The sequence below is a fragment of the Triticum urartu genome, chromosome 2, assembly GCF_003073215.2.
Source record: "Triticum urartu cultivar G1812 chromosome 2, Tu2.1, whole genome shotgun sequence".
NCBI lineage: Eukaryota > Viridiplantae > Streptophyta > Magnoliopsida > Poales > Poaceae > Triticum > Triticum urartu.
This window is the reverse complement of record NC_053023.1, coordinates 216,574,926-216,647,014: the sequence shown is the minus strand read 5'-3', so window position 1 is coordinate 216,647,014 and position 72,089 is coordinate 216,574,926.

Here is a 72,089-nt window from a genome sequence, read left to right as displayed (position 1 = left end):
TAAGAGATTCGCGTATGTAACCTTTGTTGAGCAGGTCCTGTACTTGACGCATAATCTCCTTTGTCTCCTCTGGATTGGTACGTATGGTGCATGGTTGGGTAGCGATGCATCGGGAATTAAGTCAATTTGATGCTCAATCCCTCAAATAGGTGGTAATCCCGATGGAACGTCTTGTGGGAAGACGTCGGCGAACTCGTGGAAATGTTAGTGACAGCAGGGGGCAAAGAGGAATGCACGTCCTCGAATGAAAATAATGCCACTTCGCACACAAAAGCATAGCAAACAGATTTGCAGAAATCTAGCTCATCAATATCAGATTTTGTGGCAAGTAAACATGCACTTTTCAATTTAATTTGAGAAGCAACACTAGATGGTTTATTATTCGGTTTCATTTGTTGCTCAAATTCTTTTGCCACAATCTGATTTTCACTCTTATTTTTGTCCTGTTTTGCTTTATTAGCTCTATTAATATCATCTTTCAAAATAGATTCAGGAGTCATACGAAGCAAAGTAATATGGCTATCCTTATGAACAAGAGTATAATGATTATTTCTACCATGGTGTATAGATTTTTTATCAAATTGCCATGGTCTACCAAGTAATAAGAAACATACTTGCATGGGTACCACATCACAATCAACATAATCATCATATGTAGAGATACTAAAATGCACACGAACTGTACGTGTTACCTTAACCTTGCCGCTGTTGTTGAACCATTGGATGTAGTAAGGATGTGGATGCGGTCTTGTGGTGAGAGATAGCTTCTCCACCATCTCCATGCTAGCCAAGTTGTTGCAACTCCCTCCATCTATGATGACGCGAACAAAACGTTCCTTCACAACTCCCTTTGTATGGAACAAACTATGCCTCTGATTTTGCTCAGCTTGTGTAACCTGCACACTCAAAACACGTTGAGCAACTAAACATTCATACCTGTCAGCATCTTCAGCAGCCATGTATTGTGTCTCATGATCAGAATCCTCTCCACCGTCTTCTTTGTGTGTAATAAGAGCCAAAGTCTCCTCATCATAGTCACTAGCGGACTCATACCCACCATCCTCGGTAGCAATCATCACACGCTGAGATTTGCATTCTCTCGCAAAATGTCATCTTCCCTTACAGCGATGACAAATAATATCACTTGTGTGCCCTGTTGATGCCATGGAAGAAGAAGAGCTTTGCGCAGGCCCAACAGGTGTGCTCTTGGCAGATAGTGGTGGTTGTGCCTGCTTTCTTGTATCACGACTGGAGGTGGCACCTGATGGAGATGCTTGTGCAATGGAAGTAGAGGATGCACGTGGTGTCCATGATGAAGATCGACCTACAGAAAAGTTAGTTCGTGTCAATGCCTGTCGATCCTGCACTTCACGTTCAGCTCTACAAGCAAGATGGAATGAATGAGTGATATTAGTATACTCCTTATACTCTAGAATGGTTTGAATCTCCGTATTTAATCCACCCATAAAACGTGCAAGCATAGCTTCATTCTCCTCAACAATACCACATCTAATCATGCCAGTTTGTAATTCCTGATAATATTCTTCTACAGAATTTTTTTGCTTGTCTTAAGCGCTGCAATTTTTGAAGTAATTCACGTTGATAATATGGTGGAACCCAACGAGTACGCATAGCAGTTTTCAAAGCAGCCCAAGTAGTTGGAATAGGATATAATCTACAATGTTCAGACCACCAAACACATGTGAAGCTAGTGAAAGCACAAACAGCAGCAGGAACACGTCTCTCCTCAGGATATTATAAACATGTAAAACGTTGTTCAGTTTCTAACTCCCATGTAAGATACATATCAGGAACATATCTACCCTCAAGTGGTGGAATATTCAATTTCAGTTTAGGAAGATGGTCATGATCTCGTATCTCATATGGTGGTGCAGCCCTACCATTGTGATGATATACCTGAGGATGGCCTGGTGGTGGTGGTGCTGGTGGTTGCACGTAGTTCTGATTTTGATCAACCTCATCCTCATAATGGTCCTCAACCTCTGCAGTAGCAGCAAAAGCTACAGAAGCATCAACAGCGGCACCAGAATTTTGCCCAGGGTCAATGGGAACGTGCTGTGCTCGTCCCACTTGATTGGGAAGGTGACGTTGTTGTTGTTGTTGTTGTTGCTGTAGAGGTGCGTTAGGTGCAGCCGGTGGTGGTGGTGGAAGACGCGCGAGAAATTCATTAAACTTTTTATCGAGCTTTGTTTCGAACGTCTTCTCCATGCCATCTATCTTCTCCATGGCCTCTTCAAATCTGTTTAGCACATCTTGCACCTGTCCACTCATCATTTGCTGAAATTTATCATGCAACTCCTTATTCGTCATGTTCTCCCAGTCAGTCTCGTCGGCTTGTGATCCTGCCATGGTTAGTAGCAATAGAAACACACAAGAATATGATCCTATAGACTACTAACAAGAGGTGCTCGTGGGGTGTCACAAATCCATCAAGCAAATCTCAAATTCTTACCAGTTCTTACCCAGCAGCAGGCGGTCATCGGCAACCATCATAGTCCAAAATCGCAAAGCTTGGATAGAGCGATTACCAGGGAGAGTCAAACGCACGACGTAGATATATGTGGAGCTAGGAAGGCTTATAATATGGTAGCAAAAAGGGTCAACAATAATCAATTCAGAGTTGCAAACTTGAATAAACGCTCAACGACGGTACTGTGCTGGTCCTAGGCTAGACCGTGCTAGAGACGCGAGCCTAGAACACTAACAAAATCACGGCACTGCACATAAACAAGGGAGGAGCATGCTCTATTTTTCACTTTTTTCCTCTTTTTTTTTGCTCTGCAACAAAAAAAATTCAAAAAAGTCTACAAATGGTCTAAAAACTGCCTAGCAAGAATTTTCCAGACTTAGTTTATTTTTGAGTTTGGAACTATTTTTCTACTGCGGGTAGCACGGAATTTTGGGAGTCCTACTCTGTCACGACTCGAAGTATCGCGTGATCTGGAACTCGAAAACAAAGCAACAAATACTGGACTCGGACTGGTAGCGGAGATGAATCTGGTGGAACTCGGACTGGTGGCGGCGATGAATCTGGTGGAACTCCGACTGGTGGTTGTATATGGTGATGGTATATCTGGACTCGGATTGGTGGTTGTATAGGGCGATGGTATATGTGGACTCGGATTGGTGGTTGTATATGGCAGCGGCGATGTATATGGTGGGGTGGTGGTATATGGCAATGATGATGATGATGGTGCGGTGGCGGCGTGACAACCTGTGAACAGAACTCGAAACTCTAAGGGACTAGACGCTAAGACCAACAACTCGACACGACGATGCAACCGCAAATTCAACAAAGCAAAACTCTAAAAAGGATATGCAAAGGCTCAGATTGGTTCGGGTATGACGAACTAACCCTAATTTTTTGGCTTTTTTCATGGACTGTAGGTATGAAGAACAGACTCGATCTAAACTACGAAAAACTATAAAATCTCACCGAGCAACCTGGAAATCTGATACCACTTGATAGAGGCGAAGGTGTCCCGATGTTTCAATGAGATAGATCATGTTTTCCGTGGGAGTCGACTTTGACGATCCGACTACGAGCGTGCGAAGACGTCGCGCCTTAGCAATCGCTAAACCAACTTCCGAGGGTTATTCACCACGCCGGAGCATGATCAACCTGACCACGAGGGTCTATTTCCAGCGAGCAAACGAAGTACAAGCAAGAAACTAAGATTACAATCTGGATATTGCGAATTAAAGAAGAAAGCTTTATTAATGAAGGTGGAGTTATGTGATGTCTTGGTCTGGTCATTGGACACAAACGAAGTACGCGAAGTTGCAGCTATGGCGAACTTTTAATCTAAATAGAATCCAAAGTCTAAACGACGCCCTAAGGGCTGTATATATGGAGGAAGAGGGGAGGAATTTCGTGGCCCTTGGAGGAGGGGTCCGAAACCAACCCTAACTCTTGTTTCCCCACACATACGAACTCTAAAAACAGCCTATACTTAAGTATTTCGAATATACATGGGCCTAGCCCAATAATAAGGTGACACAACACCTAGAATAGCCTCTCGACGAAATTTATGAAGTGGCATCTTGTATATTTCGTCCAAGGCTTCATGCACTCCTTGTGGTGGCTTCAAAGTCCTGAAATCATCACTTGTAACTCCATTCTTGATCCCTTTGCGCATGCCATCATCTCCATGCTTGAACTTGCTCCAAGGTTCATCTTTCTTGTCCAAGCTAGGCCCTTCATTTGTAAGCAAAACAAATGTATCCAATTTAGGCAGCATCATATTCTCATGAACATTAGAATCGTTACCAAGAAACGAAAGTACCTGATAATTCAATTGGCATGCGCGAGCTCTAGTAATTGGTCCAGTATGTATAGCAGTAGGGGTTGTGGGTGTAACAATGGTATTGATGTCCTCATCATTATCATTAGATTATTGTACTTGCATGTTGTGTCATGTCTTTGAATGGATTATGTTGTAAGACCCCCTATGTTGTCCATGTGTTGTAATGATCCGAATTTTTTAGGTGAGGTAATCCTCAGTACTTGCATGATTGACATAAGGTGACTATTTTTTGTGAGAGCCTATTGTATTGGATGAAATAACTGTTTGACTCAAAGTGTATCCAACCTACTGAATTCGAAGATCACGACATTTCTAAATCATAATCATATATAAAGGTGGAATAAATCTTTGTTGTGGTTCTGAAAAAATAAATAAGAAAATGTAGAATTATCTGTGGATATTCTTAATCGAATACAAATTGGATTTGAATTTAGTTGTCAGGGCCCAAGGCAAACGTGAATGCTAATTCCCAAGTTTTGAACGAAGCGGCTAAACACCCACTATGATTTGTGGGCTGCTCGAAGCAAGTGTTTGCGAGATGGAAATTACTGTCTACCCCCTGACACTTGACATCCTTATCGACCGCATTTACATTACTGTCGATAGGGGTAGACTAGTAACTTCAATCAGATGTGACATGACCGCCTCTGGGCCCATTCAGACACGGTGGGTGCCAAACTTGGGCGGCAAAACACATTTGATTCAAGCTCTTCCGAAAGACACGTGTCTCTCCCTCCATTTCCCCATTCATACACGGTGGGCGGAAAAACAAACTCTCCTCATCTGAAATCGATGTAGGCAAATATTTTAAATAGGGGCAGATGTGTAACTTCCCTCAGACATGACACAACAGCCCTACCTATCAGCCCCGTTCATACACCGTGGGTGCCAACTGTGGGCAGCAAAACACCCTCTCCTCGCCGAAATCGCTACCGGCAAATATTTGGGAGATGCGAGATTACTGTACTATCCCCAACCGACGTGATGTCTGAAATTTTAAACGGGGGATAAGTTCGTAACTTTCCCACATTTTAGACAAGCGCGTCCCAAAGTTTAAGATCCCCCTCCCCCTCCATTTCCCTATTCATACACCGTCGGCGCCACGACAACCTCCCCACTATGGCCAGCCTCCTCCGTATGTCACCCCATCCTCCACCTTGCCGGAGCCGCTACCCCTACCCCATCGTCCACTTCAAAAGATGGGCATCTCTCATCCACGCCGCCAGACCAGGATCCTTTCATCGCGTCCTCTCGCTTCATCGGCACCGTCGTCCACCTTGACGTTGCCGCTCCTACGACCGCCTCGTCCACGGCAACATGATTTATCCCCCGACCTGGTTGTCTGCCGTCTATAGTCTTGTACCCTGCCGCGGACAGCCATCGCACCCGCAACACCCTCAACGTATCAACAGGGGCCTACATGGCATCGCAAGAGAGGTGGTACTCTTCCATATGTGTTTAAGTTATTGGTGTCACCCGGAAAATAGATCATAAATTGTTTACTATACTTTTCTTGTCCGTACCAAATCGTAGTGGCTAGTTGAAAGCAAACATTGGTTGTGAAGTAGCTTTGTCCGGTTTGCACCTTCAGATCCGCCATGGCACTGTCACTATACTCGTAAAGCTTATGGTTTCCCCACTTTATATTCACTACCATCATCGTAGGTGCTTCGTGCCGTGCTAGCACTGCTCCTCAAGACCTCAACCCATCAAGCGAAACAACATGCCATTCATAATTACAAAGCAGAAGTGTTGAAATACAAATCTGATATGATGCTCATATCACTAAAACAGAGAACGTTTAATTGGTCACCTAATGTTCCTATATTCATTTCGAAAAGCATGTGCGCCACCCACTGGTCCAGCTAGTTCCACTTTCTTGATTTTACTCTTGATGCTTGGGGTTTTCCCCTTTTATCTACTCTACTATGATTTGCATAGGTGCTTTCTGTCGTACTAGCATTACCCCACCCTTCAAGCTAAACAACACAACACTCAAAATTCCAAAGCTTAGTTGTTCAAATATGATTGTGATATGATACTGATATTAGTTAACAAACACATTTAATTGATTAGCTAAAGGTCCCACTTGAGTTCCCAAATGCATGTTGCGACATATAGAGAGACAGCAGAATTGCATTTCTTTGTCACTTGTTGACTGTACTTTCTTGTCCATACCAAATCTTAGTTGTTATTTCAAACCAAACATCGGTTGCTAACTACCCTTTGCGCGGTTTGTAGCTTCAGATCTGCCATCCCACTACCACGGTCAACACTATACTCATCATGCTTACGGTTTCCCCATTTTATGATGACCACGATCAGCCTACGTGGTTCGTGTCGTGATAGCACTGCTCCACCCATGGAGCTAAACTAGCTTAGTTGTACAAATTCAAATCTGATATTATGCTGATATTAGTAAAACTGAGATATGTTTAATTGGTCAGCTAAATGTTCCTACTTTAGTTACAAAATGCATGTGAGCCACATATGGAGATACCGGAAGGAATATTATTTCTCTGTGCGCTCTAGTTCATCATGGGTGGGCAACCGCATTGTATAGAAAGACTTGTAATATCTTCAATCTGCTTGCTCTTCTTTAAGATGATCCTCTTCTCTTCTTTAATAAGTATGTTCCTTGTTGGGAAGAGTAGCAGAGACATTTGCGGTCGACTGGTCAGGTCGAGTTGTTCTCCCTTAGTATATTTTGAATCTGTCAGGTCAGGTCGACCTGTTCTTGTTTACTATATGTTGAAGTTGTCATCTGCGAAGTATCATCACTTCTGGAGCTCTCATATTTTGAGTAGTAGGCCACATTATATTAATGCACACACCAAATTACAGCATGCATGGCATCTCTCAGGAGAATTGCAGAGATAGCACAAAGGGGTTTATAGGGAGGTCGTATTGGATTAGAATCACTTTTGCATTACAAAGATAATCTCACTTGTTTTATGTTTTCATGCATGTCAGGTATTGAACATTATCAAAATGAATATGAGAATGGGCGCACGATAGGAATATTGTGGAACAATCCACTGGCTAACAAACTTGGCATGGTGGAGGGTGGCCTATCTTATTCACCCATCAAGGTGCTTGCTCTAACTTGGCAAGGTTGTATTGGTCGCACACATTTTGCATCTGACCTCTTGCATTACTTCTACTTTGTTACACCATCTTCTTAGTTTAAGCATCATATATGAGTATATGCCATACCTATCCATTTTTTGTACCTATTCCATGTGTCATCATACTATGTTTTTTAGTCAAATGTTGTTCTTTCGTAATAGATGTCCAAAAGGAAGAGGGTGAGTGCAGATCCTCAAGGAGTACAAACTAGGTATTTGGAAAAGCTAGTGATACCTATTCAATCAAATAGATCAGCATTGTAACACCCACGATGCGGCTATATCTCCCACGTGTCGGAGCACGACTTAGAGGCATAACCGCATGGTAGGCATGTCGCAAGAGGGGTAATCTTTACACATCCCATGTACTGAATAAGAAAGGGATAATGAGTTGGCTTACAATCGCCACTTCACAGAAATACAAGTTAAACATACATCATCCAGAATACAATCAAGGTTCGACTATGGAACCATAATAAAGAAAGACCACCCCAAATGCTAGATCCCTAATAGTCCCAACTGGGCTCCACTACTGATCAACATGAAACAAAACAACACAACGAACAAGATCTTCATCGAGCTCCCACTGGAGCTGGGTTGCGTCATCTGCACTGGTATCCTCGGCACCCGCAACTGTTTGGAAGTATCCGTGAGTCACGAGGACTCAGCAATCTCACACCCGTGAGATCAAGACTATTTAAGCTTATGGGTAGGAAAAAGGGTAGTGAGGTAGAGCTGCAGCAAGCACTAGCATATATGGTGGCTAACTTACCCAAATGAGAGCGAGAAGAGGAGCAAAGCATGGTCGTGAACTAGAAGTGATCAAGAAGTGATCCTGAATCTACTTATGTTCAAGCATAACACAAGAACCGTGTTCACTTCCCGCACTCCGCCGAGAAGAGACCATCACGGCTACACATGCGGTTGATGTATTTTAATTAATTTAAGTGTCAAGTTCTCTACAACCAGACATTAACAAATTCCCATCTGCCCATAACCGCGGGCACGACTTTCGAAAGTTCAAAACCCTGCAAGGGTGTACCAACTTAGCCCATCACAAGCTCTCATGGTCAACGAAGGATATTCCTTCTCCCAGGAAGACCCGATCAGACTCGGAATCCCGGTTACAAGATATTTCGACAATGGTAAAACAAGACCAGCAAGACCACCCGCTGTGCCAACAAATCCTGATAGGAGCTACACATATCTCGTTCTCAGGGCACACCGGATAAGCTAAGCGTACAGGAACCAACATAACCCAAGTTGCCAAGGGACGGCCCCACACGGTGCTCTAGCTTGGACCAACACTCAGAGGAGCACTGGCCTGGGGGTTTCAAATAAAGATGACCCTTGATTCTGCAAAACCCAAGGGAAAAAGGCTTAGGTGGCAAATGGTAAAACCAAGGTTGGGCCTTGCTGGAGGAGTTTTATTCAAAGCGAACTGTCAAGGGGTTCCCATAACACCCAACCACGTAAGGAACACAAAATCAAGGAACATAACACTGGTATGACGGAAACTAGGGCGGCAAGAGTGGAACAAAACACCAGGCATAAGGCCGAGCCTTCCACCCTTTACCAAGTATATAGGTGCATTAAAGTAAACAAGATATAATAATGATATCCGAATAATAAACATGTTCCAACGAGGAACAAACTCCATCTTCACCTGCAACTAGCAACGCTATAAGAGGGGCTGAGCAAAGCGGTAACATAGCCAAACAACGTTTGCTAGGAAAGGTGGGTTAGAGGCTTGACATGGCAGTATTGGAGGCATGATATAGCAAGTGGTAGGTATCGCAGCATAGCAAAAGATCGAACAACTAGCAAGCAAATATAGAAGTGATTTCGAGGGTATGGTCATCTTGCCTAAGATCCCGCAAGGAAGAAGAACGAGTCCATGAAGAAGACAAACGGGCGTAGTCGAACGAATCCTCACAAACGCGACGTTATCAGAACTAACCCGAAGAAGCAACACCGGAAAGAAGCAATCAACATGGTAAACATCCATCACATAAACATGGCATGATGCACAATCAAGTATGATGTATGTCTGGTCTAATGAGGCATGGCAAGGCAAAGTGCACAAACAAAACTACAAATTAAGTGGAGCTCAATATGCAACGAGTTGCATATTGACGAAACACCACATGAATTATTTAGTTCTCTCTCGATTATGTACCCAACAATATTAAATGTTGTTAAACATGGCAAGAGGGTGAAGCATAAGAAAACCACCTATCTAGGCAAGTTTAAATGAGTCCAGAACATGCCAAACATGCATGAAAGTTGGATATTGTGAATCTAGATGCCATTCTAAGCATTTTTCATATTTGAAGTTTTTACATATGATGCACGGTTGGTGAGATATTTAATGTATGAACATGAGCGTCTTTTCTGTAAAACTGCGTTCTCTAGGAAAATAACTAAATTCGCCAGGCAGAAAAAAAATATGAAACGGGCCGAAACTGGAGGGGCTGGGGGCGCTGCTCATAGTGGTCCTTTGAGGCCTTTGGCGCGGTGAGAAGGCGCTGGGCCTGAGAGGAGGCCACGGTTGGGCCTTAGCGCTGAAGTGGCCCGGAGCGCGGTTGCGGCCTAGGTGCGCAAGAGGCAGGCAGGCCTGGAGCTGGGCTTCGCGCAGTCGACGCTGAGGTCAACGCGCTTCTGGACGAGCGGGCGATGCAGAGGTTTGCAGGCACGCTCCTCTACTCGAGAAGAAACAGAGAAGAGCAGCAGTGGCCTAGAACTTGCGGTGGAGGCCGGCGGGCGTGGATCCGGCGAGGTTGGGGCCGATCTGACTGGCGGTGAGGTTCTACGGGCATGGGGCGGAGGCAACCCGGCGGCCACGGACTTGTGGCGAGGGGTGAAGTAGAAGACGCCGGCGCATGGGCGAGGCACAGGATGGCGTCGCCGGACTTGGCGGTTCGAGCGGAGGGGCTTGGCGGGTCACTGGAGCGTTCGACACGGGGCGGCGTGCTCATCCAGGGTTTGACAGAAGCAGAGCTCGGCAGCAGCAGGAGTTGGCGAAGGCCAGCGGAACCGGGCGATGGCGCGGCGGAGCTCGGGCCCTGGGATGCTAGCTAGGTGGCCGTTCGGGCGAGAAGACGAGCACGACGAGGAACATGGGAAGGCTTCAAAAGAAGGTGAGGCGGTCGAGGTCGTAATGGAGCTTCAGGTACGGGCGTCCATGGCGGTTTCCTGTATAGGGAGAGTCAAGAGGGAATTGAGCAGGGACGCGGAGAAGAAAAGAAGGAAAGAGGTTAAGGGCAACACGCGAGGAACTGGCCTGGTAGTTGCTGGCGGCGGCGCTGGTCGCCGGACGGCGAGGCGACCAGGGGGCCAGGGACGAGGCATGGCTCGGAAAGGGAAGGAGGGGCGCTGTGGGATTCGAGCGGCTGCGATGTGGTGGTTGGCTCGCTGGGGAAATCGAGGGACAGTGGGTGGATCTGGATCCCAAGGAAGATAGTGGCGGTGGCGAGAGGGATCGATGGGACATCTCCCTAGATTCTAGGGTTGGTCTGTGTCGGTGTCAAAACCGGCGGATCTCGGGTAGGGGGTCCTGAACTGTGCGTCTAGGAGGATGGTAACAGGAGGCAGGGGACACGAAGTTTTACCCAGGTTTGGGCCCTCTTGATGGAGGTAAAACCCTACGTCCTGCTTGATTAATATTGATGATATGGATAGTACAAGAGTAGATCTACCACGAGATCAGAGAGGCTAAACCCTAGAAGCTAGCCTATGGTATGATTGTATGTTGTCCTACAGACTAAAACCCTCCAGTTTATATAGACACCGGAGAGGGCTAGGGTTACACAAGGTCGGTTACAAAGGAGGAGATATACATATCCGTATTGCCTAGCTTGCCTTCCACGCCAAGTAGAGTCCCATCCGAACACGAGACGAAGTCTTCAATCTTGTATCTTCATAGTCCATCAGTCCGGCCAAAGGATATAATCTGGCTGTCCGGAGACCCCCTAATCCAGGACTCCCTCAGTAGCCCCCGAACCAGGCTTCAATGACGATGAGTCCGGCGCACAGTGTTGTCTTCGGCATTGCAAGGCGGGTTCTCCTCCAACTTTCAAGTGTTCGTAAGTAGTGTCCAGCTCCATTAATGTTGAACCTCTTGGCTTCTGTGCCCAATAAGGGCTTTCTCCCACGCGTCGAATGAATATGAGGTGCCAGGGCGTTTTTACATTCGCCCCCCTAGCCGTATAAATAAATTGTCTATTAAAGGGATGGGGATTCTTAGATCCAATCCATATCATCCTCCCCCAGCGAGAATTCATTAGAGCGTGCTTCGGAAAGATCCATTCCAGCATGGCCGACCTCCGCAGCTCCTCCTCCCACCCCCGTAGCCCTAAGCCCGGCGATTGGGAGAGGTGTTCAGTCCCGCACAGTCGATTAGTCGAGCTGCAGACTCAGGGATTTCTCCCTCCAGCGTATATGGTTCCCGTTCGAGCCGGGCTCGCCACCTACAATGGCGGGGCGCAAGCGGAGAGCCTTCCTTGTCCCTCCATGGGGAACGGGTCTGCCTTGTTCCGTGCATGGTTTTCCAATTCATCCGTTCCTCTGCGGGCTCCTGGAGTTCTACAGCCTCCAATTACACAATCTCACCCCTGCCTCCATTCTACATATCGCTGGCTATGTTGCTCTCTGCAAGTTGTTCCTGGGCTGCGAGGCTCACTTCGAGCTGTGGAAAAGGCTATTCTTCCTTGTCCCTCATACACAGAGGGAATCACTTTATCAAGTGGGCGGAGCCGAAATATGGCGCATCACCGATACTGGATACCTGTCCGGTACCCCGAAGAAGCCGTTCGAAGACTGGCCTTCAGAATGGTTTTATATGGAGGACGTCCCCCTTCCGGACCCTGTTCGGCGGGGTCTTCCTGAGTTCAACAATGCTCCTCTGAAGAAGCGCCGAAGTTGGCGCCGACGGAGCCCCCAGGAGGAAGACAACGGAGAAGTCCTCTATCTGATGAATCGGATCAAAGCACTGGCTTGATCAGGCTTGATAATAATCGAAGTTATGTCGATTTGCATAATGCGGGGAGTGCAGCCACTTCAATATCGTGGGCACCCCTTGTGGTTTTATAACGGGGCGGATGACGCCACCCGCTGCGGGCGTAAGGGTCCGGACAATGCTGCCGCTCTAGCGAAGATTCTTTCCGAACTGTTCAAGGGTGAGGAAGAGGAGTTCACCCGTATCAAGCCACGGGATGGATTCTCCATGTACAATCCTCCAAGCTGGGTAAGTTATATCTCCCCGCTCCCATTTTTCCCGCATTCTTAGTCGTAAGTATTCACCTTGCCACTTTGCGGCAGGAATTGCGAAAAGCCATAAAGGAGGTCAGCAGCCCTTCTCCACAACCAGAGGACCCTGACCGGGCCCTCGACTCCGGACTTGAAGAAGATCCGGTTATCTCCGTGGAACTGATAGACCGGCAGTTCTATCAGTTAAGCTGCGACGATGCCCTGGTGGCCATTACGGCCGACTATCCCGGACTGCTCCCTGCATCGCAGGTAAGAAAAAACAAAAAGTCCCAACTCCAAAACTAGGATCCCTTTTAGGCACTTCACCCACCATATATACATGGCATCTTTTACAGGGAAGGCATTTGGGACGCCCTGCCGAACCCGCAGCAACTCGCCAACAAGAGGTACTGAGGCTGGGTAGGCCAAAAAGGAAGTCGGTCAAGACGGAGACGCCGACGCAAAGGTATAGGAAAAACCCCGCTCCGTGGTTGTCGTCTATCTCAAAATGCAATGACGCCCGCGTTTCTTTAACAGAAAGAACGCTCGCCGGAATATGTCCGGCGATGCTGCCAATCAAGCTTCCACCAGTCGGGCGCCAGGACTGGACATGGAGGCGGAAGGCGATATGAGGCAGGCGCCGGATAATCCCCCTACAGAGGATGCGGATAGATTATCCGCTACAAACTCAGAAGTGAAAAGCACCATGAATCATAGGCGCCGCCGGGCCGTACTCCGCGACGCTTGTTTCTCACCAGAGGCGTTCAATGCCTTCAATTCTGGAGAGGCGTACCTCCGTGCTGCTCAAGATGGTCTAGCCAGAGCCACGGATCAGTATGTAAAGGATGTACGGGTGAGTAAATCTGACGATTTATATGTATCAGTAGCCCCTGAGACTTGAAACAGTTAGCAGAACTGATTTAAGGATCATCTTTAATGTGCAAATTCTTACAGAAAAGAATACTAGGCTGTCCCAGGAGCTGGAGGAATGCAAGACCCAACTGGGGTCCGCTCTTGCCGCATTGCAGGAACAGAAAAAGCCTCCTGCTAGTAACATTTACTTTAAAGAATGGTGGTTACCATATAGTGTGCGGCGTGTCTGCAGATCTAACAATTGATTTTGCAGATGAATCCGGAGAAAGTCCGGGGGACCAGCATGTTATGCGACAGCTAGAGGCTGACAAACGCATGCTGACTAAGGTTATGCTGGAGAAAAACAATCTCCAAGACGCCAACATTAAGCTGAACGTGGAACTAAAAGACGTTCGGGGCCAGCTTGCGGACTCCGAGAAGGAGAATAAGCGGCTTCGGCGCGGCATTTTCAGTAAGTTTTGGAACGAATCCTTTTTAAAGGAGTTCGGCGAAGAAGTTGTCTAACAGCGTTATGTTTGTAGGTATGCTGACGGGTCGTCCCGCGGAGGAAATGCCCGGGTCTGCGGGTGATCTTCTGTCCAAGCTGTCACATCTGCACGAACAAGTTCGGCAGGTGATGCAGGGCGTTGCCCAGGCCTTGTGGCCGTCCGTCTCCCTGCCAGAAGGCGTTGCAGAGCTTGCGGAGAAGCTAAAGGGAGCACGGCGGCGCTTCCGTTTATGGAAGATATCAGCCTGCCGATAGGGTGCCAGAGAAGCCTGGGCCATGGTGAAGACGCGATATACCTGGGCAGACCCAAATCACATGGCCGAGGTCAGACCTGTGGGGCCCGACGGAAAAGAGATCCCCGTGAGCTTAGTTTATGGGCAAGTAGAATTAGCCGCAAAGTATTCTCAACAAGATTGTAAGCTGGACCGCCTGTTGGATGGTATAGTGGACGAATTTAGTCCGTCCGCATGACTATGTAATTAAATTGACATGTATAATGCCTTCTAGCCGGATTGTAGATCATTTGTCATTGCAGACCTTTTCGCTTCAACCTCCGGGCCCGATAGTCCGGAGTGAATCCGAATACCCGCTCAGTTATATAAAACCGGGGTATGCGTGGAGACCAGGCGTAGGGGTCATTAGTGCTTTATCAGACAAGTATCCAACTAGTTATGTTATATTACATGGGTAGTAAGAAACATCTTCCAGGGAGAATAGTTCCGTTAGGGGTTCCTTTCCCTGGGTAAGCATGCCCTAAAGTGCATGTCCGGACTGCAATAAGAAACGCAGAAAAAGCATCTGGGGGCAGATATGGATAATAAAAATCATCTTTTGTTCACCGACCGAATATTCCCTTAAGAACGCTAGCTTTCGGCTTCACCCAGTCTGAGGTACACATCCGGCTGACCCGGCAGTAACAATCGCAGAGGTGCTCCCCTTATGCCCTAGCCGAATTAACAGGAACGTAGGGCATAAATACAAGAGCCAGGCAACCCAGCTTGGCCAAAACTTAAGTCATAATCGATGCATATAATGGTGAAAAAAGGTACATGCGGAAGTATAACACATGTGTTGGGCGTGAGGCCTAGATAAATAATTTAAGCTTCTGTGAAAGAAGCCCCCAGGTATGAAGAGTGCGGCTAGCGCATTTGTAATGTACAAGCGAGGCACAAGGTGACCCTTGAAGGCCTAGAGAAATAATAAGAAAAAGAAAGAAAGGGAAACAAGACAGATGATGTATATGCACAAAATGGACAAAGGGAGGGGACTAACATAGAGTCCGGTGCTAGGCGTAGAATCTTCGGAGCCTGGCCGTGTTCCATGGGTTGGGCTCGAGTCGACTAGTTGATGCATCCCGCAGTCGGTACGCTCCACCGGTCAAAACTTGGTCAATAATGAAGGGACCTTCCCATTTGGGCTCGAGCTTGTTCTTTTTCTTATCCGGCAGGCGTAGAACTAGTTCGCCAACGTTATAAGTTTTGGCCCGTACTTCTCTGCTTTGGTATCTACGAGCCTGTTGCTGATAAAATGCGGAACAGGCTGTGGCTACATCGCGCTCCTCCTCCAAGGTGTCCAGACTGTCCTGCCGATCGAGCTCGGCTTCTCTTTCTTCGTACATGCGCACTCGAGGTGAGTCATGAATTATATCACAGGGCAAGACTGCCTCTGCGCTGTACACCATAAAGAACAGTGTACATCCGGTACTATGATTCGGCATGGTCCACAGCCCCCAGAGTATGGAGTCGAGCTCCTCTACCCAGTGCGTGTCAGACTCCGTTAAGGAACGCACTAATCTGGGTTTAATGCCACTCATTATAAGACTGTTTGCTCGTTCAACTTGACCGTTGGTTTGTGGGTGATAGACTGAAGCATAATCGAGCTTGATGCCCATTTTGCTGCACCAGAGTTTTACCTCGTCGGCCGTGAAGTTCGTGCCATTGTCAGTGATGATGTTGTGGGGGACGCCATAATGGTGTACAACCCCGGATATGAAGTCTATCACTGGTCGGGATTCGGCTGTTTTAACAGGTTTGGCCTCTATCCATTTGGTGAATTTATCCACCATGACCAGTAAGTATTTTTTCTTGTGGGTTCCCCCTTTAAGGGGTCCAACCATGTCAAGCCCCCAGACTGCAAAGGGCCATGTAATGGGGATTGTTTGGAGGGCGGTGGGTGGCATGTGGCTTTGATTTGCAAAGAGCTGGCAACCGGCGCAACGTTGGACCAAGTCCTGTGCGTTTGCCCGGGCTGTTGGCCAATAGAATCCTGTGCGGAAGGCCTTGCTCACAAGGGCCCGGGCTGCAGCGTGATGACCGCCGAGTCTGGCATGAATTTCTGCCAAAAGATTCCGCCCTTCCTCTTCGGAGATGCACCTTTGCAGGACTCCGATAGTGCTTTTTTTGTACAATTCTCCCTCATGGACCATGTAGGCCTTGGATCACCGCACTATGCAGCGTGCCTCATTTTGGTCCTCTGGAAGTTCCTGTCTAGTTAGGTAGGCCAGGAATGGTTCTGTCCACGGGCAATAATGGCCATTATTACGTGGGCTGAAGGTGTTATTTCGGTGGCAGAGCCTCCGATTGTGTCAGAGTATTCGGTATCGGGCATTTTGGCCGGGTCCGGACTGTTGTTACCGGTGTCTCCTTCCCATACTACGGATGGCTTGAACAACCTTTCCAGAAATATGTTGGGGGGGACCGTATCGCGTTTTGCATCGATGCGGGCGAGGACATCCGCCGCCTGATTGTTTTCCCGAGCCACATGGTGAAATTCGAGCCCCTCGAACCGAGCTGACATTTTTAGGACGGCGTTTCAATAGGCCGCCATTTTCGGATCCTTGGCGTCAAAGTCTCCATTTATTTGGGATATTGCGAGGTTTGAATCACCACGCACCTCCAGGCGTTGAATGCCCATGGAGACTGCCATCCGAAGACCATGCAATAGAGCTTCGTATTCGGCTGCATTGTTGGAGTCTGTATACAATATTTGCAGTACGTACTAAACGGTATCCCCGGTTGGGGATGTCAGGACGACACTAGCCCCTAGACCGGCCAGCATTTTAGAGCCGTCGAAGTGCATGATCCAGTTGGAGTATGCACCGTACTCTTTGGGGAGTTCGGCCTCCCTCCATTCGGCAACGAAGTCGGCCAATACTAGCGATTTAATGGCTCGTTGGGGTTTGTATGTTATGTCAAATGGGAGGAGCTCAATGGCCCATTTGGCAATCCGGCCTGTAGCGTCTCGGTTGTTTATAATATCATTAAGTGGCACTTCTGAGGCTACCGTAATCGAACACTCTTGAAAGTAGTGTCGTAGCTTCCGGGACGCCATGAATACTGCGTAGGCTATCTTTTGATAATGTGGGTACCGTGATTTGCATGGAGTGAGGAAAGTGGATACATAGTATACCGGCTTTTGAAGAGGGAATTTATGTCCGGTAGCTTCTCGTTCGACGACGAGCACTGCGCTTACAACTTGATGAGTTGTCGCAATGTACAATAGCATTGGTTCGCCAATGTTTGGCGCGGCCAGGATTGGGTTGGTTGCCAAAATGGCCTTTATTTCTTCCAATCCGGCTGTGGCAGCGTCCGTCTGCTCGAAGTGTTCGGTGCGCCGAAGAAGGCGATAAAGGGGTAAAGCTTTTTCTCCTAACCGGGAGATAAAGCGGCTTAGAGCCGCCACACATCCAGTTAACTTTTGGATTTGTTTGAGGTCTGTTGGTGTAGCCAACCGTGACAAAGCTCGGATTTTGCCCGGATTAGCTTCAATACCTCTACTGGAGACAATGAAACCCAGGAGCTTTCCGGCTGGTATGCCGAAAACGCATTTTTCCAGATTGAGCTTGATGTCGTATGTTCGAAGGTTGTCGAATGTGAGCCTCAAGTCGTCTATCAAAGAGTCGGCATGTTTGGTTTTAACAACCACATCGTCTACGTATGCCTCTACTGTTTTGCCGATTTGTTTCTCCAGATCTGTCTGAATCATGCGCTAATATGTTGCGCCGGCGTTCTTGAGCCCAAAAGGCATTGTGTTAAAATAGAAGGGACCGTATGGTGTGATGAATGCCGTTGCGGCTTGGTCGGACTCTGCCATCTTGATTTGGTGGTAACCAGAGTATGCGTCAAGGAAACACAATGACTCGTGTCCTGCGGTAGCATCAATGATTTGATCGATGCGTGGGAGGGGGAAGGGATCCTTTGGGCAAGCTTTATTGAGGTCTTTGAAATCGACACAAAGGCGCCAGGATTTGTCCTTCTTTGGTACCATCACCAGGTTTGCTAGCCAGTCCGGGTGTTTTATTTCTTTGATGAATCCGGCCTCCAATAACTTGGCTAGTTCCTCTCCCATGGCCTGTCTCTTAGGTTCGGAGAAACGCCGAAGAGCTTGCTTGACCACCTTGAATCCCTTTAGGATATTGAGGCTATGCTCGGCCAGCCTGCGTGGGATTCCTGGCATGTCTGAGGGATGCCAGGCGAATATGTCCCAGTTCTCGCGCAGGAACTCTCGTAGTGCGGCGTCCACAACGGGGCTTAACTGTGCCCCGATGGAGGCTGTTTTTGTAGGGTCCGTTGGGTGGACTTGGAATTTGACTATTTCATCCGTTGGTTTAAAAGAGGTGGACTTGGATCTCTTGTCGAGTATCACGTCGTCCCTATCCACTGTGGAGCGTAGCATGGTTAATTCCTCGGCCGAGAGAGCTTCGGATAGTGCCTCGAGGGCCAATGCGGCTGTTTTGTTTTCGGCGCGGAGTGATGTGTCCGGATCGCTGGCGAGAGTGATGATTCCGTTGGGCCCGGGCATTTTGAGCTTTATGTACCCGTAATGAGGTACGGCTTGGAAGATTTTGAATGCCTCCCGCCCTAAAAGAGCGTGATAACCACTACTGAACGGGGCCACTTGGAATGTAATTTCTTTGGACCTGTAATTATCTGGCGTGCCGAATACCACATATAGTGTGATTTTCCCAGCACAACATGCTTCCCGACTGGGGATGATTCCTCTAAAGGTTGTGCTACTTTGCTCAATGCGGTTCCAGTCTATTTCCATCTTTTGAACAGTTTCCTCATAGATGAGATTTAATCCGCTGCCGCCGTCCATGAGTACTTTGGTGAGTCGAAAGCCGTCCACGATTGGACTGAGGACCAGTGCGGCTGGTGCTAGAGCTGTTCAGAATTTAGGTTTGTCACTGGCATTGAAGGTAATAGCCGTGTCACTCCATGGATTTATTGCTGCTACGTGGCAGATTTCAGCCATGCTGCGGAGTGTTCGCTTGTGTCTATTATTTGACGCGAAGGTCTCAAAGACCGTTAACACCGTATTGTTATCCACGGGATGGTGCTCTGTGGTATTTGGGAGAAGTAGATCCTCACCACTTTTGGCCACCTGCCGGAGTATCCAACATGCTCTAAGGCTGTGCGCTGGTATTGTATCCGCTGTACTATGAATTTTGCAGGGTCCGTTGAGCCATCCCTCCAGTACGGTTCCATACCCTGTAAAGGGTTTTTGCTTTTTGGTAGTTGACCTGGGTGTATTGTGATAATGCACCCTTTTGTTTCGGACTGGGTTTGTATTCAGGGCCGGATTATCCCAGAAGTTTATTTCGGTTTTCCAGGCACTTTCCATCGCATAGTACTTTCATACTATAGACGCCAATTCAGCGAAGCGTGTTATCTCACGGTGATTTATGGCGTTAAGGATTCCCTTGTCCGTGCAATTATTGCAGAAAATAAGGATTGCGTCTTCCTCGCGACAGTCCTTAACCTTGTTCATCGCAAGGAGGAATCTGGCCCAATAGTGATGTACTGTTTCCTGGGGCTCTTGCCTGATGTGGGAAAGATCGCTTATGTTTGGGTGGGTGGGTGGAATTGAATCCGAACCCTCACCTGATCTGGGATCCAAGGGCCGAGGAATTTCCAATTTTGGAAGTTCCGGTTCCGGGGTGTGACCCAATAATCCTAGCCCGCTGCCTGACTCTAAGTTCAGGGATTGGATGTTGTCCTCTCGCGAACGGGCGTCCGGCTCAGAGAGCTCGGGAATCCGGACATAGTTGGTCCTCAAGATGGAGGAAAGGTCGCCGCATTTTTCCTCCACCACTGCAATACGATGGGTGACCGGTGGAGAGTTAATCTCCCTATGATCGGGTTTAAGCCCAATCCGATCATAGTCCATAGCGACTCCCAAGGCGGCGATGCGATCTAAGAGATCGTTTAAGGAGGCGAGCTCCATTGGATCCATTAGTTCGGCGAGTGCCGATTTGACGTGGAGGCTGTTTTCGATGACCCGAGAAGTCATCGTCGGCGCGGCGGCCGAACAGGCGGTCATGATGAAACCGCCTAGCCGGAGAGTTTGGCCGACAGCCAAAGCTCCCCCGACAGTAGTACCGTCTTTAAAGACGAGACGAGACATCCTTCCTTCTGGCGACGGCACAGAGGAACTCTCAATGAAAGCACCAATGTCGGTGTCAAAACCGGCTGATCTCGGGTAGGGGGTCCCGAACTGTGCGTCTAGGCGGATGGTAACAGGAGGCAGGGGACACGAAGTTTTACCCAGGTTCGGGCCCTCTTGATGGAGGTAAAACCCTACATCCTGCTTGATTAATATTGATGATATGGATAGTACAAGAGTAGATCTACCACGAGATCAAAGAGGCTAAACCCTAGAAGCTAGCCTATGGTATGATTGTTTGTTGTCCTACAGACTAAAACCCTCCGGTTTATATAGACGCCGGAGAGGGCTAGGGTTACACAAGGTCGGTTACAAAGGAGGAGAGATACATATCCGTATTGCCTAGCTTGCCTTCCACGCCAAGTAGAGTCTCATCCGGACACGAGACGAAGTCTTCAATCTTGTATCTTCATAGTCCATCAGTCCGGCCAAAGGATATAATCCGGTTGTCCGGAGACCCCCTAATCCAGGACTCCCTCAGTCTGGTATAAATAGCAAGTTGATCTAAAAGCAGACTAATGGAATCCCTCTGATCCAAAACGAACGGCTGAGAAAAAAATATAGGTTAGGAAGACCAAATAAGAAAATGGAGACGTTTTGTAGATGTTTGGGGATGATCCGAACCCATCGATGACGACTGCCCGGGTCGGGTCCAGGACAGCTTTCAGACGCGCGCGCGAGGAGGGCCGCGGGCTGACGAGAGAGGTTAGGTTGGGCCTGGCGGTAAGTAATGGACTATGGAGAGCGGGTTAGTCTGAGATAAGAGGGGAGAGATGCAGCCCAACACGGTTTTCGGAGACCGAAAACGTCCGACGTTTAGACCGACTATAATGTCGCTATAGTTATCCGTTGGGGCATCAAACGGACTCCAAATGCAATGAAACTTGACAGGAGGTCTATGTACACTATAATAAGACCACACGCCAACTTTCATACCATTCCGAGAACATTTTCCGGCCATCTATAAAATAATATTTCGGACGTGCCACGGGCGCGTGCAAGTGTGTCTGGGCTCAGAACGGACAACGGACGGAACTGGGGGAACCCGGACGGATGCAGGCTTTGAAAACATGATGATGCAATGCACATGATGACATGACAAGATGCAACCCGCAAGCAAATAACATGGCAAAGACGGCGAATAACTGGGAGACACCTAGCGCATCGGTCTTGGGGCATCACAACACTCCACCACTACAAGAGGATCTCGTCCCGAGATCTAGGATGGCACCGGAGAGAAAGCGGAAGAGGAAGAGGGAAAACAAAGTTGCTTCTTGACAAAAGAGTGAAACCAAAGAACCTTAGAGGTTGAACAACTTTAAAGAATAAAACAACAAAGATGAACAAAGTTGAAAACACTCTGTTAGAAAAGGGGAACAAGGAATATTATGGAAACCTTGTAGGTTGAAAGACATAAGAAAAGGGTTGCAATGGACAAGAAGTACATGCAAGCACTCCGGTTGAAACAAGGTGTACAAGGAACGATAAAGATCAATTATGACAGCACTCTGGTTAGAAATGGAAGGTAAAGAATATGAGCTTGGCAAAATGAAAGCACTTGGATGAGACTCCGGTTAGAAGAGGAATGATAGCCACAACACTCCAGTTAAAATGAGATAGAGAACAAATACGAATGATATAATTTGGGCAGCACTCCGACTGTAAATGGAAAGAATTCAACATGAACTTGACAAAACAAGATGATGCGTCGAAGAGAGCAACATCACAATGCCTCCGGAACAAATGTAAGAATGGAATCAAAAGAACGGAGGAGAAAACAACATCTTCTACCTCAAATGAGCTTGAAAAAAACATCTTTAGGAGAAGGGTCGAACGGAGTTGTTGGAAAACCAACAACGAAAAGAGTAAGCTTGTTGTGGGCTTATGGAAAACATCTCGAAATCTTGAGGTGAAATTCTGCCACTAACGAAAAACAATAGATTGGATTGATATGAACTAGGAGACGAGAAACTTATTTCACCGTGAGGATAAATGAAGAACTTGGGTCATTTATGAGCACCATAAATAGCTACAATCCTTAGGGAAAGCTTTAGGTAAAAAATAACCCAAGATAATTCCAACGAAGAGATTGATGGATTGCAGATGATCTCATGAACGAATTGAAAATGATGTGTTTGGAATATGTCATTTCAAACAACTTGTTGATCATGAAACATGAAGGAAACTATCAAAATGACATAACACCACCTCAAAAGATAAGGGAGAAGGGATTGATCTGCACTTAGAAATCCAAGATGAAGAATGTTTGAAGTCCTCAAAAAGAATCTCGATGAACACTTCAAGAAGGAATTAAATCCTTGATGAACCATCATGCTGAGCCTTCGTGAGAACACCTGTAACAAAATGATGATAAAAGAAAGAGAAGTTGAAAACACAAGGTGAAGCCTTATAATCATTCAAGATGGATCTTCCTGGTGATATAGTTGAGATCTTGGAGCTCCGGGAAAAGAAAGATGAAACAAGAATAAGAATTGCATTATGCTTATCCTTCACCAATTTAAATTGATGACAAGCAACGGATTTGGCATACTATTTATTCTCGTAGAAAGGATTAAGAGAGATATGGAACAAATTTGAGGAAGGTATTGATGGAACCACCGGTGGGAATTAGAAACAATGAATGAATTGATACGATAACAACGGAAGAGGAATGTTGAACAAACCACCGTAAGAATTGAAAAGCGATTGAAGTAAAGGGATGAATCACCGGTAAGAATTGAAAAATGAAAGAAGAAAAGATAAAGAAACACCGGGTAAAATTAGAAAACGAATGACGATACTTGAGGGAATTTAGATACATGAGAACGAATAGATCACGAGCTGATTTGAGAATACTTGAGCGATGCACCGGTAAGATTTCGAGAACGAGAGCTGAAAGCTGAAAATGAATAAACCCGAAAAGATGGCCTTCGGAGAATCAAACTGAAAAGACTCCTGAATAGCTCCAGATGGGTGAAAAGAATTCTCACAATTGAAAAACAATTATGAGAGGATGGCATCAAGCTAGAATCACGAATATTCGAGAGGATGGACAAGATTGAGAGAAAAAAATCTTCTTCGGTCTTTAAATTCGAGAATGACGATGAGAAACACCACCATGAATTGTTGAGATACTCCGGGATGACGAATAGAAAGATTGAGCCAACGATGAAAGAATTTGAAAGATCATGGAGAAAGACATTTGACTGATGATAAATCATCTTACGTCAAACTTTGAAAGACTTGAGAATAGCTCCGGTAAAATTACAAGAGTCGGGTAAGATCTTGGGAAAAGACCTGTGGGTTAGGGCCCAATCAAAAGAAACACCGTTGAAACGATTTGAAGAGAGATTGCACCAGTTGAATTAAATGGCTTGAAAGAGATAACCACCTAAAAATAGATTGAACGGTTTGGAATGAAAACACGAATCTTCTGAGATATCTTCAGCACTCTGGAACAATTGAATAGCAAGCGGGGAATGATTATGAGGTGTGCACCGGCATGAGAAAATCCTTGAAATAAGGAAAATAATATGATCAACACTGAAAACTTGTCTTGAATCCAAAGGAGAAGAAAAATTAACGAAGAATGATGAACTTGAAGCTTCCTTAGTATCTTCCTGAGAATCACCGGATAAGAACATGAAGGAAAACAATGGAGAGACCTCACATCAATAAGATGGATACTTGATTAAGAAATCTGAGTCCTCGAATAAAAAGGATGGGAGGGTGGAAAAAACAAAGACAACTTGGGACGGATGAAACAAACACCGATGAGAATACTTAGAGTTGAACTTGCAGATGTTGAAAATGATCGGATCCACTTGAAGAGGAGCACACCGGTTGAGAAGAAATTGAAATGACAAACTCGATGAACAAGAAGGATTAGTATTCACATAGAAATATGAGAACACCATTTAGGAAAAGGTATGAAATCAACATTTGCCTTCGAAGCAACTCGGATACCACAACTCAAAACAAAACAAAGGATTGGCTTGCAAAGTAAGCCAGAAACATACATATGATAGATCCCATATCGTATCATGTGTCTATTGGAAAGATATTTTAGGAGCTACTTGAATTCCCACTTATGAACTCCCGAAACTTTCTGGTTATGAAATCAGGTGTTGGGGATACAGGGGAAGCATAACATCTCACCCAAACTAACAAATCCTACATCCAGCTGTATCCATCCTTCAACACATAACCAAGAAACCTTCGGAAATCATTTACCTCAACCTTAGAAAAGCATCCTTTATACGAGTTATGACACTAATCCCGAACTCCCGCCCCAGTACTGCATAAAATAGATTTTCGATGTCGGCAAACTCAGGTATTCCAAAACCACAACGATAAAATTGTGATGAGAACACCTCGGAGATCAACTCCCCAGGACACTGCCACAACCCCTAAATGTCAGGAGGCACCAAGAACAATGTTCTCGTCACAAAACCATCGAAACGATTCCAAGATACCCGCATGATCCTAAAAAAATTTAGTGAAATTTGAGGAGAGAAGAGTCAAAACTCTACGTCAGGAGGCCTCACCAGAGCGACGAAGGGACTGAGGAGTAAAAAAATCCTACTCTCCGATATATATAATCCTATAAGACTCAAAACATTTTTCTAGACTCAACAACGTCAGCGATTCGATCAAGAAGGGGGCTCCTAAGTCGGGGAAGGCTCTGATTACCAACTTGTAACACCCACGATGCGGCTATTGTCGTGGTTCTAAGTCTGACAGTAATGTAGGGGGGTAGGTATGGAGAGGCAAGATCTTAGTTATGGAGTAGTTGTAAGCACACGAGGTTTACGAGTTCAGGCCCTTCTCGGAGGAAGTAATAGCCCTACGTCTCGAAGCCCGGAGGTGGTCGACTGGATTATGTGTGTATGAATTACAGGGGTGCAAACCCTTTACACTGAGGAGGGGGTGGCTTATATAGAGTTCGCCAGACCCCTCTGGCCCTCAGTTATGCAGGGTTTTAAATACATTAAGGTCGGGCGTTACTGGTAACGCCCCTAATAAAGTGCTATGATGACCATAAAATCTACTTAATGACCGACCGTTAGCGTGCAGAGTGACTTTAGGTCTCCTGGCCGTCGAGTGGTTGGATCTTGGTCGAGTGATTGCTTCTTGGTCGAGTGTCTTCGAGTCTGTCGAGTGGAACACCTCCAAGTCGATTGAAAGGTGATTTCTTCTAGAGATGTCCTTGGGTAGGGCAGTTAGGACAGGTCCATGACCCTACCCTAGGTACATAGCTTCATCATTAGCCCCCGAATGGATCAAGGTTTGAGTGGGGAAGGAGTTGAGAACTTCTCCGACTAATTTTTCATGCCATGAGCATATCTTGTTTCGAATCAATGAACTTGAGTGATGACAGCAACTTCCTATTCAGTCGCCTTGATCCATTCTTAGTTTTTTGTCGAGTGAGTTTCTTTACTTGAAAAGCTCCGAGTGACGGTGTGGAGGAGATCTTCCGTCTGACAAGTCGTTCTGCTGCCCGTGGATTTAGCGGGATTCGTATTTTGGGAAGCGCGCGGGACGGGTGAGGCCGCAGTAATCGGATGGGACAGGGCAGGGCCGCCTCGATCTCTGCGCCACCTTTTTCGCCACGTATCGCGCGCGCGACTGTTGCGGGATTTGACAGGATCGTCCGGGCCTACCAGTCAGCCACTCGGAAGTAACCTCATATAAGGCATCGGACCGGGGTTTCTTGAACAGTGTGTTCTCATTTCCTCTTCTCTTCTTCAGGCTTCTTTGTCACGCTCGCTCTCGCTCCAGCGCCGCCGCTCCGTACGCGTCTCGCCGGCGACGATGGGGAAGGAGAAGACGGCGGCTCTAGAGCAGGCGAAGAAGGCGACAACAAAGGCGAAGGGGAAGGCGACCAGTCGGGGTGGATCTTCCTCACGAGCCGGCCTGCCGAAGGGCTGGATCCAGGGCGACTAGATCCGCTCGGCGATTCGCCAAGAAGACCTCGATGACCTAGCCGACGGAGGACTGATCCCCCATGGATCGGCGTGGCTTCCGGGGAAGGAATCCGAGCCGCAACCTCGGGAGGGTGAGCGCATTCTCCTTGCCACCCACGTCGACCGTGGATTTTCCTTGCCTCCTCACCCTTTCTTTCGAGGATTTCTGAATTTCTTTGGGGCACAACTCCACCACTTCACTCCCAACACAATCGTGTATCTCGCTGCTTTCGTGTCTTTGTGCAAGAATTTCTTGGGTTGTCAGCCTCACTGGGGTCTTTTCAAGCACATTTCACCTGTCGTTCTCAGACGGTGAAAAAGGCCAATCCGAGTGACGAGAGAACACAAGTGATTCAGATGTGTGGGGGTCTTGGTGTTCAGATGAGAGGGAAAAGTTCCTTTTTGGCCATGATTCTTCCCGACTCGGTCCGCGGATGGCAGTTGACCTGGTTTTACTGCAAAGACCAGCCGACGCCAGGGCAGTCGACTGGCCTCCCTCCTTTTACCATGGGACGAGTGAGGAAACCCTCCTCTTTGAAGGTGATCCTGGAGGAGAAGGCGCAAGTTAGGGCACTGGTCGAACGAGTGGTCCAGCTTATCCGTGACGGGGTCACTGGTATGGATCTCTTGGAGGTTTTCCTTCGGCGGCGCATCCAGCCTCTTCAAGCTCGAGACCATCCGATGTGGATGTATTCGGGTCTTGACGACACCACTCGGATTCACCCGGAGGAGGTTGATGACGACACACTAGAGGGGTGGCTGTCGGGCATCACCGGAAACAAGGACAACCCCAGGGGAGCCAGGAGAGTTCCTCCATTCGACCAGTCCCATGAACCAGAAAAGGTCCGATTCTGAGCTTTTGATTATAATCTGAATTCACTCGCGCAGCTGTCTATACTACGTCGACTGACTTTATTCTTTCTGCTTTCTTTCAGGCCCTTGTCGAAATGTACTCAGTGCCCAACGGAGAGCAAGAGCAAGATCTGGAAGGAGAGGCGAGTGGCGGCGACAGTGGCGAATGGCATTCTGACGGAGAAGAGGACAAAGAAAGCGACGACTCAAGTGACGAAGAAGAAGTCGAGTCACCTCCTCGCAGGGAGAGGCGATCCAAGCTTGACCAAGAACGACCGAGCGCCCGTGAAAAGGCGATTGCTCAGACTGGTCAGTCTTCAAAGCGTCCTCGGACATCTTCACCAACCCCAACTGAAAAAGTGTCAAAGCATCTCAAAGTTGCAGAGCAGAAGCCTCGGAATGTGTTGCCGAAGATTAAGATTGACATCCCCGTCGCTTCTGCGTGAGTGTCTCCCTTTGTATTCACTCGACGCTCCGTGCTGTTTATTTTTTCTTGATTTAATCAGATGAACTTTGGAACTGATAGCGCTACTACTTCCGGGGCCTCAGCTTACAGAGATGAGGATGAGGTAATGGAGGATGCAGTCACTTCCAATCTGGGTATGATTTCTGTCATTCTGTCTTTATTTGGTCGACTCCACTACAATGTGTACCATTGGGTGATGTGATTTTGGCGATTGATCTTTGAACAGCTCCTAACATTATTGACCTCCCCGATGATGATGATGAAGAGCCTGAGAGGCCTTTGATGAGGAAAAATAGGAAAGCTTCTGCAAGCAAGGTGTCACAGTCGACGCCGATGGTGGAACCAGTCGTTCAGGATGCTGGTGATGCCAATCGGGGTTCTGTTACCTTCGCCGTACCATTGTCGAGTGCCCTGCCTTCTTCATCGACTGCCCAAGCTCCTGCCGACCCACCTTCAGTTTTTGCGATCCATCATGTCCCACTCGATAGGATTTTCAAATACTTAGGCGAGTACTGGACTGCAGCTAAGCCCCCGAGTGGGAGGGTCGCTCTCCACTCGGTAGGATTTTTCAAACTTAGGCGAGTACTGGACTGTAGCTAAGCCCCCCGAGTGGGATGTTGGCTCACTACTCGGTAGGATTTTCAAACACTTAGGCGAAACGGGTTCGCAGCTAAGCCCCCGAGTGGGAGGCTGTCTCACCACTCGGTAGGATTTTCAAATACTTAGGCGAAACGGGTTCACAGCTAAGCCTCCGAGTGAGAGGCTGGCTCACCACTCGGTAGGAAATTATTTTTACAAACTTAGGAGAAACGGATTCGCAGCTAAGCCACCCACTGGGGGATTTCTCACGCAAACAAAAACAATAACAATCACTGGGAAAATTATAACACTCTTGTCTTTGATAAATAAACTACAGAAGTTTTTCTTATTACATCTCATCCGAGTGAGAATTCAAGTATAAAAGGGGCGGAGCTGCTCCGCATTCCAGGCTCGTGGCTCATCAATCTGGCGATCGACATTATAGAGGTGGTACGCTCCATTGTGGAGGACTCTGGTGACTATGAAGGGACCTTCCCAAGTAGGAGCGAGTTTGTGTGGTTTCTGTTGATCCACTCGGAGGACCAAGTCTCCTTCTTGGAAGGCTCGACTCTGCACATTTCTGGCATGGAATCGACGCAAGTCTTGCTGATAGATGGTCGATCGAACCACGGCCATTTCTCTTTCTTCTTCCAGGAGGTCGAATGCGTCCTGTCGGGCTTGTTCTGCTTCATCTTCAGAGTAGAGCTCGACTCGGGGTGCATTGTGAAGCAGGTCACTCGGAAAAACTGCTTAGGCTCCGTAGACCAGAAAGAATGGGGTTCTTCCAGTCGATCGGTTCGAGGTTGTCCTCAATCCCCAAAGAACTGATGGAAGCTCATCGACCCATGCACCTGCTGCGTGCTTGAGATCGCGCATCAGTCGGGGTTTCAGCCCTTTGAGGATTAAGCCGTTTGCTCTTTCCGCTTGTCCATTCGACTGGGGGTGAGCGACTAAAGTGTAGTCGACTCGTGTGCCTTGAGAGGCGCAAAAGGCTCTGAATTTGTAAGAATTGAAGTTTGACCCATTGTCAGTGATGATGCTGTGCGGAACTCCATGTCTAAATATCAACTCTCTGATGAAACTGATAGCAGTGCAAGCATCAAGATTCTTGATAGGCTTAGCTTCAATCCATTTGGTGAACTTGTCGACTGCTACTAGCACATGAGTGAAGCCGCTCCTGCACGTTCTCAGTGGTCCAACCATTTCCAGTCCCCAAACAGCGAAGGGCCAGACGAGTGGAATGGTTTTCAGGGCTGACGCGGGTTTGTGCGACATATTGGAGTAAAACTGACATCCTTCACATTTGTCGACTATCTCTTTCACCATTGCATTCGCCCTTGGCCGGTAGAATCCCGCTCGGTATGCTTTATCCACAATGGTCCGAGAGGACGCATGATGACCACAGGTCCCCGATTGGATATCATCAAGGATTATCTGACCTTCTTCTGGTGTTATACACTTCTGACTGACTCCAGTCGCGCTTTCTCTATACAACTGTCCCTTTATGACTGTAAAGGCCTTGGATCGACGGATGATCTGTCGAGCCTCTTCTTCGTCCTCTGGGAGTTCTTTCCTTAGGATGTACGCGATGTATGGTACCGTCCAGTCGGGGGTGATGACCAAAACTTCCATGATCAGGTCGACCACAGCTGGAACTTCAACTTCAATCGGATCCATGGAACTTTTTGGCTGCGGGGCTTCTTCAGTGAAGGGATCCTCCTGAACTGATGGTGTGTGGATGTGTTCTAAAAACACATTGCTGGGAATGGCTTCTCTTTTGGAACCTATTTTCGCCAAATCATCAGCTGCTTGATTTTTCAGTCGGGGTATGTGATGAAGTTCTAACCCCTCGAATTTCTTCTCCAGCTTTCTCACTGCATTGAAATAACCAGTCATGGTCGGACTTCTGACGTTCCACTCCTTCATCACTTGATTAACCACCAAATCTGAGTCACCATAGACCATGAGGCGATGGACGCCGAGTGAAATGGCCATGCGCAACCCATATAAAAGTGCTTCATATTCTGCTTCGTTATTGGAGCAATCAAAGTGGATTTGAAGAACATATCTGAGCTTATCTCCTCTGGGGGAGACCAATACTACCCCGACACCGGAACCATTCAGCATTTTGGAACCGTCAAAGAACATGGTCCAATGCTCCGAGTGAACCTGAGTCGGCAGTTGTTGTTCAATCCACTCGGTGACGAAATCTGCTATTACTTGGGACTTGATAGCTTTCTTTGCCTCAAACTTGATATCTAGAGGAAGGAGTTCAATCGCCCATTTTGCCACTCGACCAGTTGCATCTCTGTTGTGCAGGATCTCTGACAATGGAGCGTCGCTGAAGACTGTAATGGAATGATCAGAGAAGTAGTGAGCAACCTTCTTTGTGGTCATATAAATCCCATATACAAGCTTCTGATAATGAGGATATCTTTGCTTCGATGGGGTCAAAACTTCAGAAACATAATATACTGGGCGCTGAATTTTGAAGGCTTTTCCTTCTTCTTCCGCTCGACCGTAAGTACCGTACTGATGACTTGTCCCGTGGCTGCGATGTAAATCAGCAAAGGCTCTTTGCTGATTGGGGCAGCAAGCACCGGCTGGGTGGATAGCAGAGCTTTGAGCTCTGCAAACGCTGCATCAGCTTCAGGAGTCCACTCGAACTTGTCTGACTTCTTCATCAATCGGTAAAGAGGCAATGCCTTTTCACCGAGACGAGAGATGAATCGACTTCAGGCGGCGGCATATTGATGAGTGCGTGCATGAGAGCTTAGTTTAGTTTTATATAGGGTTGGTCAAACTTAAAAGAACACGTACTAGTACAGTAAACATTAGACTGAGGCAATGCTTATATTAGTTACCACGCAACGATACGGAATCCTATGCAAGCACATGCACCGCGGCCGTGCGGTCGATCGAACGGTGCCTCACCATGTCGCGTTCGAAGGACATCCACCAAACCTTTGTGTGTGTGTGTGTGTGTGTGTGTGTGAACAATCCCCGAATATTACACAACTTTTTTTCCTGGAAAAGTTCTTCACGCTACAATATTTCCATATATTTGAATTTAGATTCAGTTCGTGTTTATTTGGATTTGGACGTCTTAGGTGCGCCCTAGTTTTTTTAATACTTCTTTTGTGTGTGTGACTGAGAGAGAACGTGTGTATGTGTCCATATGTGTGTTGTGGCGCAAGGGCAATGTGGAGAGGGTGTGCGTGTGATAGAGATGTAGAGAAGTGTGAATGTGCAAATGATCATGCATGGGTGAGACATAGAGATATGCCGATACGTTGTGTATACATGAGAGAATAGTCTTCTGTTTGTACTTGTGTGTGCGAGAGAGAGAGAGACGGAGAGAGATAGATAGAGAGAGGGGGGGCAGGGAGGGAGGAGCATACTGTAACGCCCTCGATGCGGTTATATCTCCCATGTGTCGAAGCACGACTTAGACGCATAACCGCACTGAAAGCAATGTCGCAAGTGAGGTAATCTTTGCAAACAACCCATGTAATACAATAAGGGAAAAGATACATAGTTGGCTTACAAACGCCACTTCACACAAATACATGAATAAAGCATTACATCAACCAGATACAATCAAGGTCCGACTACGGAACCCAAAATAAAAGAAGACTACCCCAAAAGCTACACAGATCCCCGATCATCCCGACTGGGCTCCACTACTAATCAACTAGAACGAAACAACACAAAGGACAAGATCTTCATCGAGCTCCTCCTTGAGCTTTGTTGCGTCACCTGCTCGGTAACATTGGCACCTGCAAACTGGTTTTGGAAGTATCTGTGAGGCACGGGGACTCAGCAATCTCACACCCTCGCGATCAAGACTATTTAAGCTTATAGGTAGGGAAAAGGTATGAGGTGGAGCTGCAGTAAGCGACTAGCATATATGGTGGCTAACATACGCAAATGAGAGCAAGAAGAGAAGGCAAAAGCACGGTCGAACAACTATGATCAAGAAGTGATCCTAGAACAACCTACGTCAAGCATTACTCCAACACCATGTTCACTTCCCGGACTCCGCCGAGAAGAGACCATCACGGTAACACACACGGTTGATGTATTTAAATTAAGGTCAACTTCAGGTTTTCTACAACCGGACGTTAACAAATTCCCATCTGCCCATAACCGCGGGCATGGCTTTCGAAAGTTCAAATCCCTACAGGGGTGTCCTAACTTAGCCCATCACAAGCTCTCACGGTCAACGAAGGATATTCCTTCTCCCAAGACAGTCCGATCAGACTCGGCATCCAGGTTACAAGACATCCTCGACAATGGTAAAACAAGTCCAGCAACACCGCCCGAATGTGTCGACAAATCCCGATAGGAGCTGCACATATCTCGTTCTCAGGGCACACTCAGATGAGCAATCCGTACAACTAAAACTAGCCCTCGAGTTTCCCCGAGGTGGCGCTGCAAGGGGCTCTGGTTTGGACCAACACTCAGAGGAGCACTGGCCCGGGGGGATTAAAATAAAGATGACCCTTGAGTCTGCAGAACCCAAGGGAAAGAAAAGGCTAGGTGGCGAATGGTAAAACCAAGGTTGGGCATTGCTGGAGGAGTTTTATTCAAGGCGAACTGTCAAGGGGTTCCCATTATAAGCCCAACCGCGTAAGGAACGCAAAATCCGGGAACATAACACCGATATGACGGAAACTAGGGTGGCAAGAGTGGAACAAAACACCAGGCATAAGGCTGAGCCTTCCACCCTTTACCAAGTATATAGATGCATTAGTTAAATAAGAGATATTGTGATAGCCCAACCAAATATCCATGTTCCAAACATGGAACAAGCTCCAATCTTCACCTTCAACTAACAACACTATAAGAGGGGCCAAGCAAACCGGTAACATAGCCAAACAACGGTTTTCTAGGACAAGGTGGGTTAGAGGCTTGGCTTAACAATATGGGAGGCATGATAAGAAAGTGGTAGGTATCGTAGCATAGGCATAGCAAAAGAGCGAGCAACTAGCAAGCAAAGATAGAAGTGATTTCGAGGATATGGTCATCTTGCCTGAAATCCCGCAAGGAAGAAGAACGAGACCATGAAGAAGAAACAAACGAACGTAGTCGAACGGGTCCTCACAAATGCGACGTTATCGGAACTAACCCGAAGAAGCAACATCGGAAAGAAGCAAACACATAGTAAACAAACATCACATAAACTTGGCATGATGCACAATCAAGTATGATGCATGTCCGTTTTAATGATGCATGACATGGCAAAGCAAGAGTACGAACAAAACTACAAGTTAAGTGGAGCTCAATATGCATCGGGATGCATATTGACAAAACACCACATCAATTATTTAGTTCTCTCCCGTTTAAGTATTCAACAATATTAAATGTTGTTAAACATGGCAAGAGGTGAAACATGAGTAGAAAACATAGTTAGACATTTTAAATGAGGCCGGAAACAACAACAATTCCAGTAACTCCCCGCATGCATTAGCAATTAGGTGCAACAACAATTTTAAACATTTAAACATTATTATCATGATTCGAATGACATGTGCAAGTTTTATGTAGTTTTTATTAAAAGTTGACATGAGCATAAAATGGAGCATTTGTCATCGTGGCAAAAAGAAAGGGTGCCACGGCGATGATAACGGAAACGGTGCCACGGCAACGTTCCGATTCCGGAAACTCGATTGAGATGCCGGTGGAAAAGAACAAGTGTGGCGGGAGTGTGTCATGCGATGGACGGTGGGGTGCTCTCGGTTACCGGGTTCCCACGAGACGACGGTATGGCAACGGGGAACATGCAAGAAACATGTCGGGCACGGTGCAAACGCGAGATCATAGAACACACATGCGTTCGTTCACGTGCGTCATCTCGGTGGTTATACCAGCGAAGCGTGCATTTCCGAGGCAGTTCGAGTTCGGCGGTAGTGGAAGTAGCCGTCCACGGGGCTTCGTGGGAAGTAGCCGTACAAGGCGACGGTAGAGGAAGTAGTGGTTCATGTTTTCTTGTCGAAATCACGGCGGCGGTAGTCGTTCACTCAACGGTCTATGGCAACGGTCGTCGTACATGGTTCGTAGACGTTCGGGTCTTCCGTAGAGGTACTTGCGCATCACCAGGTGTAGTCTTACATGAGGGACTTGACGAATCCGAAGGGTACTTGGTGTCGAGGTACTTGGTGTGCATCAAACTGTTGACCGACAACATGTGCAGGAGTCGAAGAGGTCTCTTGTGGTCTTCCAGTCAATGTGAACCAGGGATCAAGACACGGCAGAAAGCCTGCCATGACGGCTTTTGGGTGGATGACATTGCAACGCTCCCGCGGTGCCGGGAATGAGCGTGGGAGGTGTGGATCCGGAGCTGTAAGGCAAGCTCCGGCTGGATACAGGGCGAGGACGGCGGAGTTGGCCGGCGGGGCAGGAGGTGCAGTGATGGAGGGGATGCGGACGAAGGAGACGGGGCACGGGGTCGTCCTCGAGGGCGGGACGGCGGATATGGCGCAGGGCTACCCAGACCTGCATCTGTTGCTGCTAGAGACTCGAAGCTCCGCGGCAGCGGCCACGACGAGTGGGACGAGCAAAGGCGTGAATGGAGCAGAGGAAGGAAGGTCGGGAGGAGGTGTACGGGTCGCGGGCTCCTAGTGGAGGTTGTCAGCGATGGTGGCCGCTGGCACGGCGCGACGGGGTGGACAGTGGGAGGAGGTCGAATGGGCGAGGGCGGCTGCTTGCTAGTGGCGGGGAACTCCGGCAACGACGAGCCGCAGGAGGCCGACCTTGGAGCGCCGGTGCTCGAGGCGAGGATCAGGCGACGACGTAGACGAAGTGGAGACCGGAGGTGGCGCTGGCCCGCGGCGGCTGCAAGGCGAAGCAACGCTCCCGCGGTGCCGGGAATGAGCACTGGAGGCGTGACGGGGCCCTGCCGGCGGGGTCCGGCCGGGACCGGGCAAGGGCGGCGGAGGCATCTGTTCTGGTGGTGGAGGCAAGCGATGGGAAGGAGGAGCATGGGGATCGAGCAAGAGGGTCTGGCGGCGCGAGAGAGAGAGATCAAGGAGAGCGAGGGACCGGGCTAGGGTTAGATAGGGTTTAGGTGGGCCGGTCTGCATAGGAGGCCCAATTGGCCAGAGGCCTGGCTGGGCTCCCTTCTCCCTCCCTCTTCCTTTCTTTATTAATTTCCTCAGATAGCAAATAAAAAAAGAAATGTGCAGGGATCTAAGGGAGGTTTCTGACAAAGAGGAAAAATGCTATGGGGTCCAAGATTTATGTAATATTTGAATAAATTGCTTAGGGCATTTTAAAGGTAGAAAATTAAACCAAGTTTGAATTAACTTCAAACTTGATGCAATTTTGAACCCAACCAAAACAACTTCAAAAGGGAAGAAATTTGATAGAGAACAAGTAGGCATGGTGAAATAGATATAAGGAAAGAATGAGCATTAACGGAAAGAGGGAAATAAATACCCCAAATAAATGGAAAAGAAGAAAGGGAAGAAGATGGTCATGCAAAGGGTCATGGGTGGAGAAGAAGATGAAGTTGAGAGAGAGACAAAGCAGGAGTTGAACATACATGAAGCACAACACATTATAAAGATTGCAACACACACAGCAACATACAAGAAGAAATGCACAAGAGAAAAGAAAAGATGGCATAAGCAAGATGATGCAACAATCGATAAAAACACACAGCGACAAGGAGAAACATGGAAGGCGTCTGGAGCGTCGCTCTCGGGGCGTTACAACACTCCACCAATACGAGAGGATCTCGTCCCGAGATCTGAGATGGCACCGGAGAGAAGCGGAAAAGCAAGAGAACAGGTAAAACTAAGTTGCTTCTTTGACAAATGAGTGAAACCAAAGAACCTTGAAAAAGGTTAATCCATTTCGAGAAAAGAATACAACGGAGATGACAAAGCTGAAAACACTCCATTAAGAAAGAGGAAATAGAAAGAACCGATTCGAGTAGCACTCCGGTTTAGAAGGGATAAGCAATGAAAAGAATATGAACTTGGTAAAACAAGAAGATGGGTTGAAAAGAGCAACATCACAAAGCCTCCGGAACAAAAGAATAGAAGTTGGATCATTGGAAAGGAAATAATTGAGAGGAAAAAGACATCTTCTACCACAATAGAATTTGAAAAGCATCCTTAAAAGAAGGATTGAACGGAGTTGTTGGAAAACCAACAACGAAAAGATAAGCTTGATATGGTCTTATGGAATACATCTCAAATTATGAGGTGACAACCTGCCACTCACGGGAAAAAGAATTGGATTGATAAGAACAAGGAGACGAGAAACTTATTTCACCGGGAGGATAGATGAAGAACTTGGATCATATATGAGCACCATAAATAGCAACAATCCTTAGGGAAGGCTTACGGTGAAATATAACCCAAGATAACTCCAAAGAAGAGATTGATGGATTTAAAATACCTCATTCTTGATAACTTGTGAATCACGAAGCACGAAGGGAAATCAACAAGAATGACATAACACCACCTCAAAAGATATGCGTGAAAGAATAGCACTCCGGATTGCAAGATGAAGAATGCTTGAGCTCCTCTGAAAAGAATCTCGATGAACACTTCGAGAAGGAATTAAATCCTTGATGAACCATCATGTAGAACCTCCATGAAGAACTCCAGTAAACAAAGGAATGAAAAGAAAGAGAAATTGAAAACACAAGGTGAATCCTTGCAATGATTTAGATGGAGCTTTGCGATGATATAATTGAGAGAGCTTGGAATTGCGGGAAGAGAAGATGAAACAATTGAAACCGAGAATTTTGGTGAGGCTCCGAAATAAGGAGTTGAATTTAGTCGATGAAACAAGAATAAGAATTACATTATGCTTATCCTTCATCAATTAAATTGATGACAACCAAAGGATTTGGCATACTACTTATTCTCGTAGGAATGATTAAGATAGATATAGCGCAAACTTGAGAAGGTCTTCAACAAACCACCGGTAGGATTGGAACGACGAATGAATTGATAAGATAAAGAAGGAAGAGAAATCTTGAAAGAAACACCGTAAGAATTGAAAATGAACGAAGAAAAGATAAAGAAACACCGGGAAGAATTGGAAAATGAAAGAAGATACTTAACAGAATTTAGATACCAGAGAACGAAGAGAACACGAGCTGATTAGAGATCACTTGAACGATGCGCCAGTAAGATTTGGAGAACGAGATCTGAAAGCTGAATATGAATGATCCCGAAATAATGACCTTCGGAGAATCAAACTGAAAGACTCTTGAAATGCTCCGGATGGGTGAAAATAATTCTCACAATCGAAAATAATTATGAGAGGATGGCATCAAGCTAGCACCACGAATCTTGAAGAGAATGGAGCAAGATTGAGAGAAAATTCTTCTTCGGTCTTCAAAATCTGAGAATTACGACAAGAAACACTACCATGAATTGTTGAGATACTCTGGAATGATGATTTTAAAGGTTGAAACAACGATGAAAAGAAACGAAAGATCTTGGAGAAAGACATTTGACTGATAACAATTCATTCTTACGTCAAACTTCGAAAAGAATTTGATGGTAGCTCCGGGAAAATAGAAGAGTCAGGTAAGATCCTGGAAAAAGACCTGTGGGTTAGGGCCCACTCAAAAGAAACATTGTAGAATGATTCAAAAGAGAGAAAGCACCAGTTGAATTAAATGACTTGAATGAGGGAACATCCTTGAAAGAGCTTGAACGAATGTAGAGTGGAAACACGAATCTTCGAGATATCTTGAGCACTCCGGAACAATTAAATAGCGAGAAGTGAATGAATATGAGGTGCACCGGCATGAGAAGGTATTTGAAACAAGGAAAAAGGATATGATCAACACCAAAGCTTGATTTGAATCCACCGGAGAAGAAAACGAGTGATGTGATACGAACTTGAAGCTTCGTTAGCATCTTCTGAGAATCAACGGATAAGAACATTGACGGAAAAAATGGAGAGACTTCACATCAATAACATGATAAATGATTAAAAATTCTGATTCCTTGAAGGAAACAAGGGAGGGAGGGCAGAAAAAACAAAAGCAACTTGGAGACGGATGAAACAAACACCGTTGAGAAGAACTGATACTTGGTCTTGCGGATGTTGAAATGATCGGATCCACTTGAAAAGAAGCACGCCGGTTAAAAAGGATTGACAAAACAATCTTGATGATCAAGAAGGATTGTGTTCACATCGGAGTATGAGAACACCATTTCGAAAAGGTATGGAATCAACTCTTGACTTCGAAGCAACTCGAATACCACAACTCAAATCAAAACAAAGGATTGGCTTGCAGAATAAGTCGGAACAAACATATGATAGAGATTTCGTCTGAAGTTTTCGTGGTGGGGCCTACACGGGCTCGATCGTACAGTACCATCATGTACAAGGCAGTGCACATGACATACGAAGCGTCCCGAGTCGGCATAGCCAAGGACTCTTTAATACACAACGAGACCACTGTAAAACCAACCGTGGATAGGCGGACCACTAGACGTCGAACCCCAATTTCATATCATACATCTGTCGGAAAGATATCCTAAGAGCTACTTGAATTCCCACTTATAAACTCTTGAAATTTTCGGTTTATGCAATCAGGTGTTGGGGATACAGGGGAAGCATAATTTCTCACCCAAAACTAGCAAATCCTACATCCAGCTGTATCCATCCTTCAACACATAACCAAGAAACCTTCGGAAATCGTCTACCTCAAACTTCAAAAAAGCATCCGTTATACGAGTTATGGCAATACTCCCGAACTCCCGCCACAGTACTAGGTGGTGTCGAGGTTATCTCACCAACAACTGCATAAAAGATATTTCCGATGTCGGCGAAACTAAACTCAGGTATTCCAGAACTGCAACGATAAAATTGTGATGACAACACCTCGGAGCTCAACTCCCCGGGACACTGCCACAACCCCTAAATGTCAGGAGGCACCAAGAACAATGTTCTCGTCGCAAAACCATCGGAACGATTCCAAGATACCCGTGTGATCCTAAAAAAAATATTTTAGTGAAATTTGAGAAGAGAAGAGTCAAAATTCTACGTCAGGATGCCTCACCAGAGCGACGAAGGGACTGAGGGGTAAAAAGAATTCCTAACTCTCCGATATATATAATTCCTAAATGACTCAAAAAATTTCGAGACTCAATAACGCCAGCGATTCGATCAAGCAGGGGGCTCCTAAGGTCGGGGAAGGCTCTGATACCAACTTGTAACGCCCTCGATGCGGCTATATCTCCCACATGTCGAAGCACGACTTAGAGGCATAACCGCATTAAAAGCAATGTCGCAAGTGAGGTAATCTTCGCAAACAACCCATGTAATACAATAAGGGAAAAAGATACATAGTTGGCTTACAAACACCACTTCACACAAATACATGAATAAAGCATTACATCAACCAGATACAATCAAGGTCCGACTACGGAACCCAAAATAAAAGAAGACTACCCCAAAAGCTACACAGATCCCCGATCGTCCCGACTGGGCTCCACTACTGATCAACTAGAACGAAACAACACAAAGGACAAGATCTTCATCGAGCTCCTCCTTGAGCTTGGTTGCGTCACCTGCTCGGTAACATCGGCACCTGCAAACTGGTTTTGGAAGTATCTGTGAGTCACGGGGACTCAGCAATCTCACACCCCCGCGATCAAGACTATTTAGGCTAATAGGTAGGGAAAAGGTATGAGGTGGAGCTGCAGCAAGCGACTAGCATATATGGTGGCTAACATACGCAAATGAGAGTGAGAAGAGAAGGCAAAAGCACGGTCGAACAACTATGATCAAGAAGTGATCCTAGAACAACCTACGTCAAGCATTACTCCAACACCGTGTTCACTTTCCGGACTCCGCCGAGAAGAGACCATCACGGTAACACACACGGTTGATGTATTTAAATTAAGGTCAACTTCAGGTTTTCTACAACCGCACGTTAACAAATTCCCATCTACCCATAACCGCAGGCATGACTTTCGAAAGTTCAAATCCCTATAGGGTGTACCAACTTAGCCCATCACAAGCTCTGACGGTCAACGAAGGATATTCCTTCTCCCAAGACAATCCGATCAGGCTCGGCATCCAGGTTACAAGTCATCCTCGACAATGGTAAAACAAGTCCAGCAACACCGCTCGAATGTGCCGACAAATCCCGATAGGAGCTGCACATATCTCGTTCTCAGGGCACACTCAGATGAGCAATCCATACAACTAAAACCAGCCCTCGAGTTTCCCCGAGGTGGCGCTGCAAGGGGCTCTAGTTTGGACCAACACTCAAAGGAGCACTGGCCCGGGGGGATTAAAATAAAGATGACCCTTGAGTCTGCAGATCCCAAGGGAAAGAAAAGGCTAGGTGGCCAATGGTAAAACCAAGGTTGGGCATTGCTGGAGTAGTTTTATTCAAGGCGAACTGTCAAGGGGTTCCCATTATAAGCCCAACCGCGTAAGGAACGCAAAATCCGAGAACATAACACCGATATGACGGAAACTAGGGCGGCAAGAGTGGAACAAAACACCAGGCATAAGGCCGAGCCTTCCACCCTTTACCAAGTATATAGATGCATTTGTTAAATAAGAGATATTGTGATATCCCAACAAAATATCCATGTTGCAAACATGGAACAAGCTCCAATCTTCACCTGCAACTAACAACGCTATAAGAGGGGCTAAGCAAACCGGTAACATAGCCAAACAACGGTTTGCTAGGACAAGGTGGGTTAGAGGCTTGGCTTAACAATATGGGAGGCATGATAAGAAAGTGGTAGGTATCGTAGCATAGGCATAGCAAAAGAGCGAGCAAGTAGCAAGCAAAGATAGAAGTGATTTTGAGGGTATGGTCATCTTGCCTGAAATCCCGCAAGGAAGAAGAACGAGACCATGAAGAAGAAACAAACGAACGTAGTCGAACGGGTCCTCACAAACGCGACGTTATCGGAACTAACTCGAAGAAGCAACACCGGAAAGAAGCAAACACATAGTAAACAAACATCACATAAACTTGGCATGATGCACAATCAAGTATGATGGATGTCCGGTTTAATGATGCATGACATGGCAAAGCAAGAGTAGGAACAAAACTACAAGTTAAGTGGAGCTCAATATGCATCGGGATGCATATTGACAAAACACCACATCAATTATTTAGTTCTCTCCCGTTTAAGTACTCAACAATATTAAATGTTGTTAAACATGGCAAGAGGTGAAACATGAGTAGAAAAAATAGTTAGACATTTTAAATGAGGCCGGAAATAACAACAAATCCGGTAACTCCCCGTATGCATTAGCAATTAGGTGCAACAACAATTTTAAACATTTAAATGTTATTATCATGATGCGAATGACATGTGCAAGTTTTATGTAGTTTTTATTAAAAGTTGACATGAGCATAAAATGGAGCATTTGTCATCGTGGCGGAAAGAAAGGGTGCCACGGCGACGATAACGGAAACGGTGCCACGGCAACGTTCCGGTTCCGGAAACTCGATTGAGATGCCAGTGGAAAAGAACAAGTGTGGCGGGAGTGTGGCATGCGACGGACGTTGGGGTGCTCCCGGTTACCGGGTTCCCACGAGGTGACGGTATGGCAACGGGGAACATGCAAGAAACATGTCGGGCACGGTGCAAACGCGAGCATATCATACAACACACATGCGTTCGTTCACGGGCGTCGTCTCGGTGGTTATACCTGCGAAGCGTGCATTTCCGAGGCGGTTCGAGTTCGGCGGTAGTGGAAGTAGCTGTCCATGGGGCGTCGTGGGAAGTAGCGGTACAAGGCGGCGGTAGAGGAAGTAGTGGTTCATGTTTTCTTGTCGAAATCACGGAGGCGGTAGTCGTTCACTCAACGGTCTTTGGCAACGGTCGTCGTACACGGTTCGTAGACGTTCGGGTCTTCCGTAGAGGTACTTGCGCATCACTGGGTGTAGTCATACATGAGGGTCTTGACGAATCCGAAGGGTACTTGGTGTCGAGGTACTTGGTGTGCATCAAACTGCTGACCAACAACATGTGCAGGAGTCGAAGAGGTCTCTTGCGGTCTTCCAGTCAACGTGAACCGGAGATCAAGACACGGCACAAAGCCTGCCATGATGGCTTTTGGGTGGATCACATCGCAAAGCTCCCGCGGTGCCGGGAATGAGCGCGGGAGGTGTGGATCCGGAGCTGTAAGGAAAGCTCCGGCTGGATACAGAGCGAGGACGGCGGAAATGGCCAGCGAGGCAGGAGTTGCAGTGACGGAGGGGATGCGGACGAAGGAGACGGGGCACGGGGTCGTTCTCGAGGGCGGGACGTCGGATATGGCGCAGGGCTACCCGGACCTGCATCTGTTGCTGCTAGAGACGTGAAGCTCCGCGGCGGTGGCCACGACGAGTGGGACGAGCAGAGGCGTGAATGGAGCAGAGGAAGGAAGGCCGGGAGGAGGTGTACGGGTCGCGGGCTCCTAGTGGAGGTCATCAGCGACGGCGGCCGCTGGCACGGCGCGGCGGGGTGGACAGTGGGAGGAGGTCGAATGGGCGAGGGCGGCTACTTGCTGGTGGCGGGGAACTTCGGCAACGACGAGCCGCAGGAGGCCGACCTTGGAGCGCTGGTGCTCGAGGCGAGGCGCAGGCGATGACGTAGACAAAGTGGAGGCCGGAGGTGGCGCTGGCCCGCGGTGGCTGCAAGGCGAAGCAACGCTCCCACGGTGCCGGGAATGAGCACCGGAGGCGTGACGGGGCCCTGCCGGCGGGGTCCGGCCGGGACCGGGCAAGGGCGGCGGAGGCATCTGTTCTGGTGGTGGAGGCAAGCGATGGGAAGGAGGAGCATGGGGATCGAGCAAGAGGGTCTAGCGGCGAGAGAGAGAGAGATCAAGGAGAGCGAGGGACCGGGCTAGCGTTAGATAGGGTTTAGGTGGGCCGGTCTGCATAGGAGGCCCAAGTGGCCAGAGGCCTGGCTGGGCTCCCTTCTCCCTCCCTCTTCCCTTCTTTATTAATTTCCTCAGATAGAAAATAAAAAAAGAAATGGGCAGGGATCTAAGGGAGGTTTCTGACAAAGAGGAAAAATGCTATGGGGTCCAAGATTTATGTAATATTTGAATAAATTGCTTAGGGCATTTTTAAAGGTAGAAAATTAAACCAAGTTTGAATTAACTTCAAACTTGATGCAATTTTGAACCCAACCAAAACAACTTCAAAAGGGAAGAAATTTGATAGAGAACAAGTAGGCATGGTGAAATAGATATAAGGAAAGAATGAGCATTAACGGAAAGAGGGAAATAAATACCCCAAATAAATGGAAAAGAAGAAAGGGAAGAAGATGGTCATGCAAAGGGTCATGGGTGGAGAAGAAGATGAAGTTGAGAGAGAGACAAAGCAGGAGTTGAACATACATGAAGCACAACACATTATAAAGATTGCAACACACACAGCAACATACAAGAAGAAATGCACAAGAGAAAAGAAAAGATGGCATAAGCAAGATGATGCAACAATCAATAAAAACACACGGCGACAAGGAGAAACATGGAAGGCGTCTGGAGCGTCGCTCTTGGGGCGTTACACATCCATAACACAACAACCATCTCTCTCGATTCGTCCGTCCCTCGCACGATCACATGTAACACATGCATCGGCGCACATATTTTGACACCCTCACCCGGCCCCTGCCCACCTCAAGGCCCGCACATCGATCTCTATCTCGCACGCACAATCTCTTCGTGAAAACCCTATTTAGCATGTAGCTTTCCATCACATACACACATTCTCTCCATAGGTTTGATTTCTCTCAATATCTGACACACACACACACACTGCACACACACTCCCCCCTCCCCCAAGCATAGAATTCATCCCCATCCAAGGTTATATGGTGACCACTCTTGCTTGTGCTTCTCTGCACCCCAGCATGCACACCACCTCAATCTTCAAAGAGGGCATCGAGAAGATCAAAGACGACGGCCACACTGCACTAGAGAATGTGGGAGCAGGATGATGTGACGACGGCTGACTTACTCGTCCCCTCTCTCTCTCTCCCACACAAAATTACCAATCCCTCTCTCTCCCGCACAAAATTATCAATCCCTCAACCCACGAGATCCTTCCCCTCTCGTCCATGTTTTTCTAGCTCTCTCGTCAAACATGTTGTCTCTTCTCCTTCCACATGTACAAAATCTGGATGCACACGCATCTCACCTATGTTACATGTCTCCATCTTTCTCACAAATCTAACTTCTTCCTCTCTCTTTCTCTCTCTATCTCTCTCTCTCTCATTAGGTTTGTCTCCTACTCTCTCGCCCACATACAAACAATCTTTCCTGCCCTATCTCCTCCATCTTCGCAAGCTCTCTCTACACGTTTCATTCACACATTGGGATGTGTTCAAAATGTTGCTCTTATAATGGATGATGTAGAGTTATGGTTGGTTTTGTTGCATCCTAGAAAGTAATAACTATGAAATGCATTTGGATTTTCATTTGACTGGGATTATGTGAGTTTGAGCATATTGTGAAGTACTATAGACCTCATATACATCTTGGAATTCAACAATGATTCTAACTATTTAATTGTATAGACCATTACATTTGAAGTCAGTAGCCTAATATATTTATTTCACGATTACAACAAATCATTAATTCACTACAAAAAAAGAAAACAAATGTGTACTCCGTCCGTTTTATTCAAGTCCGCGTATTAGCATTGGTCAAAGTCAAGTTTTGTAAACTCTCACAAATTTATAACAAGAAATATTAACATATACAATAACAAATAAATACCATTAGATTCATTATTGAATGTACTTCCACATCATACATATTTGTTATAGTAAATGTTTATATTTTTCTATAAACTTGGTCAAACTTTAGGAAGTTTGACTTTGGACAAACCTAATATGCAGAGTTAATAAAAATCGAGGGAGTACTAGTAGTTACTAGTACTACTCGCTAGTTGCTTAGCCCAATCACCCAACACGTCACAAGGGGAGTTCAGTGTCACAAAATTTTGAGGTCGGCGGGAAAATCTCTCGCGACCCTGATCCGAGCAGTGCGAAGTTACCATCATACCCGTCGGAACATGCCTACGGATGACGCTTGGTAGGGGGCTCTTTTGGTAACTTCAAGTTCACCCCACCCAGCTAACCCCACCCCGGTACCCAGAGTAGTACACCTGAATACTCCCCATTTTCTATCCCCACCGCAAAATTAACTTCTCCACGGCACCGCAGCCTTCGTGCTCCTCCCCTTCTACATCAGCGCACTCGTCCACCGCAGCACATCTGCCTCATCGATGACGTCGTATGCCACACTGGAGCCGGTCCACCGTCGTCGTCGTACACGGAGCCTCTTCCCCAGCACCGTCTTCCACGGTCTCGGATCGGCTTCCCAGAAGCCGACGCCAAGCGTAGAAGCACCACCGTCGTGGACAATGAACTGACTCTTGTTACCGACCATGATGCACAGAGGCCGCCGCGACCATCGTACTCCTCCTTGATTGGTAATGTGTGTATTGAACCTCTTAGCAGTACATCTGCAGTTCCACTTTTGTTCATACCTACCGTTCAAATTTCCTGGTTGCTATTGTTCCCGTAAAAGTAATTGGTTATAGCCCCCATTGTCCAACAGAATATCACCTTGTAATTGTGCATCGCTCCTTTATCGTACTGTGCTTGGGTAGGTTCTTCATCTGCAACCACTAGTGTGGCAACTGATGGAAAGTTTTTATAACTAGCAAGATGCCCATGCATCGCACGGAACATCAAGATGCATTTGTATGAGTACTTTATCTTGTGGGAGAAAAGGATGAACGAGGGAAGCCCTTATTTGCAAATGTGTAGAGAGGTGTGAGGGAGTCTTGGATTAAGGGGTCCTCGGGCGTCCGGCCTGTTGGACATGGGCCAGACTGATGGGCTATGAAGATACAAGACCGAAGACTCTCACTCGTGTCCGGATGGGACTCTCCTTGGCGTGGATGGCAAGCTTGGCATTCGGATATGAAGATTCCTTTCTATGTAACCGACTTTGTACGACCCTAGTCCCCTCCGGTGTCTATATAAACCGGAGGGTTTAGTCTGTAGAGACAATCATAATCACATAGGCTAGACTTCTAGGGTTTTAGCCATTACGATCTCGTGGTAGATCAACTCTTGTAAAACTCATATTCATCAAGATCAATCAAGAAGGAAGTAGGGTATTACCTCCATAGAGAGGGCCCGAACCTCGGTAAACATTGTGTCCCCTGTCTCCTATTACCATCAACCTCGGACGTACAGTTCGGGTAACCCTACCCAAGATCCGCCGGTTTTGACACTGACATTGGTGCTTTCATTGAGAGTTCCATTGTGCCGTCATCAGAAGGTTTGATGGCTCCATCCATCATCTACAACAATGCTGTCCGGGGGGATGTCTTTCTCCTTGGCCAGATCTTCGTATTCGGCGGCTTCGCACTGCGGGCCAACTTGCTTGGCCATCTAGAGTAGATCGACACCTACGCCCCTGGCCGTCAGGTCAAGTTTGGAAGCTTGAACTATGTCACTGATATCCGCGGAGACATGATCTTCGACGGATTTGAGCCCATGGCAGCCGCTCCCTGCCATCGCGATGAACATGACCTAGATCTGTCACCGGACTATACCCAAGAGATTGCGCCTATAAGCGATTTGGCCCTAGACCCGGAGCAGCTTGCACCATCCGAAGAAAGGAGGATTGACCCCGCCATGGAAGCCGCAGACTCAGTGGCGTTGGAGCCGGACACAGACCCAACCTCGAGCGAGATCTATGTCACCGGACCCCCGGATTCACCTTCGGTCACTGGCTCCGAACTGCGTGCATCCGTGTCTGCCGAGCCTTACCTGGCGTCGATCGTCGAACTCAGTTCCACGGACATCTTCCGGCACTCACCTTTAGGCGATGTGCTAAACTTATTAAAAACCCTCTCTTTAGCAGGGGACTCACAACCTAATTATATCCGGTTTGAACTGGGGGCTGATGACGGGGAATTTCGCTTCCCACCCACCTCCCACTTAATAGCCACCGTCGAAGATCTAACCGACATGCTCGACTATGACTCCAGAGACATCGACGGTATGGACGACGATGCCAAAGAGGAGCAGGCCCAAAACCCGCCATTTACCGGGCGCTGGACGACCACTTCCTCCTACGACGTATACATGGTGGATACACCCAAAGAAGTTAACGACGACGACAAAGAAGACCTAGTGGAAGATAAAACCCATGCGATACAGCCAAAGCACCGATGACAGCGGTGCCGCTCTAAGTCACGCCGTGAAAAAGACAGCAATACCGGCACAGGAGAAAAAATACTCTAGATGATGCCGGACACAATGAAGACCCCGTTGAGCCAGCTTCTGAATAGGCCGGACGGGAAGAGGGGGAGTCAGCCCTGATAAACAGGCCGTGCACGAAGACTCAAAGGACAGCAATTATCTTCGAGTCTCCGAGGATGAGGTGAGCCTCGGTAATGAGGATTTTATCGTGCCTGAGGAACCTCTCGAGCAGGAGCGCTTCAAGCGCCGGCTAATAGCCACTGCAAGGAGCCTGAAAAAGAAACATCAATAGCTTCAAGTTGATCAAGATCTGCTCAATGATAGATGGACTAACGTCCTGGAAGCCGAGGAATACGGCCTCAAGCGACCACTCAAAAGTTACCCGAAGCGCAAATTACTACCTCAATTCGATGACGAGGCGTTGGAGCCCATGCCATCAGCGCACAATGCGGCTGACCGACCACCACGTGGTCGGGACAAAAGCGGCAACCCAAGCTGAACACCAGCCCGCACTACCTCACCGTCAAGCCAGAGACAAAACTGCTCAGGGATACATGTATGATCTCCGGCAGGGCCTGAAGAATAAAGCAGGCCCAGCTAGATCGATCTATGAATCATGGGGGTGTGCCTCGACGCGCGACGACGGCTAGCAAGCCGAACATGGAAAGCACAATTATGTCCGAGCCGAAAACCGCAGACGGACTCCATCCGAACTACGTCCCGACCTGGCTCAATATAGAGGTGCCGCACACGCCCTCTGCTTCACTGATGAAGTCATGGAATATGAATTCCCAGAAGGGTTCAAACCCATGAATATCGAATCATATGATGGAACCACAGATCCTGCGGTATGGATTGAAGACTTTATTCTCCATATTCACATGGCCCGCGGTGATGATCTTCATGCCATCAAATATCACCCCCTAAAGCTCAAGGGGCCAGCCCAACACTGGCTGAACAGCCTGCCTGAGAACTCCATTGGCAGCTGGGAGGACTTGGAAGAAGCCTTCCTTGACAACTTCCAAGGTACATATGTTCGACCTCCGGACACCGACGACTTAAGTCACATAACCCAACAGCCCGGAGAGTCAGTCAGGAAATTCTGGACTAGATTCTTAACCAAAAAGAATGAGATCGTCGACTGTCCGGATGCTGAAACCCTAGCGCCATTTAAACATAGCATCCACGACGAATGGCTCGCCCGACACCTCGGCCAAGAAAAGCCGAAGTCCATGGCAAACCCCCACGGCACTTATGACCCACTTTTTCGCAGGCGAAGATAGCTGGCTAGCCTGTAGCAATAACAATACAAGTGAACCTGGCACTTCGGAAGCCAGAAATAGCAACGGCAAGCCCTGACGCAACAGACGTAAGCATCGAAGCAACGGTGATAATACCGATGACACGGCGGTCAACGCCGGATTAAGTGGCTCCAAGTCCGGTCAGCGGAAGAAGCCATATAAAAGAAATAATCAGGGCCCTTCCAGCCTGGACCACATACTCGATCGCCCATGTCAGAGCCATGGCACCCCTGATAAACCAGCCAATCATACCCACAGGAGTTGTTGGGTCTTCAAACAGGCCGGCAAGTTAAATGCCGAAGACAAGGACAAGTGGTCGCCAAGCGAGAACGACGACGAGGAGCCCCATCCACCGAACACAGGGGGACAGAAGTTTCACCCTCAAATCAAAACGGTGAACATGATATAGGCCACCCATATCCCCAAGAGGGAGCGCAAACGCACGCTCAGGGACGTCTATGCGATAGAGCCAGTCGCCCCAAAATTCAACCCATGGTCGTTATGCCCGATCACCTTCGATCGTAGGGACCATCCGGCCAGTATCCTTCATGGCGGGTCAGCCGCACTGGTCCTCGACCCAATAATTGATGGATTTCACCTCACACGAGTCCTCATGGACGACGGTAGCAGCCTCAACCTACTTTACCAGGATACAGTGCGCAAAATGGGCATCGATCCATCAAGGATCAAGCCCACCAAAACTAACTTTAAAGGAGTTATACCAGGTGTAGAGGCCCGCTGCTCAGGCTCAATCACATTGGAGGTCGTCTTCGTATCTCCGGACAACTTCCGAAGCGAGGAGTTAATCTTCGATATCGTCCCCTTCCGAAGTGGCTATCACGCACTACACGGACGAACTGTGTTTGCCCGATTCAATGCGGTGCCGCACTATGCTTATCTCAAGCTTAAGATGCCCGGACCACACGGTGTCATAACAGTCAATGGAAATACGGAGCGCTCCCTCCATACCGAGCAGCACACCGCTGCCCTGGCAGTAGAGGTACAGAGCGGCCTCCACAAGCAGAACCTTAATTCGGCAGCCATACTCCCGGACACTGTCAAACGAGTCTGGACTACTCTGCGCCAGGACAGCCCAGCTCGTCAAGAGCTCAACTAGCAATTCGGCCTTCATCCCAGACCACACCAAGTGGCGGCATTCGCGCAGTGCGTACATAACTACACACTCAAAATACCATGGGCATAGACGGAGGCATAACTAGATTGTGATTCATAATATGGCTCGACCTCCCCTAGACACACATGCTTTCACTTTTTCTTTTTTTTTTCTTCTTTTCTCTTCTCCTCTTCCAGTTTCTTTTCCGCAGGCCCCTCTCAACGGCCTCGTAATCGGTCCTTTCGAAGGACGGACACACCAAGATGTCAAGTAGCACAGACGTGTGGGGGAATCTCCAGATGTTCTTCTCAACGATCATTCTACCTGCTTTCAGGACCCGCACGCAGCTCCTCCTTGGTCTTGGCATGCTAAATAGTCATTGTTGCTTATCACACCATTTGTACAAAATACGCTTTGACATATTAATCAAACTATAATGGAAATAGTTTCTAGCCCAACTTCTGTGGCACTAGTTTCCTCTTTTGATAATCTTATCAAATCGCAACCGTACACTTTGGTACGCTTTAATCCGCCAGGGGCTTCATTGTGCCCCATAACACGGCAACAAAGTCTGAACACTTTTTACATTACAGTTCGGCACCCCGAATTTAGCATTATATGCATTGGCTCCGAATCATGTCTTTGGTCAATAGTTGGGTTGCCCGGCTCATGTGCTTAATACCTTACGTTCCTCTATATCGGCTAGGTTAGTAAAGGGAGAACTACTGCGATTGTGTCCTGGTTTATCCGAATAAGCACCTCAATATGGAAAGTCGAAAACTGACTATCGTGATGCGGCGAGAGCTAGTCAGCTCTTCGGAGGTTTCAAATCTTTAGCGATTTTTCCGCATTGTGCGGTGAATCGGTTCCTATCCGATCAGGTGTTTACAGCACACTAGTACGGATACTAGGGGTTGCGCCTAAATTTTTATTTGTCAAACTCCTATGGCTAAGTGAGGGTGATAAAGCCACATAGTCTGATTGCCTGGTTCGTTGCGCTAAACACCTCCTTCAAGGACCAAATTCTTGGATAAAGAGTGTTTAGATTCATCCCGAACACCCCCGTACTACCTACGTGGGGGCTAAAGCCGACGACTGGCCAACTCTCAGACTTGATATTATGGCCGCACAGAAGGTAAAACTTTAAATAATAAACAGCAAAGCATTATATCACATATCAAGCCTTGTTTTCATCATACATGATTACATGAATGTATTCATTCAAACATAATGTCCTTAGCACATTGCTCCGCCACAATGCGGGATCCTACTACCTCTTGAGCACTTGTGTTCGTTTTCCCTTGAAGAGGAAAGGGTGATGCAGCAAAGTAGCGTAAGTATTTCCCTCAGTTTTTGAGAACCAAGGTATCAATCCAGTAGGAGGCCACGCACGAGTCCCTCGCACCTACACAAACAAATAAATCCTCGCAACCAACGCGATAAAGGGGTTGTCAATCCCTACACGGTCACTTATGAGAGTGAGATCTGATAGATATGATAAAATAATATTTTTGGTATTTTGATGATAAAGATGCAAAGCAAAATAAAAGGCAATAAAAATAACTAAGTATTGGAAGATTAATATGATGGAAAATAGACCCGGGGCCATAGTTTCACTAGTGGCTTCTCTTAAGAGCATAAGTATTCACGGTGAGTTAACAAATTACTGTTGAGAAATTGACAGAATTGAGCATATTTACGAGAATATCTAGGTATGATCATGTATATAGGCATCACGTCCGACACAAGTAGACCGACTCCTACCTGCATCTACTACTATTACTCCACACATCGACCGCTATCCAGAATGCATCTAGAGTATTAAGTTCAAGAGAACGGAGTAACGCTTTAAGCAAGATGACATGATGTAGAGGGATAAACTCATGCAATATGAAATAAACCCCATCTTGTTATCCTTGATGGCAACAATACAATACGTGCCTTGCTGCCCCTACTATCACTGGGAAAGGACACCGCAAGATTGAACCCAAAGCTAAGCACTTCTCCCATTGCAAGAAAGATCAATCTAGTAGGCAAACCAAACTAATAATTCGAAGAGACTTGCAAAGATAACCAATCATACATAAAAGAATTCAGAGAAGATTCAAATATTGTTTATAGATAAACTTGATCATAAACCCACAATTCATCAGTCTCAACAAACACACCGCAAAAATAAGATTACATCGAATAGATCTCCACAAGAGAGGGGGAGAACTTTGTATTGAGATCCAAAAAGAGAGAATAAGCCATCTAGCTAATAACTATGGACCCGTAGGTCTGAAGTAAACTACTCACACTTCATCGGAGAGGCTATGGTGTTGATGTAGAAGCCCTCTGTGATCGATGCCCCCTCCGGCGGGGCTCCGGAACAGGCCCCAAGATGGGATCTCGTGGATACAGAAAGTTACAGCGGTGGAATTAGGGTTTTGGCTCCATATCTGGTAGTTTGGGGTACGTAGGTATATATAGGAGGAAGGAGTACGTCGGTAGACCAACAGGGGGCCCAGGAGGGTGGAGGGCGCGCCTAGGGGGGTAGGCGTGCCCCCCTACCTCATGCCTTCCTCGTTGATTGCTTGACGTGGGGTCCAAGTCCCCTAGATCATGTTCGTTCCGAAAATCATGTTCCCGAAGGTTTCATTCCGTTTGGACTCCGTTTGATATTCTTTTTCTGCGAAACCCTAAAATAGGCAAAAAAAAACAACAATTCTGAGCTGGGCCTCCGGTTAATAGGTCAGTCCCAAAAATAATGTAGAAGTGTATAATAAAGCCCAATAATGTCCAAAACAGAATACAATATAGCATGGAACAATCAAAAGTTATAGATACGTTGGAGACGTATCAAGCATCCCCAAGCTCAATTCCTGCTCGTCCTTGAGTAGGTAAATGATAAAAACAGAATTTTTTATGTGCAATGCTACTTGGCATATTTTCAATGTGAAAGATTCAAGACAAAAGTTCAATATTGACATAGAAATAATAATACTTCAAGCATACTAACTAAGCAATTATGTCTCTTCAAAATAACATGGCCAAAGAAAGTTATCCCTACAAAATCTTTTAGTCTAGCTATGCTCTATCTTCACCACACAAAGTATTCAAATCATGCACAACCCCGATGACAAGCCAAGCAATTGTTTCATACTTTTGGTGTTCTCAAACTTTTTCAATCTTCATGCAATACATGAGAATGAGCCATGGACATAGCACCTTAGGTGGAATAGAATGGTGGTTGTGGAGGAGACAAAAAGGGGGAAGGTAGTCTCACATCAACTAGGCATATCAACGGGCTATGGAGATGCCCATAAATAGATATCAATGTGAGTGATTAGGGATTGACATGCAACGGATGCACTAGAGCTATAAGTTGTAGCGACCCGACCCGAATGGATCAAGTCTCTGTGCTTAAGTGTCATCCTTGGATCGGTATGCTGACACACACAGTACTCGAGGATGTATAACAGAGGTAAATCACATGTAAAAGTAACGTAAATACTATTACCTCAATCCAAAATAGCGGAAGTAACAAGGTTGTGGATTCCCATCAACACCAACGGCAAAGTTGAGTGTAGAAATCGTAACCCTAACGTATCACTTATTCGTCGTAAGATAATCCTGCAACATGAGACGTTGCAGCCACAAAGGGTCAGTACATTGAATGTACTGGCAAATTCACACCATAGAGAATGATGAATAATGGCTATCACTACATGCATATATGGCTGGTGGAAAAGCTTTATAGTTATAAGGTTTTTGCGAAAAGCCAATTTTTCGCTACTACAAAGGAATAAATTTTATTTAACTATTATGGTGGTTGTTGAACATTGAGAATGGTTCACAGCATTCTCAATCCCAATTAAGCATCATCATTAAAACCCAACAAACTTAATTTAAAGTAACATGATGAGATCAACAGGAAAATCCAAGAACTAGATACTCAAATTGTCCATAACCGGGGACACGACTAATCATGATTAGTTTATACACTCTGCAGAGGTTTGCGCACTTTTCCCCACAAGACTCGATCTCCTCCGTTGGATTTCTCGCACTACATGGTGTTTGAGAAACGGATGACCGAGACATAGTCTTTCAGAAGCGTTTGCACCTTACGATGGGCAGACCGTACCACCTACAACCCCTGCATCTGCTAGTCTACCACTGTAAGAGTTCACACAACTTAATCAACTATGCTAGAGCCCATAATAGCTTGTGGCTGCACACGGAAGTTTCTAGTATGAATAGTCTCATGATCCCTTTGAGCCTGGGTGGCGAACCATAGGAGGATCACGCGGTAACCCCGGGATCTCCTAGGCCAACACTGGTATATCCCCAGGTGTCCGGGCAAGTCCACTAGTATATCCCCAGGGTGCCCCAACCAATCCACCCAGATGTGTATTAAAGTAGCCACCTTAAGTTAAACTTTAGTTAACAATAATCTCTCGCATCTGTCATGAAATACTCTCAAAACCCAATCCACGTCTATGAGCATAGCATGGCATTGTAAGCATAACGTAATAGTAACTCCCAAGGTTTGAATGCAGGGCAATAGGCTCCTACCTCATCAACTACTTCCCAATACCCACATGTCATCAATCCTACTCATGCAATGTTTGAGGGTGAAACTAATGCATAAAAACTGGGTATGAAAGGGGATATGATCAAAGTGTGAACTTGCCTTGCTGATGATCCGCGAAACCTAGAGATTCGAAGTAACAAGCGGCGCACTCCGTGTATTCTACCGCAGACAAACAAACAAGCATACAATAAGTACTCATCTAATGCACAGGTAAAACTCAAATAAGAGATCTAACCAGAAGGTTCAACTTAAGAACTCCGGTTGGCAAAAGAAAAATCAAATCGAACGAAGCAACGAAAGACGAACGACGAAAGAAAACAACTTCGTTCTAGTAATCTGGATCTAGGGCAAATTTTACAGTAGCAAAATCTTGTTTAAGTTGGTTAAACGGTTAGAGGGTTTCGAGACGAAACTCTAGGCGCTTGAATCGCCTGATTCCGATAAACGAGCAAAAAGTTATACTAAAACGAAAATCGGATCAGGAATCGCAATCAGAAAAATCGCGGATTTAATCTGAGAAAAAGAAAAACGACGAACGCAGGGAAAACGAGGCGCGACGAACCTCGGGCGGCGGAATCGTCGGCGGCGTCGGCGGCGGCTCCTGCGGCACGCGCAGATCGAGGCGGGGCTGATGGGCTGGGGCGGCTCGGGGCGACGCTATTTAAAGGCTGCCCCCGGGGCGGTGTCCCGCTCGGGTACGGCCCGAAGTCGGTTCATTTTTTTATTCCGCTCGGAAGAAAAATAAAAAGAAATGCTAAACGGACTCCAAAAATTCCGAAATAAATTTTCACGGGCTTCTAAAATCAAGCCGCACAAGGTGAACATTTATTTGGGCCCTAAATGCAATTTTGAAAAACGCACATTTTCCTAAATTCAAATAAAACACCGAAAAACTCCGAAATAAAATCTTATTTGATTTTATTATTAAATCCTCAATATTTCTTTATTTTGGGAAAGTCATTTTATTCCCTCTCTCATATTTTTGTAATAGAAATAATTGATGATAAAATAAATAAAATCAAATGATCCTATTCTCAAAATTTGAGGGAACTCAAATATGAAAATAACGAAATCCCCAACTCTCTCTGTGGGTCATTGAGTTGCGTAGAATTTATAGGATCAACCAAAATGCAAAATGAAAGTTTGGGAAAGTCCTTTTATTCCCTCTCATTTAACTTTCAAAAAGTTTCAAATTTCACTCACTTTCAGTCAATCAATCAAACAATCAATCAAATCTATCTAATTATTATAACATTCCAAAATTTAGAATTTTGGGATGTTACAAACCTACCACCCTTAAAATGAATCTCGTCCTCAAGATTCAGAGAGGCTAGAAAGAAATAGGTTAGGGTTTGGGGGTCTTCTCAGAATCCATAGATCATCACAGGGGTCTGGGGTGCTACCACCCTTAGAAGCATGGTTACTGTTCCATCAAAACTCATATACACCATCCTTATTCTTGACAGTGTCGTCTTCTCAGATCCTCGAGAAAATTCCTCCTCTGAGCTCTTCCGGTAACAGCATAACCTTTTCCTCTATTCTTTTGTCCTTTCCTCTTGGTAAGGTTATTCCGATACTGGGTCTTCTTAGCTGACGGGTCTGGTGCCAAAACTAAACAAATATCGATATCTCATGGTGGTCAACAATTTATGGTTCCTTCTGCAGGAAATGGGTCTGGTTGATCCTCACCGTATAACCTACGGTTGGCAAGGCTGCCTTGTACAAGGGAAAAATACATATACCATTCTAAGGCTTATACAAGGTTTTGATCATCGTCTCTCTACTATAGGTAAGTCACTCAGATTTACCATCCCATATAGCAAGGCGAACAATAAGAGTAAGTCGGTATGGTGATCAATCCATCCCGCACCCAAATCATTACCATGTATACAGTTTAGCGAATCTCGCATTGTAACACTTGGTCATCCTCACAAGCATTGCAGAATTTCTCTTGTCGACAAACCAAGTTCGGATATATCCATAGATTCTGCAAGCCAGACAAACATCTATCGTTCCTTCACAACTCTCAGGTTTTGCGTAAACCCCTATAAGATTGCCTATCGATAAAACATAACTCCTTCCAGGGTTTTTCCTTCAGCAAGAGTGTGCTTGCTTCTTGGCAGGTCCTGGGGTCTGTGGGTTATGGCCCATCTCATCACTTGTAGTCCTTGAACTTATCATCGGGCAACTGATCATTATTCCAACTTCCAACTTCCTAGTATTTTTAAATCCATCCAATTTTATTGTCTTCCTTCCTTCTATTGGCACCAAACTAGGACATGATTACTCAGACTCATCATGGAGTTTCCATTGATCCATATTTTCGACAGCATACCTCCTTTATATCCAATAGTAATTTATCTCTTCATCCTCGTGGGATATCCCTCATACCGAGATAAAAACTTATACTTATGAAATCCATATTCCACTTTGTGGAACATCATTATCGTTTCTAGGGTCAAGCGTCCATACAGGGGAATATTGGCCATCTCTGCATGGCACTTCTTCAACTGGGAAACGTGAAACACATCATGAACTACTGATAGTCCTTCGGGTGACTCCAACTTGTTGGCCACTTCTCCCATACGCTCCAAAACTCGGTATGGTCATACAAATCTCGGGGCTAACTTCCTTTAACTCCAATTCGTTTAACTCCTCGCAGAGGGGACACACGAAGACATGCTCTGTCTCCAATTTCATAGACTACCTCCTTGAGTTTTTTTTGTCTGCATAACTCTTCTGCCTGGACTGAGCTACCTTCAGTCTATCTCGAATCAACTTAACATTCTCTTCTGACTCCTTGATCACATTTGGTCCAACAACTAACGATCTCCAACTTCATCCCACATACTCTTGGGGCATCACACATATCGAGACAAAACTCGTATTCATTTTGTCCGAAATCCACTCAGTGGAGTATCGTTATCTTTTCCAGGGGTCAACGGTTCTTACAGGGTACTACCACCCTTAAAATGCACAAATCTTCCATAGACCATATTTCTCATATCCTCAGAAATGGTCAAAACACTTCTTCATAGAGTAACAACTCATAAGATCCATATCAGTACCAACGATGCTAACTTTATTCATTCTCAATTGCTTATAATCTCAACTCAACACCTTGATATAAAAGAAAATGTTCTCACTTCTACTACTCCATTTCTTTGGTTGCAAACTCAACTATCTAGCAAAAGTTTCCTTCTCCTTGGGGCATTCTCTTGCAAAGTGCCCTGCTCCATTACAACAAAAACATATTACTTCTGGCAAGTATCGAGGTTTCCTTTTTGGGCAACTGTTGAGGTAGTGCCCTGACTCCTTGCACCTGTAACAGGTGATATGACTCAGGTCCTTCCTGGATTCCAACTGCTTCTCTTCCTGGACCTTTCCATGCCAATCATGGCTTCTATTTCCTGTGGGCCATATTCTACTTCCTCTGTTGGGAATTCTACTAGATCCCCATTCAAACAATTTTGGGAGATGTGTCCTTCTTCTCCACATGAATAGCAAGACTTAGTGCAGGGTTTACTCGGGTCTTCTTTAGGTGTATCCTCCACCTCTTCCTTCATCACAGTTTCTTCTAAAATTCCCATAAGGGCTCCTTTCTTTACTTCTTTCTTCTGCTGGATGGTTCATTGTACCATGGGGTAAATGTGACACTTAGCAGGATAGTGGGTAGTCCCTTCACACAAGAAACAAGTAATCTGCCTAACTGGGCATTCTTCAACTGGGTGACTTCCTTCACAATTAGGGCATTCATCCTTGTGTTCTTTATGGGTGTGTCCTATTTCTCCACAAAGCTTGCATGCACAAGGTTTCTTCATATCCTTTCCATAAGGTTTCAACTTCTGGGACATAAACAGAGACTTTGGCAAAGTCAACTTAAATTCTTTCCAAGTGGTTACTCCTTGCCATCCATTGATGGTTTGGTACATCCTCCACTAAGTAGTAGCACCTCTTTCAAAGCACTGAAGAGCATGCTGGGTCATATCATTTCCAACTATAAGGTTATTCTTCATGTGATCCTCCATGTTCTGAATCCATTGGTTCATCTCCATTTGACTCATCAGTCCAGAAAATATAAGCTCATCTTCATTTCATCCTCTATTGGGTCCATGTGGGTTTGGGGTAAGATAAGAGAGATAGAGAGGGATACACACAACACGAACAAAAGTTTTGAAAAGACAGATTTTATTTGTGGCTAACATCAAACAAATGACAGCTCACAATCATCGCATCTAACGTAAGTGTATAACAGGGGTTTGGTCTTCTAAAGGTCAATAAATCTTCAACGTCTCCAAACTCTTCAAGCCTTGTTCATGCCTCCAATGGCTTCTTCCGATCATGCTTGTCCTTCTCAAGTTCTTTTGCCAGATAATCTCTATTGATGTGAAGTCTCTCGTGACCTCCTTTAATTATTTTTGGAGTTGCGTTCCAAACTTCCAGGTTTGAACATCCTTAGCATGAACCATGGTCCTACTATCCTTCAGTTCCTGACGAATCTTTGATGTATCACGGTTTTTCTCCTCTAGCTTGGCTACTTTTAGCTTCTGGGTCCTGAGTTCTTCACGAAACGCTTCCTCATCAAATACTGCTTCCTGCAGATCCATCTTAACTTCTTGATGTAATTCTCCAGATCCTGGTGATACACCAGCTATGGTTAAAACTGCATCCTTTGCCGATAGATGCTCCGTCAGCCTTCTACCATCCAATCCTTCCGAAGTAATGCATGCTTAGCTCAGCTCGGTGACCATAGTATCAGTGGCGATGACATCATGGATAACCGTGTTTCTGCCCTTGTCATTGCCATGAGCTATCTTCCATAGTTGATATCTCCTGCCTTAGGGTTTTCTTTGACAAAACTTCGAGTTCTCATGCTCCTTGTTTCAGTCTTTCTCCGATACACCTTGATCTCGGGTATTGACAACTTCCATAGTCTGCCAAGTTCCATAAGGGTAGCCTTCCTAGGTCATACAAATCTGGGAATTCTTCAGAGCCTTCAATTCTTCTAGTCTTCAGAGTCTTCAACAGTTGTAGTTTCCATTATCATAATGTATGGTAAAATCCTCTTCATTCCGTAGTGGTTGTGGTTGTCCGATATCTTGTACTTCTTGGAGTGGTCTCATCAGTCGAATCTTCGTGTGGTTAAAAGGGGAAAGGGGTATGTCTCACTAAAGGGAATTTTTGAATAAGCTCAGAAGAGAAGAGAGCTAAAGGTCTTTTTGAAAGGGAAAGTTGTAGAGAAAAATCTTTGATATGGGCTTGCCAGTTTCTAGGGTCACGTCCTACAGTCAACATGTGCCCTTATACCATCTTGTAGCGACCCGACCCGAATGGATCAAGTCTCTATGCTTAAGTGTCATCCCTGGATCGGTATGCTGACACACACGGTACTCGAGGATGTATAACAGAGGTAAATCACATGTAAAAGTAACGTAAATACTATTACCTCAATCCAAAATAGCAGAAGTAACAAGGTTGTGGATTCCCATCAACACCAACGGCAAAGTTGAGTGTAGAAATCGTAACCCTAACGTATCACTTATTCGTCATAAGATAATCCTGCAACATGAGACGTTGCAGCCACAAAGGGTCAGTACATTGAATGTACTAGAAAATTCACACCATAGAGAATGATGAATAATGGCTATCACTACATGCATATATGGCTGGTGGAAAAGCTCTACGGTTATAAGGTTTTTGCGAAAAGCCAATTTTTCCCTACTACAAAGGAATAAATTTTATTTAACAATTATGGTGGTTGTTGAACATTGAGAATGGTTGACAGCATTCTCAATCCCAATTAAGCATCATCATTAAAACCCAACAAACTTAATTTAAAGTAACATGATGAGATCAACAGGAAAATCCAAGAACTAGATACTCAAATTGTCCATAGCCGGGGACACGACTAATCATGATTAGTTTATACACTCTGCATAGGTTTGCGCACTTTTCCCCACAAGACTCGATCTCCTCCGTTGGATTTCTCGCACTACATGGTGTTTGAGAAACGGATGACCGAGACATAGTCTTTCAGAAGCGTTTGCACCTTACGATGGGCAGACCGTACCACCTACAACCCCTACATCTGCTAGTCTACCACTGTAAGAGTTCACATGACTTAATCAACTATGCTAGAGCCCATAATAGCTTGTGGCTGCACACGGAAATTTCTAGTATGAATAGTCTCATGATCCCTTTGAGCCTGGGTGGCGAACCATAGGAGGATCACACGGTAACCCCGGGATCTCCTAGGACAACACTTGTATATCCCCAGGTGTCCGGGCAAGTCCACTAGTATATCCCCAAGGTGCCCCAACCAATCCACCCAGATGTGTATTAAAGTAGCCACCTTAAGTTAAACCTTAGTTAACAATAATCTCTCACATCTGTCATGAAATACTGTCAAAACCCAATCCACGTCTACGAGCATAGCATGGCATTGTAAGCATAACGTAATAGTAACTCCCAAGGTTTGAATGCAGGGCAATAGGTTCCTACCTCATCAACTACTTCCCAATACCCACATGTTATCAATCCTACTCATGCAATGTTTGAGGGTGAAACTAATGCATAAAAACTGGGTATGAAAGGGGATATGATCAAAGTGTGAACTTGCCTTGCTGATGATCCGTGAAACCTAGAGATTCGAAGTAACAAGCGGCGCACTCCGGGTATTCTACCGCAGACAAACAAACAAGCATACAATAAGTACTCATCTAATGCACAGGTAAAACTCAAATAAGAGATCTAACCAGAAGGTTCAACTTAAGAACTCCGGTTGGCAAAAGAAAAATCAAATCGAACGAAGCAACGAAAGACGAACGGCGAAAGAAAACAACTTCGTTCTAGTAATCTGGATCTAGGGCAAATTTTACAGTAGCAAAATCTTGTTTAAGTTGGTTAAACGGTTAGAGGATTTCGAGACGAAACTCTAGGCGCTTGAATCGCCTGATTCCGATAAACGAGCGAAAAGTTATACTAAAACGAAAATCGGATCAGGAATCGCGATCAGAAAAATCGCGGATTTAATCCGAGAAAAAGAAAAATGACGAACGCAGGGAAAACGAGGCGCGACGAACCTCGGGCGGCGGAATCGTCAGCGGCGTCGCCGGCGGCTCCTGCGACGCGCGTAGATCGAGGCGGGGCTGATGGGCTGGGGCGGCTCGGGGCGACGCTATTTAAAGGCTGCCCCCGGGCGGTGTCCCGCTCGGGTACGGCCCGAAGGCGGTTCATTTTTTTATTCCGCTCGGAAGAAAAATAAAAAGAAATACTAAACGGACTCCAAAAATTCCGAAATAAATTTTCACTGGCTTCTAAAATCAGGCCGCACAAGGTGAACATTTATTTGGGCCCTAAATGCAATTTTGAAAAATGCACATTTTCCTAAATTCAAATAAAACACCGAAAAACTCCGAAATAAAATCTTATTTGATTTTATTATTAAATCCTCAATATTTCTTTATTTTGGGAAAGTCATTTTATTCGCTCTCTCATATTTTTGTAATAGAAATAATTGATGATAAAATAAATAAAATCAAATGATCCTATTCTCAAAATTTGAGGGAACTCAAATATGAAAATAACGAAATCCCCAACTCTCTCCGTGGGTCATTGAGTTGCGTAGAATTTCTAGGATCAACCAAAATGCAAAATGAAAGTTTGGGAAAGTCCTTTTATTCCCTCTCATTTAACTTTCAAAAAGTTTCGAATTTCACTCACTTTCAGTGAATCAATCAAACAATCAATCAAATCTATCTAATTATTATAACATTCCTAAATTTAGAATTTTGGGATGTTACATAAGTATATGAAAGCACAACGAAAAGAACTAAGTGGGTGTGCATCCAACTCGCTTGCTCATGAATACCTAGGGTATTTTGACGAAGCCCATCATTGGAATATACAAGCCAAGTTCTATAATGAAAAATTCCCACTAGTATATTGTAACGCCCTGAGACCGATGTGCCAGGTGTCGTGCAGTTATTCGCTGTTGTTGCCTTGTCATTGCTTGCGTGTCATGCATTTGCATATCATTTCATCATGTGCATTTCATTTGCATACATGTTCATCTCATGCATCCGAGCCTTTTCCCCATTGTCCGTTTTGCATTCCGGCGCTTCGTTCTCCTCCGGTGGCCATTTCTACCTTTCTTTCGTGTGTGGGGATTAAACATTTCCGGATTGGACCGAGACTTGCCAAGCGGCCTTGGTTTACTACCGGTAGACCGCCTGTCAAGTTTCGTATCATTTGGACTTCGTTCGACACTCCAACGGTTAACCGAGGGACCGAAAAGGCTTCATGTGTGTTGCAGCCCAACACCCCTCCAATTTGGCCCAAAACCGACCTAAGCCTTATCCATCATCTAGATCGTTCGATCACGATCGCGTGGCCGAAAACCGCACCTCATTTGGACTCTCCTAGCTCCCTCTATGCCTATTTAAAGACCCCTCCGAATCCGGATCTTCTTCTCCCCCCGAAAACCCTAAAATTCTACCCGCACCGGCCGGATACGTCCGCCCCGACCGGACGCATCTCCACGGCCAACCGCCGCCGACCCCACGCGCCGCCGCGGCCCGGGAGCCCAGATCCGGCCCCCGCGGCCCAGATCCACCCCGCCGCCGCCGCCTCCTTCTTCCCCAAGCGCCGCCCGCGCCCGGAGCAGCGCCGCCGCGCGCCATCGTCTGCCCCGCCGCCCGGTGGCCGGAGCACCTCGTCGCCGGCCCACCTTCGCCGCCCCGCAGCACTAGGCGCCGCCACGGCCACCTCGACGGCCTCGCCGCGCCCGAGCCTCGTGGCTCCCTCTCCGGCCATCTCCGCCGTCCGCCGCCCCGCCCCCTCTCCGGCGAAGTCCCGACCGGCTCCGGCGAGATCCGCCACTGCCTCGACTTCCGTGCTCCGTTGACTTTTATCTTGGGGTTGATTTTTCCTCTAAGTCCCAAAAATTCCAGATCCAAGTGCTCTTGTTCATAGCCTCGTAACTTTGCATCCGTAGCTCCGATTCATGCATATAGCATATCAAAATGTTCATCTCAGAGAGTACATCATTTCATTCCATTGCATCATTTTCATTTGAGTTCATCTTGATGCCCGAAATGCTGTTAGAAGAGGGCTACTTGAGATAATTGTCAGATCTGCTACTCCATTTAGGTTTTTTGTCATTTTTGCCATGATTATTGTGTGCATGCTATGCCCTGATGCTCTACATATGTTTTGTTAAGGGTTTTGTCATCTTTCTAGAGGTGCAACCCATGTATTTTTGTGATGTGTGTGGTGACTAGCACAAGCTTGCAAAGTGGTGCACTTGCTAATTCTGATTTCAGGGACTTGGCATTTCCACTAAGTCCTTGAGCTGTTTATTTCATGTTGCCATATGTTCATGTGGTTTCCTAGCGATCCGTGCCTCTTTTGAGGATGATCAGTAAGGATGTTTTGTTAATATTGTAGTGCTATATCCATCCATGCCTTTGTTTGCAATTATGGAGCACCCGAGCTTGAGTCAATCGAGCTCTACTTTTGCTACTTTGCGAATCTGGGCAGATTGTCAACTTGTTTGCAATTTTGCCGATGATGTTGTAGTTGATCCATGCATGCTATGCTATTGTTCTTGCCATGTCTAGCTTGAATTTTGTGTGTTATTGATAGATGTATGCTTAGCTTTTCATGACTTGCTCCATAGTGAGTGCATCGAGCTCGTAAACATGCCTACTTGAGTTATGTTTCAGCATGTGTCAGTTTTCACTAAGTCTGAAAACTGATTATGTTTTTGCCATGTTCACATGCTTGCAATTGTATTTTCTGATCCCTTTTGGCTCAAGGTCACTAAGGGACTTTTGTTAATCTCTTTGAGTAGCTCCATGCCATGCTTTACTTTTCCATGTTCAGGTCCTCTAGCATATAGTTTTGTTGCTCCGAAGAGTGCTACCTGATCTGAAATTCCAGACAAGTGTTAATTTCACTAAGTCTGAGATCTGTTTGCCATATGCATTTTTGCCATGCTTGTTTGAACCTGTTAATGGATGAATTGGCCGTAGCTCAGTGCTAGACTTTTGTTAGGCATCATGAATGCATCCCTGCCATGTATTTTGTTGTCATGTTTGGGTGTTGTAGCATGTTCATATCATTGCATTTAGATGGCTACTTGCTGTAAATCGCAGACCGGTGTCTTATTTGAATCGCTTGTCATTTCCAAACCGTAACTCCGATTCCGGTGTTCTTTATATCCTTTTCAAGCGATTTCATCTCATATTTCCAGTGGCACACTTGGATTCCCAAGTTGAGGCCAGGTTCATGCATTCCCTGTCATATCTTGCATATGCATCCCGCATAGCATATCATCATTGCATCATTTTGTTTGATCCTTGCACGTGGTTGATTGTGTCCTTGTTGCTTGTTTTCATTGTTTGGGTAGAGCCGGGAGACGAGTTCACTAACGAGAAGCCCGTTGAGTTTGCTTTCGAGGATCCAGTCAACTCTGACAACTGTGCAGGCAAGATGATCATACCCTCGAAATCACTACTATCTTTGCTATGCTAGTTTGCTCGCTCTTTTGCTATGCCAATGCTACGATGCCTACCACTTGCTTTCAAGCCTCCCAAATTGCCATGTCAAACCTCTAACCCACCTTGTCCTAGCAAACCGTTGATTGGCTATGTTACCGCTTTGCTCAGCCCCTCTTATAGCGTTGCTAGCTGCAGGTGAAGATTGAAGACCGTTCCTTGTTGGAACATTTATTTACTTGTTGGGATATCATTATATTGCCATGTTATTTTAATGCATCTATATACTTGGTAAAGGGTGGAAGGCTCGGCCTCTCGCCTAGTGTTTTGTTCCACTCTTGCCGCCCTAGTTTCCGTCATATCGGTGTTATGTTCCCGGATTTTGCGTTCCTTACGCGGTTGGGTTATAATGGGAACCCCTTGATAGTTCGCCTTGATTAAAGCTTTTCCAGCAATGCCCAACCTTGGTTTTACCTTTTGCCACCTAGCCTCTTTTTCCCTTGGGTTTCCGGAGCCCGAGGGTCATCTTATTTTAAACCCCCCCTGGGCCAGTGCTCCTCTGAGTGTTGGTCCACCTGTCAGCTGCCGGTGGCCACCAGGGGCAACTCTGGGCTGGCCTACCCGTACCTAAGACAATCTGAGTGTGCCCTGAGAAAGAGATATGTGCAGCTCCTATCGGGATTTGTCGGCACATTCGGGCGGTGTTGCTGGTCTTGTTTTAACCTGTCGAAGTGTCTTGAAGAACCGAGATACCGAGTCTGATTGGAACGTCTTGGGAGGAGGTCTATTCCTTCGTTGACCGTGAGAGCTTGTCATGGGCTAAGTTGGGACTCCCCTTCAGGGATTTGAACTTTCAAAAGCCGTGCCCGCGGTTATGGGCAGATGGGAATTTGTTAATGTTCGGTTGTAGATAACTTGAACCTTAACTTAATTAAAATGAATCAACTGAGTGTGTTACCGTGATGGCCTCTTCTCGGCGGAGTCTGGGAAGTGGACACGGTGTTGGAGTTATGCTTGCCCAGGTTGTTCTCTAGTTTCTCGCTTGCGCTTTGCATCCTCTTCTCGCTCTCTTTTGCGAATAAGTTAGCCACCATATTTGCTAGTCGCTTACTGCAGCTCCACATATTTTACCTTGCCTTACTTATAAGCTTAAATAGTCTTGATCGCGAGGGTGCGAGATTGCTGAGTCCCTGTGGCTCACAGATTACTATTACACCAGATGCAGGGCCTGATGATTCCGCTCCAGGAGACGCGCTCGAGCTCAAGTGGGAGTTCGACGAAGACCCTCAACGTTACTATGTTTCCTTTCCTGATGATCAGTAGTGGTGCCCGGTTGGGGGTGATCAGGACCGTGTCGCTTGTTGGTTATCTTTTATTTTGGCGCCGTAGTTGGGCCATGAGTGTTTGTATGATGTAACGTTATTTATGTACTTGATGGACGTGGCGTGTGTAAGCCAACTATGTTATCTCCCCTTTATGATTTATATTACATGGGATGTTGTGAAGATTGCCTAACTTGCGACTTATGCCTTCAATGCGATTATGTCTCTAAGTCATGCCTCGACACGTGGGAGCTATAGTCGCATCGAGGGTGTTACATATATGAAAGTGATAACATAGGAGACTCTCTACCATGAAGATCATGGTGCTACTTTGAAGCACAAGTGTGGTAAAAGGATAGTAGCATTGTGCCTTCTCTCTTATTCTCTCATATTTTTTTATTTGGGCCTTTTCCATTTTTTATATATTTTTTGTCCGGAGTCTCATCCCGACTTGTGGGGGAATCATAGTCTCCATCATCCTTTCCTCACTTGGGACAATCCTCTAAAAATGATGATCATCACACTTTTATTTACTTACAACTCAACAATTACAACTCAATACTTAAAACAAAATATGACTCTATGTGAATGCCTCTGGCGGTGTACCGGGATATGCAATGAATCAAGAGTGACATGTATGAAAGAATTATGAACGATGGCTTTGCCATGAATACAATGATGGAGCGTGTCATAGTAAACGGAATGGTGGAAAGTTGCATGGCAATATATCTCAGAATGGCTATGGAAATGCCATGATAGGTAGGTATGGTGGCTGTTTTGAGGAAGGTATATGGTGGGTGTATGATACTGGCGAAAGGTGCGCGGTATTAGAGAGGCTAGCAATGGTGGAAGGAAGAAGAGTGTGTATGATCCATGGACTCAACCTTAGTCATAAAGAACTCATATACTTATTGCAAAAATCTACAAGTTATCAAAGCAAAGTATTACGCGCATGCTCCTAGGGGGGTAGATTGGTAGGAAAAGACCATCGCTCGTCCCCGACCGCCACTCATAAGGAAGACATTCATTAAATAAATCATGCTCCGACTTCATCACATAACGGTTCACCATACGTGCATGCTACGGGAATCACAAACTTTAACACAAGTATTTCTCAAATTCACAACTACTCGACTAGCATGACTCTAATATCACCATCTCCATATCTCAAAACAATTATCAAGTATCAAACTTCTCATAGTATTCAACACACTCATAAGAAAAAAATTATTAATCTTGAATGCCTAACATAATTAAAGCAAATTACCATGCTGTTTTGTAGGACTCTCAAAATAATCTAAGTGAAGCATGAGAGAACAATAGTTTCTATAAAACAAATCCACCGACGTGCTCTAAAAGATATAAGTGACGCACTAGAGCAAAAACTATATGACTCAAAAGATATAAGTGAAGCACATAGAGTATTCTAACAATTTCCGAATCATGTGTGCCTCTCTCAAAAGGTGTGTACAGCAAGGATGATTGTGTAAAACTAACAAATAAAGACCCAAATCATGCAAGACGCTCCAAGAAAAACACATATCATGTGGTGAATAAAAATATAGCTCCAAGTAAAGTTACCGATGGAAGTAGACGAAAGAGGGGATGCCTTCCGGGGCATCCCCAAGATTTGGCTTTTAGGTGTCCTTAGATTATCTTGGGGGTGCCATGGGCATCCCCAGGCTTAGGCTCTTGCCACTCCTTCTTCCATAATCCATCAAATCTTTACCCAAAACTTGAAAACTTCACAACACAAAACTTAAAGTAGAAAATATCGTGAGCTCCGTTAGCGAAAGAAAAGAAAACACCACTTCAAGGTACTGTAATGAACTCATTATTTATTTATATTGGGGTTAAACCTACTGTATTCCAACTTCGCTATGGTTTATAAACTATTTTACTAGCCATAGATTCATCAAAATAAGCAAACAACACACGAAAAACAGAATCTGTCAAAAACAGAACATTCTGTAGTAATCTGTAGCTAACGCAAGATCTGGAACCCTAAAAATTCTAAAATAAATTTATGGACGTGCGGAATTTATCTATTAATAATCTTCAAAAAGAATTAACTAAATATCACTTTCCAAATGAAAATTGCAGCAATTCTCGTGAGCGCTAAAGTTTCTGTTTTTTACAGCAAGATTAAAAAGACTTTCCCCAAGTGTTCCCAACGGTTCTACTTGGCACAAACACTAACCAAAAACAAAAAAAACAACCAAAACAGAGGCTAGATAAATTATTTATTACTAAACAGGAGCAAAAATCAAGGAATAAAAATAAAATTGGGTTGCCTCCCAACAAGCGCTATCGTTTAAAGCCCCTAGCTAGGCATAAAAGCAAGGATAGATCTAGGTATTGCCATCTTTGGAAGGCAATCCATAAGTGGCTCTCATAATAGATTCATAAGGTAATTTAATTTTCTTTCTAGGGAAGAGTTCCATGCCTTTCCTTAACGGAAATTGGAATCTAATATTTCCTTCCTTCATATCAATAATTGCACCAATCGTTTTAAGGAAAGGTCTACCAAGAATAATAGGACATGAAGGATTGCAATCTATGCCAAGAACAATAAAATCTACGGGCACATAGTTCCTATTTTCAACAATAAGAACATCATTAATTCTTCCCATAGGTTTCTTAATGGTGGAATGCGCAAGGTGCAAGTTTAAAGAGCAATCATCAAAATCACGGAAACCTAGCAAATCACACAAAGTCTTTGCAATCATCGAAACACTAGCACCGAAATCACACAAAGCATAGAATTCATGTTCTTTAATTTTAATTTTCATAGTAGGTTCCGACTCATCATAAATTTTTCTAGGGATAGAGACTTCCAACTCAAGTTTTTCTTCATAAGATTGCATCAATGCATCAACTATATGTTTAGTAAAAGCTTTATTTTGACTATAAGCATGAGGAGAATTTAGCACGGATTGCAACAAGGAAATACAATCTATCAAAGAGAAATTGTCATAATTAAATTCCTTGAAATCCAAAATAGTGGATTCATTAATATTTAAAGTTTTGACTTCTTCAATCCCACTTTTAACAATTTTAGCATCAAGATCTAAAGAATCTGAATTCTTGGAGCGTCGTCTAGGTAAAGGTGGATCATATTAAGTCCCATCATTATCAAGATTCATATTGAAAAACAAAGATTTAATAGGGGACACATCAATAACTTTTAGATCTTCATCTTTATTATCATGGAAACTAGAAGAACACGCTTTTATAAAGCAATCTTTCTTAGCACGCATCCTAGCGGTTCTTTCTTTGCACTCATCAATGGAAATTCTCATGGATTTGAGAGACTCATTGATATCATGCTTAGGGGGAATAGATCTAATTTTCAAAGAATCAACATCAAGAGAAATTCTATCAACGTTCCTAGCCAACTCATCAATCTTAAGCAATTTTTCTTCAATCAAAGCATTGAAATTCTTTTGCGAAGTAATAAATTCATTAATATTAGATTCAAAATCAGAGGGCATCTTATTATAATTTCCATAAGAATTTTTGTAGTAATCATCATAATTATTACAGGAATTACTAGGATACAGCCTAGGATTAAAGTTTCCTCTATACGCGTTGTTACCAAAATTATTCCTACCAACAAAATTCAAATCCATATATTCATTATTATTCTCAATCAAAGTAGACAAAGGCATATCATTAGGATCAGAAGAAACACTTTTATTAGCAAATAATTTCATAAGTTCATCCATCTTTCCACTCAAAACATTAATTTCTTCTATCGCATGCACTTTTTATTAGTAGATCTTTCAGTGTGCCATTGAGAATAATTAACCATAATATTATCTAGGAGTTTAGTAGCTTCTCCTAAAGTGATTTCCATAAAAGTGCCTCCCGCGGCCGAATCTAAAAGATTTCTAGAAGAAAAATCAATCCGGCATAAAAATTTGTATAATCATCCACAAATTCAAACCATGAGTAGGGCAATTACGTATCATTAATTTCATCCTCTCCTAAGCTTGTGCAACATGTTCATGATCAAGTTGCTTAAAATTCATAATATCGTTTCTGAGAGAGATGATCTTAGAGGGAGGAAAATACTTAGAGATAAAAGCATCTTTGCACTTATTCCAAGAATCAATACTATTTTTAGGCAAAGACGAAAACCAAGCTTTAGCACGATCTCTAAGAAAAAAAGGAAATAGCTTCAATTTAACAATATCATTATCCAGATCTTTCTTCTTTTGCATATCACACAAGTCAACGAAACTATTTAGATGGGTAGTGGCATCTTCACTAGGAAGGCCGGCGAATTGATCTTTCATGACAAGATTCAACAAAGCAACACTGATTTCACAAGATTCAGTATCGGTAAGAGGAGCAATCGGAGTGCCAAGGAAATCATTGTTGTTGGTATTGGTGAAGTCACACAATTTCTTATTATCTTGAGCCATCGTGACAAGCAAGCAATCCAACACACGAGCAAACAAGAGACGGGCAAAAGTAGGCAAACGGAGAAAGAGAGGGAGGATGGAGAGAGAGAGGGCGAATAAACGGCAAGGGTGAAGTGGGGGAGAGGAAAACAAGAGGCAAAATGGCAAATAATGTAATGCGGGAGATAAGGGTTTGTGATGGGTACTTGGTGTGTTGACTTTTGCGTAGACCTCCCCGGCAACGGCACCAGAAATCCTTCTTGCTACCTCTTGAGCACTTGCGTTGGTTTTCCCTTGAAGAGGAAAGGGTGATGTAGCAAAGTAGCGTAAGTATTTCCCTTAGTTTTTGAGAACCAAGATATCAATCCAGTAGGAGGCCACGCATGAGTCCCTCGCACCTACACAAACAAATAAATCCTCGCAACCAACATGATAAGGCGGTTGTCAATCCCTACAGGGTCACTTACGAGAGTGAGATCTGATAGATATGATAAGATAATATTTTTGGTATTTTTATGATAAAGATGCAAAGTAAAATAAAAGGCAATAAAAATAACTAAGTATTGGAAGATTAATATGATGGAAAATTGACCCGGGGGCCATAGGTTTCATTAGTGGCTTCTCTCAAGAGCATAAGTATTCACGGTGGGTGAACAAATTATTGCTGAGCAATTGACAGAATTGAGCATAGTTATGAGAATATCTAGGTATGATTATGTATATAGGCATCACGTCCGAGACAAGTAGACCGACTCCTGCCTGCATCTACTACTATTACGCCACACATCGACCGCTATTCAGCATGCATCTAGAGTATTAAGTTCAAGAGAACATAGTAACGCTTTAAGCAAGATGACATGATGTAGAGGGATAAACTCATGCAATATGAAACAAACCCCATATTGTTATCCTCGATGGCAACAATACAATATGTGCCTTGCTGCCCCTACTGTCACGGAAGGACACCGCATGAACCCAAAGCTAAGCACTTCTCCCATTGCAAGAAAGATCAATCTAGTAGGCCAAACCAAACTGATAATTCGAAGAGACTTGCAAAGATAACCAATCATACATAAAAGAATTCAGAGAAGATTCAAATATTGTTCATAGATAAACTTGACCATAAACCCACAATTCATCGGTCTTAACAAACACACCGCAAAAAGAAGATTACGTCGAATAGATCTCCACAAGATAGGGGGAGAACTTTGTATTGAGATCCAAAAAGAGAGAAGAAGCCATCTAGCTAATAACTATGGACCCGTA